The sequence below is a fragment of the Aplidium turbinatum genome, chromosome 3 (genome assembly GCF_918807975.1).
Source record: "Aplidium turbinatum chromosome 3, kaAplTurb1.1, whole genome shotgun sequence".
Classification (NCBI taxonomy): Eukaryota; Metazoa; Chordata; class Ascidiacea; order Aplousobranchia; family Polyclinidae; genus Aplidium; species Aplidium turbinatum.
In genome coordinates, this window is record NC_137474.1 from 28066690 (window position 1) to 28138778 (window position 72089).

General features: G+C 40.5%; 1 protein-coding gene across 4 annotated transcripts; it reads left to right on the forward strand.

Moving 5' to 3' along the window:
• Window positions 1-9576: 9576 nt before the first annotated feature.
• On the forward strand, window positions 9577-59073 carry LOC145766221 (uncharacterized). Of its 4 annotated transcripts, none has more exons than XM_082577888.1 (27): window positions 9577-9791; window positions 14583-14730; window positions 18598-18664; window positions 19835-19868; window positions 20060-20128; window positions 22175-22342; window positions 30334-30411; window positions 31141-31203; window positions 31534-31671; window positions 32318-32471; window positions 33021-33068; window positions 33370-33432; window positions 33820-33882; window positions 34745-34909; window positions 35327-35474; window positions 38212-38363; window positions 38711-38785; window positions 39868-39930; window positions 40062-40103; window positions 40591-40752; window positions 48014-48190; window positions 52204-52363; window positions 52872-52976; window positions 53653-54189; window positions 54757-54895; window positions 56881-56988; window positions 57498-59073. In XM_082577888.1, exons 1-27 carry the CDS (start codon window positions 9603-9605, stop codon window positions 57591-57593), a joined length of 3411 nt encoding a protein of 1136 aa, XP_082434014.1. In that variant the 5' UTR covers window positions 9577-9602; the 3' UTR covers window positions 57594-59073. The 4 variants fall into 4 exon arrangements, with proteins under 4 accessions (XP_082434014.1, XP_082434015.1, XP_082434017.1 ...); XM_082577889.1 differs by having other exon boundaries at window positions 19838-19868; XM_082577891.1 differs by lacking the exon at window positions 53653-54189.
• The last annotated feature ends 13016 nt before the right edge of the window (window positions 59074-72089 follow it).

Consider the following 72089-nt stretch of genomic DNA (forward strand, 5'->3'; position numbering starts at 1 on the left):
GCTGCTCGAGGTCTCTTACAATCTCATATTCTTCGATTTTGACCTGGGCCAACATCTTATTCAACCAGTCATGTAGTTTCTGGTGGCCCAGTTTCATCATAACTTTGCAAGAACTAGAAAAAATCATAGGCTTGTTGGTTGCTTGTGGCATGTTAGGAGGTCGCAAATTCCCTGTGAAGAGTTTATGGGGGGGGGGGCATCATGGGGATGTACAATCTTTCCTCGAACCATGCCAAGAAGCAGGTTTTTAGATGTTATGAAATTCTTATGTTTCAATCTAAAAACGGAAAGGCATGCTTGGAGGCATGCGATAAAATATAAATAACGATAACACAAGTAAATAGAATTAAACTTGCAACAATGCCAAAATGATCACTTAGTGTTGTTGAAGTCTGGGCGACGTCCTACTATAGAATTGTAGTACCGCGCAATAACTCCTTTATCGGGATTGTAATCCGGTATTGCGGAACCATCTAACGACGCTAAATTGTTTCAACTGCTCACTGCTCAGTTTTAAATTGTTTCAACTGCATACCGCCTTTTATAGGTTCCACGTCTTTTAGGCGCAGACAGTTAGGCGTTTGTTAAATAGGCGCGCACACTGTGGCATCTGGATATTTAGGTGCGGAGCACTGTGGCGCCCGTTCATTTAGGTGCTATTCCTAGTAAAGTCTGCAGATTGTATCAGCTTGGCAGGTATGGCAATGCTTTTCACACAAAATTTTATATTGAACAGAAAAATATGTTGTTTTGTTAATGCGCGTGTGGAGATGAGGTGCGAGACATCTCTCTACTACTCTTGATTTTAGCACATCTCCACAGGACATTTGCTATTCATCCTGAACACAGGTTGTAGCCAGATGGAACTTTGTTTAATCTTAAAGTAATTTGCGTTTTTCTGGTGAAGTAAATTCACCAGAAGAACGCAAATTACTTTAATTATCAAATGCCTGGTGAACAGTCTCTCTCTATTTTTATTTAATTTGTTATCTTTCACAATTACTTCTACTTGGGATGGATTGGTTGTGTGGCGAGTACGTATGAGACAACACTCTACTACAGTACATGAATACATTTCTATAGGGCATGTGAACCCTGGCTACAAGTTGCAAGCATAATGGTGCGACTTTGCTTGTTATTAAACCTACTCAGGGTTTTGACGGAAAACTAAGTTACTCTTCACTCAAGCCTACCACCCGCCTGAATATAGGCTACAGTATATTTTTTACTGATGTTTAGCATAGTTATTATTTGACTTAACTAAAAGTGAACTCAGTCATGTTCGGAAACTTGAATAGTTTACTGATAAAGTTTTCGCCGATGCAAACCTGGACTAACAGCAAATAAATGCGGAACACGCGCATTAAAATACAATATATTTTTCTGTTCAATATAACATTTTGTGTGAAAAGCATTGCCGGTTTAAGCAGCTTCACTCACAGAAGCCATGACATATTTTTTTGTTCAATATAACATTTTTTGTGAAAAGCATTGCCCTACCTGCCAAGCTGATACAATCTGCTGACTTTACTAGGAATAGCCCCTAAATGAACGGGCGCCACAGTGCTCCGCACCTAAATATCCAGACGCCACAGTGTGCGCGCCTATTTGACAGGCGCCTAACTGTCTGCCTAAAAGACTTGCTCCCCTTTTATAAAACCTGACCATTTCTACCCTTAGGAAACGTTCAAATATTACTAAACCCCCCCCCCCTCCCCCTTCGAGGGGGAGGGGGGGGTTTATGCAAAGCGTTACGTTAGCGTCACATTGGGGGGGAGGGGGTTCAAGCAAAACGTTACGTAATGCTTTCGAGTACGGAATGGTAGTTTTTTGTGCTGAATTCGTACTGAAAAAGCGTTACATGGGAGAGGGGGGGATTGAAAAAAGCGTTACGTTGGCGTTACATGGGGGAGGGGGGGCTCAAAAATTCGGAAAAAAAGCGTTACGTAATATTTGAACGTTCCCTTATAATGTCACCATTGAGGGTGTGAAGTCACTTACCCACAGCGGAAACATTTCTCAACTCTGAAGACACGTGTTTTCCCCTCGGATGCCAACTAACCTACCCAGTCAACAAAATCTGTCATTTTTACATTGATTCTATGTTTGCAGTCGTTGAATCAAGGTCAAAATGACAAATTTTGTTGTCTGGGTGGTTCTCCTTGTTAACAACGATTCAATGTCCGACAACATTGAATCGACATAAAAACGACAATATTGCCAGTTGATGTAAATTAGCTTTGTTAAAATAAACGTCGGGAGTTACAAACAAGACTTATAGCTGGTGATCGCAGCTGGATATTTTCCATAATAGTGTTATTGATTCCCACTATTTTATTTCCATTTCTTGTAGTTAAATGTTGCATTTATGCACAATTGCACAAGCATTCAAACCTCAGCACAATATTTTGGTAATGTGACAATTGCGACAAATATACTCGTATCGTAATGTTTTCAAAGAAAAATGGTCTTTATCTAATAGTTTATCTAGCATGTTTAAGCTTTGCACTAAATTGTTTGGAAATTTAAAAATTCTGCATATTACACTGGTCAACAAAAAATTTGTTGCATTTTCATATTCACTTGGTTTTGGGTAATTTTGGGGTGCTGAATCCGAATATGACGTTAATTTTGGTCTAGAAGCTCTAGATTTTTTGCAAATTTTGATTTTTTCCTTTTTTTGAGCAAAAACTGAATATTTTTCAAAAAAATTATATTTTAATGAATAGGAAAAAAAACATTTTTTACGACTGAAATAACTGCTTAACTGTTTTGTCTATAGCTTAGATCTATACTTACTGATAGAAATGCACCGAGATATTGGAAAAAAACATTTCAAAATCATTCGAAAAGCGTCGTAAACAAAATTTCAAACACTATATAGGCTATATTCATAACAAACGAATCATTTTCACAACTACAGTAGTAACCATCGCACTGCATGCAGACCTATTGCAATTACAAGCATAAATAAGCTCTTTTAAAAGTTTGATGTTGTGAGAAAAGTTCACTGGCTGAAAATAGAAAGCGAAATCCACATTACATGCTGGGCAAAAATTGGCATTTGAGGCTCTTGCGTTTGTAAGCTTTTTGGGGGCAGTCTCGTTTAATGCTCCAGCAGTAATCTGCCATCATGTGTCGATTCCATCGGCCTTGGTAACGTTCTTCTACTTACATAAGATCTTGGTGGAACCGCTCTCCTTGTTCGTCACTGACAGCTCCAAGATTTTCTGGAAATTTGTCCAGATGACTGAATAAGAAATGAACTTTAATGCTCATTCTGCATCCTATTCCTAAGTCGCGGAAAGCAAAGAGCATTTTGCTCACAAGAACCTCGTAATTGTGAGCCTTTTTGTTTTCAAGAAAGTTTTTAGTGACATCCACAAAGGACAACCATGCTGCTCTCTGTTTGGTTTTCATCTTATCAGTGAACTGTTGGTCTCGCACAAGGCTTCAAATTTGTGGTCCATTGAAGACACCAGCTTTAATCTTTTCGTATGAAAAGGAGGGAAATGTGTGAACAATATATTGGAAGCAGTCGCTATCAGGGCTTAAAGCTTTCACAAACTGTTTCATCAACCCTAACTTGATGTGAAGAGGGGGAAAACAATTTTGTCTCTACTTACAATCGGATCGTTTAACATGTTTGGCATGCCGGCTTCAAGTGTTTCACGTATGGGCCGATCCTTTTGGGTCTAATGCTTGTCATTAGCTCTGCTGTCCCACATGCAAAGATAACATGGAATCTTTGTGTATCCTTTTTGCTGACCAAATAAGAAACCAACCATTTTCAGGTCAACACATAATATCCAATTGTGCTGATGATATTTCAGCAAGTCAATGACTAGCTTAATATCATCATATGATTCTTTTAAGACAGTTGAATGACCAACTGGAACTCCTCCATATGCATTACCGTATCATTGTGCAAAAGAACACACTTCAGGCTTCGCCTGGAACTGTCTATAAATAAGCGCCATCCACTTGAATCATATGAAGAAACTCCTAGTTTGACGAGAAGGCCTGGAATATCATAGCAGTAAATTAATTGCTTTTCCTCTGAAAAAAAAAGACATAAACATTTCATCTCGTTTCCTGAAAAACGAAACCTTTGTGGAACGGTCCAATATGTGTTTTTCACTAAGCCTTGATGCTAAAAGCTCAGCAGCTTGCTTGGATAAGTCCAAGTCTCGTACCAAGTCATTTAGGTCTGACTGGTTAAATTTCTGAATGGTTTCAGAACTAGAGCCTTCTGAGTCTGCATCTGCTTCCTTAGTATACTTGCATTCCATACTACTGTGGTAAATCTCAAGAGTCTGTTTCTTCATCATCGAAGGATGCAAAACCATTAAATACTGGAGGTGGAAACGTTTCAGAGTGAAGGACATGTCGAATAGCGGAAGGAATATTTGGATATGAAATATTTTGTCTGTTTTTCCTGCCAATGCCCTTGGTGTTAATCAAACAAAAGTAACAATCAGTGCAATGGTCCTTCGGTTCACGCCACACCATAGGGACACCAAAAGGAAGTCCGTTACGTTTTTTCTTTGTCCAGTCTCTTAGCATTTCTTCGCAATTATGGCAGACAATATGTGGAGCCCATTTCTTCTCTTGATCTCTCAGAGGAACTTGAAAATAAGCTTTGTAGGCCTGCTTCACGAATAAATCGTAGGTTAACTATAAATTAACTGTAAATCGAGGTTAACTGCCGTGTTAGCTAGAACTAAATAATTGGATTTTGTTTTAAATTTTAGACCAAATGCTGCAAGCCTCAAAATATCCACTGGTGTGTTGCATAAAAACTAGAGCTTGCAGAAAAAATCTGATTGCAGATTTGGAATCAGTGGCTAAAACTCATTCAGAATCGATCAAAAAATCTCTTGCAACAAGAATTTTTTTTTGTTGTTGTTGACCAGTGTTATCAATGTTTTGCTGAAACATATTTACAATCGTTTTGAGGTACCTATTTGTTCAAGGAGATGTTTCAAATGCAAATATAGATAAACCATATTACTTCCAAAGACAAATCAAAACTTTAAGTAAAAGAGTTTTTAACTCCAATTCCATTTCACCTCATAAATTTTCAAAAATACGGGCAGCCTATTGAGTGTGCGACTCTTAATAAAGTTAATAACTTCACAGCATCTCGCACAGAAGTGTTAATATGCAGTACCTTGTGCAAATTGGTATACTTTCTGCGACCCCTGAAGTTCATTACGCTACCCCCAAGGGGTCACAACCCCCAGTTTGGGAAGCCCTGGCTTAGACACACGCCCAGCTGGGTGAATTGAATCTTTTATAGAAATATCAACCTATTTGCATTGATTTTACGCCAGTAGACTTCAAGTTAATTGCAGGCTAAGCATCTACTCCTTGTTGCGCCTCGCTTTCGGTTATCTCGTCCAGCTGATACAGCATAAGATGATGCCGATTCTGACTAGTTCTTTATCAATCAGATTTTGTGTTGCTTGCAGTGTCCCAATTGTGCCGAAATTATGTTAGCTTATATGTAAATCGTGGCAATCTTCTGCCAGAGAGCTATTAATTTGTTACCAGTACCTGGTTGAGCAATTAACGTTATTTTATGATAATTCAACGTCGCTAGATGTCGAATTAATATAAAACAAACGTAAATTTCTTACTGGGCATTGTTGTTATGCAATATAACCCGCCGGGAAAATTAAATTGATTTGTGCTGACTCGAATGTTGAATCAACCCAAAATTAACTTACTTCCCCCCCCCCCGTGAGTTATTCAACATGAATTACCGTAACAGCGTGCGTATCTCGTTGCTCGCTTTATCGCTACTTTTGGTATTACCGGTATTACATCACAAAAAATCACACAATGCGGTGGTGATAGACTACTCTAGTATATATATTTTTCGCTTCTTGTTTTACATAATTTGGTACAATCTTTTTGTAACAGTTCACAGCAATTGCCGAGGCAATTTCAACTTTTGCCGTTTGGCCTCGGCAACGTTTTTGCCAAAGTAAAAATATGCTAATTTCGAAGACTGTGCTTATAAATATCGTTTGATATCCCTATAAACTACGTCATCAATCTTTCTTTACAAAGCCTATGTGTAAGAGATAGAAATAGTTGTGATATTTTGGAGGCTGCATTATTGTCCTAGAATGGTTGAACTATTGTATTGTGCAATTCTTGCTGAGTTGTTATTGTCGATTTTTGTCCTGAAGTAACGTTTCATTATGCAACTTTTGTTGCGAAACTTGCTTCTAGAAGATTTGGTGTTGGTGCGATTCTCGAAACGTCTTTGAGTTGTTGTTCGGAAAAATGAGTTTTTGTGATGCAGTATTGGAATGGATACCTTAGTCTTGGAAGCTTCTGGTCAAGCAAATCTGTTATGAATAGCTGCGTGATTTGAGTTAGAGTTGTGTATTCTGAGGATTAGAAGTTGTAACGATAAGTATGTTGAAGACTATTGTAGAGGTCTAGCCGATATTGAAATGAATAGATTGTGAAAGTGTAACTTATTGTCAATTGTAAAGTAGCTGTTGCAAGTAGTGCAGTAGTGTATTTCTATTTTGAAATTGACCGTTGCTGTTTAGAATTTGATTTTTTTTATGTGCTGGAAGTGGTAAACCATTCATAAATTTAAGGATTTCATCTGACATCTCACTTATAGAACTATTTTACCATTTATCTGACTGTTGAACATTTAATATCTCAATAAACTAGTCATCAATCTTTCCAAAGTCCCTTTATGTGTAAGAGATTAAAGGCCAAATTGTGACAGGTTTTAAAATGCTTTTAAAACCGAATACGGTCCAGTACTATAGTTAAAAGTTGCTTTTCAAAAAGAGATGAAGTTGCATTATAAAATTCCTGAAAACAGTCACTGAACTACATCTTATTGTATACGGTACTATCAATCTATCTATAGCCAAACCAGCAAATGCGCACTTACAACTGCTGCCAAAACAAACCTCAAGAGTGATTTCCAAAGGTTGTTGTTTTTTTACTCCATTCCATCTCCTTAGACCTTCATAAATGTTTTAGCCGAAACAGCCATCAACATAAGGAATGGCGCATTGAAGTGTAGCAGTGCGCATTAGGACATATCGATTCTGGAAATGCGTCCGCACGCATTAGATAATGCATGCTCGCATTAGACAATGCGCACTCGAATTAGATAAAGCAACACGCAGTGTTTAAACCTATAGAAATTTGTTTGTTGGCTGCGTGTAGCACAATAAAATTTGACCTGCTTGTTATTACATCGTATAATTATGTTTCAACATTTCCACAAACTTGTTTTTATAGACCACTCCAAGCAAGAATGCAGAATTCCAGCGAAAGATAAAGTGCAAGCAATTTTATCCTGTTCAGTTTATTAAATGGAAGCGATCGCAAGAGTGCTGAGTATCAACATTCTTATTTATAACTACTAAGACTATTGCAGCGTTCTTTTAGTCAAGATATATACCAGTGGAAGATGCGAGCTATGTTTTTCAAAAGTTAAAGATTGTATAGAAAATATACTGAGTGTTTTTTAAGCAAAAATGTAGTGATGAAAAGTATAGCTTCTTGTTTATGAAACGGCAGTTTATGCGATTCCTTCCAATCGTTGCAGCCAGTGAAGGGTGTCATCGTTGTGGTCTGTCAGGTTAGCATCTCCAGCAGGGCCGAGAGTGGCACAGTGAAAAAGTATAGCTAACCGCGTGCAAACACTTGTCATTTGTTTGTAAATCGAGTGATTCGTACGATTAGCATAAGTTAACACTCTGTAAAGCTCAACCAATATAGGCTGTGAAGCTCAGATGGTTAAAGCGTTAGGTTAGTTTACCCCTTTTGTGTTGACCCAGTCTCACTTGCTGCCTTCACATTATGCGACAACCATAAAAACAGTCATTTAATTGAATGTTGAAATTTTAAGCACGAAGCCAAACGCAAAGCATGACAGCACAGGAAATAATTTGCGAGTCAGAGACGTAGCCGTAAGCAACAGGGAAAAACCATCCATTTCAAAACAGTATTATTTTAGTTACAAGAACAGGCAAACAGTTAAAAATAAGTTAGAATTTATAGGTTTACTGGGCTACGTCACTGACAGTTAATTATCATCAAATATCAACAAAAAAACATCGGTTTTTGAGACAGCATTTACCAGGACGCCCTTTCTTAAATCGTGTCGTCATATTGTGTCGAGCAACATACTCCTGTACCAAGTCCAACACATCAGCAATCGTTGGACTAAATCCATGCTGGCATAAAATTCAGATGCATTCGGCCAACGAAGCTCGCACTCTCTATTTCATTGTTCAGTTCTTGCTGTCTCCCCACTTTCTTGTCTGGAAATCCATCCTCTTCATACTTTTCGGATTGAGCTTTCGGGAATTCCAAATTTTTTTCCAGCACCTCTAATCGAAATACTTCCATTTTTTATCTCATTCAAAGCTTTCTCCATGTCTTCTACTCTCCAATCTACAATTCTACTCATCTTGTTTGATGCCAGTCGCAATTAAAAATGATAATTTTGATTAGTAATACAATATCAAGCTGCAAATAAAAAAATAATTGAATTCATTCTAATTGTAAGTTAAGTTGGGTTTGTTGAAAAAAAAATTATAATAAAACTCGCCTAGCTGGGAGCGACTTATCAGATTTTTATACTCTCAAAGTTTTGTTTAGCTGCCTAGCTTCACATCAAGCACTCAAAATGATTTAACTTTAAAGTAACAAAAAAAGTTGAATAGGTGACCTCCAGTGTAGTCTTTCACTGTTCAGTTACTAAAGTAAAGGCACCTAATTAAACGCTCACCAAAGTGCAAACTAAAGTGCACCAAAGTGCAATTTGTAATTAATGCTATTATTCTGTCTGGAACTGCGTTTTACTTTTACTTGCCTGAGATAACAAATCATTTGATTGATCGATCATCTTCGTCGTCACTGATCACGTGACTTCACGGTCTTATACGACCCAGCTATCTCCTGTGATTTTTAGCAACCTATATTTACCACTCCTTTCTGTATTAGTCGCCTGTATAATGATTTATTGTATAAATAATTGACATCACATTCTTTATAATTTTGCTCCAACTGAACTCTCTCCTCTAATCACACCTTCAATGCGCACACTCTCGGCTTGCTCTTTGCTGGAATGGATTTTTTTTGTTCTATTTCTCTCAAATCGTAGCTGAAGAACTCCCCTTAAAATAAAAAAAGATTTCGTCTCATGCGGTCTTTCTAAAACAAATTTGAGCAAAATTGCCGAAGTCAGTTAGAAAGTTTGTGGCGCGCATTAGCGTTGCGGTTTTGAGTAGCGTAAAATAAAAAGCGGATTGTGACGAAAGCGTAAGTTCATTTGCATTGAAATTTCGTTTGGGAATTCAAGGAAGTATATATTAAATAGTTGTGGTTTTTATTTGCTGAGAAAAGAGTGAAAAATATTTCTGTGAGGGCAAGCGCACATTAGCCACTCAGTAGACTGGCGGGCGCATTTGCCACTTTGACTATATATGATTGAACGTCGTTTGTTTCTCGTGTTGCAGGGGTTGACCACTAAGAAACTAATACTGTAAACATATTATGCACACATTGCAGAGTTGTAGATATTGATGTATTTGTAAAGTTGTGACATGACTGCTGTGGCTCATTTTTACTGTCGACCAAACTCTCATCCTTTTCAAGAACGGCATGTTGCACTTAATGAACCAACCAAAATCGGTCGGTCAGTAGCGAGGTGTCGTCCAGCACCCAATAATGCTGTGTTTGATTGCAAAGTTCTTTCTCGAAATCATGCCCTGCTTTGGTTTGAAAATGGCAAGGTAACAAAAATCATTTGTGCATGACATGTGTGGGAAAACTATGTTTTTTTATTTATAGTGTAATGCATGCCACATTCATACAAATGTGATGAAAACATTTTAAACGTAATTTCCCCATAAAACTATGCTACCATATTATATGCTTTCTCCAACCAAATATTGCAATGTTACTTTTGCTGTTGTATTTCACCTTGTTCATCATTCGTACACTTGTGCAACACATGGAGCTAAACTAACAGATAAATGACACGTGGCTCCCTGTGCCTCATCCTGTGAGTAACTATTTGAAAGCAGATAAAAACAAAAGACAAAAGACTCTCTTCTAGACACACGTGTGCTTGAGACGTTCCTGTGGTCCCACCACCGGCCGTCCCTCATCATCGCCCCAAAACTTGTGGGTCCTGTCCCAAGTTCACTGGTGAAGCAATGGAATTTCAAAAAAGCATGTTGGAATCAATACAGCTTCTCGACCAACGAGTGCATTATGGAACTTGTTAGAAATCGAAACTTTCCTCTCACCACTGGCAACACACAGCGAAGCAGACTGAGATGCCTGAAAAATGGCGTCCTACAGCGATCAGTCCTGGCTCCACTTCTCTTTAATATCTACATTCTACACCCATGACCTGCCAAGCATGGTTTCTGCAAAATACGCATCTCACATACGTGGACGACCTAGCAATTCTCCACTCCACATTCCACAAAGTCGTGGGAAAGCTTAGAATACACTCTGAGCCAGGACATAAAAACCCTCTCAGCTTATCTCCAGCAATGGCGCCTGAAACTAGGTTAAAAGTAAAGGAGTTTGGCAAAACCAAAAGTGTGGCAGCAGCTTTCCAGGTCTACATCATCAGATAGCTGATGGTGAGCTGAATGTCCTGAACAACGGAAAATTACTGTCCTCCCCCGAATCAAAATTTTTCGGAGTGACATTAGACAAACCGCTTACGTACCACCACCATTTGGTGTCACTGCACAATAAACTCTCATTGCGTGCTGCGCTGCTCAGGATTTTGGCAGGCTCCATCTGGGGAGCGAGGGCTGACACTTTGCGTATAGCAGCCCTCGTTCTTGTCTACTCTTCACCAGAGTACTGTGCACCTGTTTGGTGACACAGTGCTCACTGCCATCAACAGCGCTCTGCGTGCCTAGACCTCCCCAATCCCCGGACTTTTTTTTGTTTTCATCTATATTGTGACTTTTCTGCATGGGTTTTCAATGCTAATTTCAACAATATGCATAAAAATTTTTTTCGATCAACATCTGGGAAGTTATTCGCTGTTGCTTAGCAACAACTTTTCATAAAAATTACAAAAATCCTCTTTAAAACCTCTTTACTTTTAACCTAGTATGCTAATATCTAGATTATCTGAAAGCATTTCTTCTGCTGAAGAATTAAAAAAAAATTATTAAAATTGGACATTGCTGTCAAGGGGTTTTTGGGGGTAAGGAGTTCAAAAAATATATTAAAAAGTGTCTCAGAGCAACAGAAAAAAAGTTATTAAAAAATTGATACGAACAGTCATGCATGAATGATTTTGTCGCAGTCGCTTCATTCCTACAACGAGATGTATTCCTTGGGCACCACAAACGTTAAATGCCTGGAGTCATATACAGTATAATGTGGAACCGATGATCTCAATGTAGCTAACATCTGGGTACCCATTGCACTTGATGTTAGAATACACGCTTCATTGCTCGGAAAGAGCTCTGATCAAGTGCAAGATGGTCACGGTCCGCCACTATTTCAATAGCATCTCTCACCCAGCATAATGTAGTCTATGTATCTAAATCATGTGGCAAAAAATGGATTAAGTCAGCTGTACTTAACGATAACCTTCTGTATTGCATTTCAGTTTTCACTATTAATCAGTTAGCATTTTCTACTTGTATGATTAGGCTATATAACGTATTGTATACACTTCTACTGTCTAATATTCCGTGTGTATTCATGTATCCATCATGGAGCTGAGGAAGAATAAAATGAACAATGGTGGCTTGCTTGGTAATTTGCAGCTTTTAAAACATTTTAAGGAAGGACAATTTTGACCAACTACTGGAGATGTTCTTCACAAATACATATATCATCTTCGATTAAATCCTCGTAACCACCAGAGTGGGAAGCTCGCAGCTTGGGATACAGCAGTATGTCTAGCAAAAGTATGGCAGCCTGCTTGCATTCCACTGGTGACAAAACAAAATATCCAAAACAAAATTATTCGTTTGGTTGATGAATACAAGAAATACCAACATGCCAAAAAGGAATCTGCTGCCTTGATTAAATTTCGAGAAACACTGACAACACGATTTATGATATCTGCTAAGAATGCCTAAAATCTTATTAACAAAAACAAAACATTGCTACCAGAAGATAAAGCAGAAGATATACAGTTTCTTAAATTACTTTAAACAAACCAACCAGCATTTCTTGGACCCCTTGATAGAAAGAGGTTGAAACGCTTCAAGAATTATGCATTGAAGAATCGAATAAAGGTAATAAAGTATGATGTATGTTTGTTCCCAGTATGCTTAACAGTCTAATGATTTTTAAAGTAACATACCAATTAATTTTTGATACGGATGCATAAACAAGACGTTTTTTACAGATAAATGCAGATTCTCAGTCATCTACGGTACCTCAGGACTTAATTTTTTCGTTAAGTTCAGCTGACTTAATCCATTTTTTTGCCACATGATTTAGATACATAGACTACATTATGCTGGGTGAGAGATGCTATTGAAATTGTGGCGGACCGTGACCATCTTGCACTTGATCAGAGCTCTTTCCGAGCAATGAAGCGTGTATTCTAACATCAAGTGCAATGGGTACCCAGATGTTAGCTACATTGAGATCATCGGTTCCACGTTATACTGTATATGACTCCAGGCATTTAACGTTTGTGGTGCCCAAGGAATACATCTCGTTGTAGGAATGAAGCGACTGCGACAAAATCATTCATGCATGACTGTTCGTATCAATTTTTTAATAACTTTTTTTCTGTTGCTCTGAGACACTTTTTAATATATTTTTTGAACTCCTTACCCCTAAAAACCCCTTGACAGCTACTTTCAACATTTTTCTAGTATCATTTGGCAATAAATTAACAAAAATCAGTCATGCGTGACTGCATAATCTCGGTACTTAAACAGTCATAACTCTGGTACCGATTGTCCAATTTTAATAAATTTTTTTTTTATTTCTTTAGCAGAAGAAATGCTTTCAGATACTCTAGATATCAGAATACTAGGTTAAAAGTAAAGGGGTTTTAAAGAGGATTTTTGTAATTTTTATGAAAAGTTGTTGCTAAGCAACAGCGAATAACTTCCCAGACGTTAATCGAAAAACATTTTTATGCATATTTTTGAAATTACCATTGAAAACCCATGCAGAAAAGTCACAATATAGATGAAAACAAAAGAAAGTCCGGGGATTGGGGAGGTCTCCGTGCAGTGACTGGGTGCCTGCGTCCCACACCATTAGACAAGCTCCACATTCTTGCTGGCACCCAACCCACTGAGCCTCGTCATGAAGAAGCCACTCTGTCTCTCGGTCGGCGGGCATTGGAACCCGACCATCTTCTCCATTCCAAGATTTTTGCTCCTCCAAGCGAGCACCTCCTGTTGATAAAATCAATACACCCATTCGTGCCAGCCGCTCAACTTCTGATTAAAGAAGATAATGGACATTGGACAAGACACCACTGCGGCTAATTGGATTGGCCATAAATAGAATTCTGAATGGAAGTCAAACACCATCAGACTCTTCGTTTATCTCCGATGCCAACACCCGTTCCACTGTCCTGTTTCCCCCCCACCATGCACCAATGGGAAATGGCTTCTTTCTTTAATTGTGAATGTGCTGCTGAGGAACAGACTGCAGACCACATTATCAACGATTGCACCATCTTCAAGCCACCTAATGAAGCGGAAGGTCTGCGTGTCTTGGATGATGAAACAAAAGACTGGCTGCTCTCTAACAGCCTTCTAGCTTAGTCCGGGAACATCGTAAATCTGGGGTGGTTAAAGGATAGACCCTCGGCCCCAGAGGCTCACATGACGACGACGAACTAACAGAATTGCATTGAAAGGATTGCACCTCATTCTTTCTAATGACGACGACGAACTAACAGAATTGCATTGAAAGGATTGCACCTCATTCTTTCTACTATTTTGACAATCTGATTGTGGAAATGTTCAAGCAAATCTAATATAATAGTTGGTGGTTAGTTGCTACTTCAAGTTTGCCTATAAATAAATTTGTAAAGATAACTGCTTTGTCCACAATATTTCCATTTACTATTGATAATGATGAATTTTATAAAAAAAAAAAAAAAAACTTTTGTCAGAGACATGCTTTGTCACTCCCAGAGGCTTAGAAACAAATTCAACTATGATTGAAATTTTTTGTCCTCACATATAGCAGTCAAAGAGTTGTTGTAGTTGATTTTGATCCTGTCATTTGGTTTCGGTGACACATTGAAAACAACTTAAAGTACCTGTCACCCCAGTGATCACTTTCTTGAACGTTTTTATTATGTGGCTACTGCATACTTCATCGTAGTCACATTTTTCATCTTAACGTCATGTTTTTGATACAAATTAAATGCGAAAATGTTCAAGTTTTAAAATGTAGTTACATATGATAGCTTGAATAGCATTTGAACATATTGTTTACAAAGTGTAGCAATTTACCCGTATTATTCCCAGTTGCTGTTGAAGTCTGTATTTTGTTTATTTTTCAAGTGGTCTTTGACTGTTTAGTCTCATATGATAAGAATGGTTTTATTCTAGTTTTACCTACAAGATACGAAGAGCAGCAACGGAACATTTGTCAACAACCAGCGACTGAGCAAGGCATCGGAGGAGAGCTCAGCAGTGGAAGTGAATTCATGTGATGTTGTCCAGTTTGGTGTCGATGTTGTTGATAGCATGAGAAAAGGTACTGTAAGTACAGTAATGTGTGTTTGTACATATGACATTGTAGTCATTGCAAATACGTTTTGGTCTGAACGGTTTTAAGTATGAATGATGTTAGCACATAATTGTCTCTGCGTCTCTGTTGAGTTTGTAACCACTCAATACTGAGTGCAAAGTAGTTGCAAAATTTGGTGCTAATTTTATGAGATTATTGTATTGACATGACTTGTTGGGCTATTGAAGTCATATATCGCTGGACCGGAATGGCCCGTTTCGGCGAGTCCGATTCGGCTAATCCGATTCGGTTAATCCGATTCGGCGAGTTCCCTATTCGGCGAGAGCCTTTTTCGGCGAGTGCCCTATTCGGCGAGTTTTTGAAATTTTATTTTTGAAACGGAATTATCGGGTACCGTAGCCTAACTGTTTTCACATCGTTTTAACGTCGCAGAACGTGCAGAAAGGAATAAAAATGTTTGAACTATTAAATTAAAATTCGTCATGTCAGTTCAGTTGTTTTTATTTCTGATCATCATATCAAAAACAACACACGTCAACATAGCAAAGATAGAAGCGACAAAACGCGAACGCTAAAACGCGAACGCTAAAACGTACTTGATTTCGTCATGTCCGTTCAGTTGTTTTTAAGGTAGAAGCGACAAAACGCGAACGTTAAAACGTGCTTGTGACCGAAGTAAGTTATTGAGTTGAAAGAAATTTGGCACGGTCGCAACACCTTCAGAAAAATTTAAGATGTGAAAGAAAAATAAAAAAAAGAAAATGTTACAAAAAAAATCATGTTTATATCTATAAGTTAGTACTTTTGAATATGTAGTTAAAATGATTAGTTTGGATCCACAAATGTGTGGCCTACAGCTTGGATTGAAAGGAAATTATCAGGTACCGTAGCCTAGTTATCCCTACCAGCAAAAATTTGTTCCAAGAACCCAGTTAGCCTTACAGATCATTTTTACATTGTAGTAACAGAATGAGAAGGCTAACCAAATGTGTGGCCTATCGTTTTAACGTCGCTAAACGTTAAAATCGTGTAGAAAAAAGAACTTTGATGACTAGGATACGTTGCAAGCCTTAAAGCAGCCGGCGGCCATGGCCGCTAAGTAGTAGTGCTTGAATGACCGCCTGTGCTACCTCCTCCGTCGGCCAACTTTGGCCGCCGGTTTCTTCTAGCCAATTATTTAATTTCGCAATAGAATGATTGTGGATTAAATGTCGAAAATATGTGGTATCAAAGAGTGACGCAGAATTAGGTCAGCGCATCATAGTCACTACTGTTGTATTAAATATATCCAGCTGCGATCACCAGCGCTGTAAGTCTTGTTTGCAGTTCCCGATGTTTATTTTAACGAAGTGTTAATCCGAAGTGCTAATTTACATCGGCTGGCAATATTGTCGTTTTTATATCGATTCAATGTTGTCGGAAATTGAATCGTTGTTAAAAAGGAGAACTAGGTTAGTTGACATCCGTGGGTAAAACACGTGTCTTCATAGTTGAGAACGCTGTAGGTTAGTGACTTCACACCCTCAATGGTGACATCATAACGGAATAAATGGTCAGGTTTTATGAAAGGCGGTATGCAGTTGAAACAATTTACTGAGCTGCGAGCAGTTAAAACAATTTAGGGTCGTTAGATGGTCCCGCAATACCGGATTACAATCCCGATAAAGCATTTAATGCGTGGTACAACGATGCTATTGCAGGATGTCGCCCAGACTTCAACAACGCCAAGTGATCACTTTAACATTGTTGCAAGTTTAATGCTATTTACTTGTGCTGTCGTTATTGTATTTTGGCCTCCAAGCACGCAGATTTGGCCGCCGAGAAGGAGCTCTCGGTAGGCCACGATGGCTGCCGGAAAAAAACACGAGTTTTAAGGCCTGCGTTGAAACTGAGAAACATTCACAGAAGCCCTTCGATACGTTGCATTTTTAAGATTATGCATTTTTAAGATGATGTATTCAGACGTTGAATCAATGTACAAATGAACTGTTAGGCTAAGTGGGTTCTTGGAACAAATCGAAGGGCTTCTGTGAATGTTTCCCAGTTTCAACGTATCCTAGTCAGCAAAGTTCTCTTTTCTACTCGATTTCAACGTTTAGCGACGTTAAAACGATGTAAAAACGGCAATTTCTACTGGTCGGGATAACTAGACTACGGTACCCGATAATTTCCTTTCAATCCAAGCTGTAGGCCACACATTTGTTGATCCAAACTAATCATTTTAACTATTCAAAAGTACTAACTTATAGACATTAAATATGATTTTTTTTTGTAACATTTTCTTTTTTTTATTTTCCCTTCATTTTTTAAATTTTTCTGAAGGTGTTGCGACCGTGCCAAACTTCTTTCAACTCAATAACTTACTTCGGTCACAAGCACGTTTTAACGTTCGCGTTTTGTCGCTTCTACCTGTTTCTACACCTTTGCTATGTTGACGTGAATTGTTTTTGATATCATGATCAAAAATAAAAACAACTGAACTGACATGACGAATTCAAGCACGTTTTAACGTTCGCGTTTTGTCGCTTCTACGTTTGCTATGTTGACGTGTGTTGTTTTTCATATGATGGTCAGAAATAAAAACAACTCAACTGAACTGACATAACGAATTTTAATTTAATAGTTCAAACATTTTATTCCTTTCTGCACGATTTCAACGTTTAACGATGTAAAAACGGCAATTATAATTAGGCTACGGTACCCGATAATTCCCTTTCAAAAATAAAATTTCAAAAACTCGCCGAATAGGGCACTCGCCGAAAAAGGCTCTCGCCGAATAGGGAACTCGCCGAATCGGATTAGCCGAATCGGACTCGCCGAATAGTAGCAGACCCCGCTGGACAACTGACCACGGCGACCTGTGGCAAGGACATCTCATTCTCACCACTAGACGACTTGACGCGAATTCCTTATTAATCCGATTAAAGCTTCCTTATCATAGTATGCCCATTGCCCATGGCTTGTTTGGCTCGAACCTTGGACATCGGTTTTAGAAAACAGCAACGGAATAATCTTAAAACTTCTAACTCATATACCAATATACCTGTTGATTGCTGATGTTTTTAAATTGTACTATTGATGAAAAATATATGTCGCTTCCGAATCTAAGCTTACACATGTTCAGAGATAAAAAGTTTATAGGGTATTATACGGTTTACAATATGCTGAATATGGTATGTCGTCAAACGTTCACTAACATTGGTGTTAGTTGTTCAGGTTGATCTTATTGGTCAAATAGTTTCCTTATAATTCTTCTGTACCGGTACACAAAAAAGAACACTATGAAATTCTTTAATACTACAGTTTTTAGTAGCTATATTTTTGATCAATATTGAATATTTATCATCGATAGTACAATATTAAATTAAACACATCAGCAATCAACCGATATTGGAGTTAGAAGTTTTAAGATTACTCTATTGTTGTTTCCTAAAATGGATCAACGAATATCTAAGGTTTGAGTCAAACAAGCTATGACAAGAAAGCGTGAATTTGGCATTAGTAGGCTAAGGAATTTGTTTCAAGTCGTCTAATGGTGAGATGTCCTTGCGACAGGTCAGCCGTGGTCACTGGTCAGTTGTCCAGCGACAGATCGGCCTCGACAGGATGTCGTGTACCCACAATATATTAGCAGTGCCAGTGTGTATCTTTCCCCATATGTCAGTGCTCCCTAAGCTTTTCAGCAGGATTTAACTAAAAAAGTTTGTGGACTTTTAAACATAACTGTCAAACATGTAAAACGTTTTTTGGAATTTGCTGCCTGTATTATATTCAGCGTGATTAGATACTTTGGAATTTAAGGTTATTAAAGATTGAACCTGTATTTTGTAATTTTTCTTTCTGCAAGTCCATTAAAAGATTGTTACTTTTCAGTCACGCATGGTTGCATCGTGTCACAATTACGTCTTTACCTTCCCAATGGAGAAGAATCAAAACAAAGGTAATCGCTGGGGGAGGTTATGGAACTTTCTTGCTAGCGGTTGGCTTGATCTGGTCAATTGTTTCTGCTTTTCTTAGAGATGTAGAATGTGAATTCGCAAGATCACGTTCTACATCTATCAACGAAACTAATTGTACAAACAATGTGGAATAAGCAACATGACAGTGTAGTTGCTAGATTGTAGACCAGTTTATTCACTGTGTAAAATAGAGATCGCAGGCCTCGAAATTTGTACTTTTTTCCGGCGGTCAAGCATGTCCTACCGGACTGGCCCTTTCAGCGGACATTTTATATCTCAACCGGACATATTTTTTGCATGTAGATTTTGCACAAAATCACTACGGTATTGTGTAGTCGTGTTTGTAGATGAAGATTTTCTACAACAGAATGACTCTGCAATTGTTGATGGCTTAATTAACCGACCCTGAAGTATACTGGAGCAGATTGCTTGCAAATAAATCAGTGCGTTAATGACAGTCGTGCAGTGACGCAATAAACACAATTGAAAACAACAATCCAAAATGCCTTATTGCCTTATTACAAAAGTAACTACGATCACTTATTCCGTGGTTTTCGCGTTTTGAACACCCTCCCTTCTGTGCAGAAATTCTATTTCTATCAGTATCAGCGTGAATAAGGTCGCCACATTCGCCTAAGCACGTGCGCAATCCACCTGAGACTTGCTTCTCTGTGACGTTTCTTTTTAACAAAGGATCAATATAACGCAACAATCCTCGTTGTTAAAATCAGAATACATACCCGGCCGAAAAGTTCAGACAACTTTATTTCAAGGCAACATTGCAAGGCGTTGAAATGATGTAAAAATGGCTACTTTTGCCATCAGCTCGTTAACCACGCCACTCTAATGTGATCTTTAAAGCGATTGCCTGTACTATTATTGTTTCAGCTCCGTATTTGTTCGCGTTAAACAAACAATTGTAACAATTCAAATTTAAAATATAATTTTGCTGCATTAACTCTATTTTTGTCAAGAATTTTGCGGCGGTCATTTATGACCGACCAATGAGTCGGCTTCGGCAGACATTCGAGGTCATTCCGGAGGTCATGTCCGCCATGACCGCCGGATATTTCGAGGCCTGAGATCGTATACCGTAGTTACAAGTTATGCAGTAGTATGCGTTGCAATTTAAACTTCTTATTTTATTCTAGCAGTTGCACTTGGAACAATCAACTCATGGAAAAAGTAAGTAAATTTCTGGTAAAACATATTTAATAATGACATAATATAATTCAAAGTAGCTTCTGAACCCTAAACCCTTTTAAGCTAGGCATCACAACATTGTGATACAAACAAAAATCCAAATGTTGTATATCCAATGGCAGTTACCTTGCTTTTAACTTTGGCCCTGCAAAATGTACTTTCCAATATTGCAGGTCCCATACAACGGAATCTACCCAGTGGTGCAGGCGCAGGACTTGTATCAGCTGCATAGATACTTACAGGTTTGCTCTGTTCTCACCGTTTCTAAATATGCCAAATATCTTATAAGTCACAATAAACCACGCTAAATTTGCTGCATTCCTATCAATGCGTCATTTAATTCCTAACGTAACTTCGTCGTGATTAAAGTGCCTCTGACAGGAAAATGAATTCGCTAAATTTACCTAAGATACCAAAGAGATGACACTAACAAACTTCCCTGACCAGAAAATCGTAAAAAATATCAACAGGCTACTAAGTTACACGCTTGTAAACTTGCGTTCACTTTCGGCGAATCCGGTACTCATTCAATTGCGAAAATAAAAACGGCAGCACCGCTGTGACGTCACCATGGGTGGGAAGGATACTTTCTTTCTCTGTGGTGAGTTGGTAAGGTATGGTACGACTACTGCAAAACGTCAATGTGTGGGGCCCTGTTGGTCTAAAGAATGTGCAAAATGAGAATTACCGAAATGAAAAAGTCAACTTATTATTACTATCATGTTTAGATCAAATAGGTTGAGTTTATTTTTATCCAACAGCATCTCAATTCAATTGAAATTGCAGTTTTTCTAAACTCTTGTAGGGCTACAATTTTGATAATTATTTATTTGTCCTAATCTGGCTATAGCCATTTGCAGTGTAACCGCAGTATATATCTCACAAACGGTACCCTTAATTTATGGTTGAGGTAATGCCTGCAAATTGCTGTTTATGTGACAGTGTCGTGACAAAGACGTGTGCTATCTTTTAACGCTTTCAAACAAAACAAGGTGCTGAGAAGAAAGTAGTCAAATTTTTCTTCAAGTATTCGAAAGTGGGATGGGCCATACAAAACTAGTCGTATATGTTCTCTTCGCTTCAATGGAGATGATTTTGTTAACACCACCAACCCGATTTGGATCTTCCCAGCAATGAGTGGCGTGCTGGAAACTCTAGTCTAGGTGGTGCGTTTGCCACAAGTGCGAGTCTGTGCCCCAGCCCAATGAATGTGTATGTTGCCATGAAGTGCCACAGACGAAAGAACTTTTGAAGAAAGACGCATCTAGCTGTGTTACCAATTTGACCCATTTTGAGTCACACTTAGCCTACATCCTGCAGTTTTGGGGACTTTTTTTTATGAGGAGCAGGATGAACTGGAGAAAAAGCATTAATTGGAGTGGATACTACAAGGTGATGCTCTCGGAAGCAACAATCGGATTATGCTGCCGTCATGCATTGTTTGGCGAATTCGAAACAAATTTCCAAGTCCAGATGGCTGTTACACCGGATTTCAATGGCCAACTGAAGGCACATAATGAGAGAGAGAGAACTTTTATTTATTTATGAATAGTGATGAATGATGATGAATTAAATATGAATGATGATTCGTACGATTTCTTCATTTTTCACTTCAAGTATATTTTCGGTTTTGTAGGAACGTATCCAGTACAGTTTTATTAAACTGCAAAAAACAATAAATCTTTGAAAAAAGCAACCGCTTGTACCAACTCCGTCCAAACTGTGATCCACCAATTGCATCTAGAAAGCATTTGTTTTATCCGTCGCTAACAACGCCCACCCAGGATGACGTAACACCACCAAAGTCGTCCCAGAGCAGTGAAATATGGAGTTTCGCCAGTGGTGACGCTGCGAAGCAGTCGTTTTGTATAAATTTCGCCCTAACCTGTCGAGCTTCGAGGTTAAGATTAAAAAATTCTCAAAGCATAAAGAAATGCTTTGAAAAGTTACTATACTTGGGTCCAACCTGTCAGGGGCACTTTAAGTCTCGCTGCGGAGGAAGGTTTTGACGCTGTTCTGGTTAACACAATAGTATAATTGGCTTCAGTGCCTAGCACGTTTGTTATTGCCTAGCAAGCAAATTTGATTTTTTTTGCATTCAACGTCTACAAACGTTGAATCAATGATGTAAACACCAATTTTTCTGGCCGTGTGTATCTTGTCGGAATGACCAGTTCCGAGTATTGCAAAAAGGGACTCGTTTATCGAAATGTCTTCTTTCTACTTACTACGAAATGTTTAACGTTTACTCGACGTAAAAAACATTTACATTGTTTCAATGGTTCCAGGAAGCCTTACACAGAGAGCAGATGTTAGAACAGAAGCTAGCCCTTCTCCAACGACTGGTGGTGAGCTCACAGGATGCATCTGAGAAGGGATGGCAAGCCCTCATTGATGAAGACAGGCTGCTCTCCCGGCTCGAGTTCTTAGAAAATCAGCTTCAAGCTTACAGCAAGGTACATATTGATCAACTGCGCTAAGTTATTTGATTCATTTGAAAATGTTTTTTTTACATATATTATAAAAGCTCACTGGAAAGACCACAGCGTTTTTTGCAGTTTGGGCGAACTCGGTTCTACCGCGCTTTCTTGCAGATGTTCATTTCTGATACGATTTCCTAGACCCTGAAAAATTTTCCACTTCCAATTTTTGTTCCCTAACGACCTTGATTTTTCTTTTTTTTTGTCAGTGACACGCTTTTTGAAAGCGATCAGTAAATTTGTAGATTCGCGCATTAACGAGCGTCAGTTTAAACTGATGCTGGGTGCGAAAGACGTAATGTTGTTTACTTGTTATTATATAAAGCATAATATATGAATTAAGTATATATTGCATATCGTGAATGGACTCATATCATCTATCAATGACGTAATATCATTAACAACACTGGAACTGTTTTTTCATATTTCAATATTTTAAAATATCACACACTACCTTCTCCCGATATGCTGCTCTTTCCCGCTCGGATCAACCTCGCGTTGCTTTTAACTCATCGATAAACATGATTTCCCGATCAACTCGATGCAACCTCCAAAGTTTCATCCCACTATTCTATATTTTTCCTGGTAACGTAGCCTAGTCATATCTACGCTTCGATCGCTAGTCCCCCCGACCCACCTGGGCGAACCTGCCTCAACGTCTGGCCAGTGCACATCCGTGCTCGTTGGTTCAACGTCAACACTTTTCCAGTAAGTAAAGCATACAATATATTCCCACATACCATCTTTTTTTTTACACCAATTAATTGAGCCTTTGCTCCAGATTTTATATAATTTTTGTCTCCCACGAGTATTCAAATCGTCCTTGTAGCTAAGCTTCTCTTTCTCGTGGGAGACCCCAAAGTTTATCCGCTCTGCCTACGGGCAGACCGGGTATAGGAGTCAAACGTACCTGTGTTACGGTCACGTGATGGAAACGTGGGCGCTGCCTGGCTTTATAAAACTTCTGTCGCCCGGCCCGTCGTGAGCTAACCTTTTTGCGTTTGCAGAAAGCTAAGCCCGTCTCCCTGGCCCGTTCCGCCATTCTAACTTTTGCGGACGAGTCGCACAAAATTCTCGATCCACACTTTCCTTCCACAGGTACCTAGACTCCCCAGCATGGCCCCCGCAAACTAAGCTGATAATCACGCCGCTCCCCGCCTCCACGGGGCGTGGCAGGCCGGTTCTTTAAAGTCTCTGACCTGGCTATGTTTATTGTGTTCTTCTCGCCCTGTCAATTATTTTGTACTCGTGCGTCGTTGATCAAAATAAAACAGTTCATCATCTTAATCGTTGTTGATGTTATTTGTATTATATAATACAAGGTGACACAAAAAAAAAACGTTCATCAGTAAAAATCGAATAACTTCCAAAATTTTATTTAGATTAACACAAAAATTCAGCTACATTAGGTTAAGTATATGTAGCAGACATCTCCAAAGTTTCAAGTCTATACCACAAAAACTCTTTGTTTAACTGGCGCTCAAAAAATGTGCTCTAAATGAGCTCCCCGTTGCTGCAAGCACATTTGGATCCGGCAGGCAAAGTTCTCGATGACCCTCCCACATTCTTCCCTTGGGATTGCTTTTATTGTTGCTGTAATTGCTGCCTTTAGATCAGGAATAGTCTGGGGTTTGTTGCCATACACGTACCTATCCTTAAGGTAGCCCCACAGATAAAAGTCTGGGGCGTTCAAGTCCGGTGAATACGGCGACCACTCCAGGTCACACCTGCGGCTGATCAGTCGGTCAGGAAAACGCTGCTGTAGCCATGCCAAAGATTCATTTGAGGTGTGGAGGGTGGCACCATCCTGCTGGAACCACCGTCAGGGACCTCCAGTGGTTCCAGCAGGATGGTGCCACCCTCCACACCTCAAATGAATCATTGGCATGGCTACAGCAGCGTTTTCCTGACCGACTGATCAGCCGCAGGTGTGACCTGGAGTGGTCGCCGTATTCACCGGACTTGAACGCCCCAGATTTTTATCTGTGGGGCTACCTTAAGGATAGGGTGTATGGCAACAACCCCCAGACTATTCCTGATCTAAAGGCAGCAATTACAGCAACAATAAAAGCAATCCCAAGGGAAGAATGTGGGAGGGTCATCGAGAACTTTGCCTGCCGGATCCAAATATGCTTGCAGCAACGGGGAGCTCATTTAGAGCACATTTTTTGAGCGCCACTTAAACAAAGAGTTTTTGTGGTATAGACTTGAAACTTTGGAGATGTCTGCTACATATACTTAACCTAATGTAGCTGAATTTTTGTGTTAATCTAAATAAAATTTTGGAAGTTATTTGATGATGAACTGTTTTATTTTGATCAACGACGCACGAGTACAAAATAATTGACAGGGCGAGAAGAACACAATAAACATAGCCAGGTCAGAGACTTTAAAGAACCGGCCTGCCACGCCCCGTGGAGGCGGGGAGCGGCGTGATTATGGGGTGGCGATGCACCCGGAAGGGAAGTCCACCAGCTTAGGTCGCGGGGGCCAGGCTGGGGAGTCTAGGTATCTGTGGAAGGAAAGTGTGGATCGAGAATTTTGTGCGACTCGTCCGCAAAAGTTAGAATGGCGGAACGGGCCAGGGAGACGAGCTTTGCTTTCTGCAAACGCAAAAAGGTCAGCTCACGACGGGCCGGGCGACAGAAGATTTATAAAGCCAGGCAGCGCCCACGTGACCGTAACACAGGTACGTTTAACTCCTATACCCGGTCTGCCCGTAGGCAGAGCGGATAAACTTTGGGGTCTCCCACGAGGAAGAGAAGCTTAGCTACAAGGACGATTTGAATACTCGTGGGAGACGAAAATTATATAAAATCTGGAACAAAGGCTCAATTAATTGGTGTAAAAAAAAAGATGGTAAGTGGGAATATATTCTATGCTTTACCTACCGAAAAAGTGTTCACGTTGAACCAACGAGCACGGATGTGCACTGGCCAGACGTTGAGGCAGGTTCGCCCAGATGGGTCGGGGGGACTAGCGATCGAAGCGTAGATATGACTAGGCTACGTTACCAGGAAAAATATAGAATAGTGGGATGAAACTTTGGAGGTTGCATCGAGTTGATCAGGAAATCATGTTTATCGATGAGTTAAAAGCAACGCGAGGTTGATCCGAGCGGGAAAGAGCAGCATATCGGGAGAAGGTAGTGTGTGATAATCTAAAATATTGAAATATGAAAATACAGATCCAGTGTTGTTAATGATATTACGTCATTGATAGATGATATGAGTCCATTCACGATATGCAATATATACTTAATTCATATATTGCTATTTTATTTTATTGATGATGATTGTATTCTTCATTGAGCTGCAGCATGCTGATGAAACAACAATTGTTTACAGGTAAATTGATAATGAAACAATGGATTTAACATACTATGATGTCACACAATTACTGGCGGGTTTTGAGGTTTGCTGTCTTGCGCGCTCGGATGCTTACTGCAGAGCTTCTGTTGTTGGGGAATTGAGCTTCTGATCGCTGGAATCGTCTTTTCTATGACGTAGCCCCTCCACGAGTGAGCCCGGCGTTCCAAGCTTTCCAGACACGGAGGGAACCTTCGATTGAGAGGGAGGCCACTTTTCTAGCCACCTCTGCTACCCCACGAGCAGGAACACCCAAGGCCGCCAAAGCCCGAGAGCTCAACGGAGCATAGCTCCCGAGGGAGCCTACGACGAACGGAAGTGACAGGACGTCCCTGCAAGGGCGCTTCCTGTCTTCCAATATGTTTACACATAACTCGCCGTACTTGTCGTGTTTCCTGTCGGCGGCTTTTCGAAGGGAATCCGCGCCGTAATCGAACGGGCAAGTGACGTCACATACAACCGTGACACCGTCAGGGCGTTGCAGGACAATGTCAGGGCGCAGATCAGCACCGCCCGCTTCCACGTGTTGTGGAACCGTACTATCTATGGTAAGCAAGGGTTGCCATTCGGCAGGTACATGCTTCACGATCTCCCACAATACTGAATTGTGTCGTTCCGTGACAACAGGCATCACGGTAGGGCAGTGGTTCAATATATGAGGGAGAGTCTCTTCCGCTTTCCCACACGCGCGACATATGGCAGGTTTATATGGGTGGCCATGGCTTGGTTTTGATTTCAAGGGAAGTAGGTTTAGGCGGGCTTTATAAGCAAATGCACGGTTCGCGTGATCCAGGAGCTCCGGTCGCCGAGTCCAAGAGTTCGAAAATCCGGACAGACAGTGGGCACTGACCGTCTTGCGTTGGTCAGGTTTGGATTCCCACTGTCTCCTCCACCACAAGTCATTGTGTTGGTGGAGGGTCGGAACCACTTTTTTTCTTAGGGGAGGGGTGATTTTGGAGCTCCCCGCGGTCAACTCGAGACCGCCATCCGGGCGTGCGGACCAACGTACATTTAGACGACGGGTAGCCGCCGGGACGCGGCCCCACAAGCTTTCGCCTGTTGGGCACGGTCGAGAACGGGCACCTTCAGGGGGGGGTCCTTATTCAAGTAACTGGCTAGCTGGCACGGGGTAGGATCTGGAGTGCCGAACCTCAGACTGGCACAACGCCTAAGCTGCCCGAAAGCGATGGCAGAAACACGGTCGTCAGGAGACGTCAGCATCTTGAAGGCCTGGGCTATCGAAAGCGTGTTGCTTTCGCGACACAGATTCAACACACCAAAGCCCCCCAATGCAGGCTTACAGTAAAAGAAAGCGCTGCACGCCCACCTGGGAAGACGCCACGCCACCTTCAAACACTGCAATACCAGTCGATCGAGCTTCAGAAGCTCATACTGTCTGAAGCGCCGCACTCGCAGATGGTATGACGTGGACGGAAGAATGATAGAATTAAGTGCCAGAAGTTTCTGGCTTGGAGTAAGGAAAGATTTCATTAAAGAGGAAATGTGTTTCTCCAGGGTGGAGATGAAAGGTTGGGTAAGGGACGCATCCGAGGCGTAACCGGTTCGAGCGCCAAGATATTTGTACGTTTCGCCTTTGGGGATGACTCGGATTTCCTCCCCGGCTAGGGAGAAAGGTTCCAGGTCGACCCGCAGACGGGACGCCGACGCTTTCCTATAGGATAAGGTGCCACACTTGCGTGGGTTGAACCGTAGCCCGGACCAGGAAGAGAAGGGATCAGTAGTAGATAAGAGGGAGATCATTTGCTCGCGATCGGAAGAAACGAGACAGATGTCGTCCGCATATGCCATACAACGTACTTTGATGTCTTCTTTAGCAGGAAGGTTGTAGCCGCAATCCGTTTTGTCACGGACGCCCCTGAGGAGCACCTCGATGACCAAATTGAATAGCAGCCCAGACAACGGGCAGCCCTGACGGACTCCCCGCCCCACAGGGATACAGTCGGTTTCACCATTGCCACAGCGGACGGTGCAGGTGTTAGCGACGTATATGTCGGAGATGCACTCAATAAGGTCTGTGGGGGCGTCGAAATGACGCAGGACCTCGGCTATGCATTCGTGCCGGACACTGCCAAAGGCGTTTCGAATGTCCAGAAACGCAACCGACACAGGCCTTTTGCGTGACTGTGCATCCGAGAGGATGGTGTCGAGCATGAACACATGCTCGTAGACGCCCTCTATGGGCATGAATCCCTTTTGCTCTCGACTGATAACATTCCCCTCCACCGCCCATCGCTGCAGGCGTCGGGCCAATACGGCGGCGTAAATCTTATATATGTTTCGGCAGATGGAGATGGGCCGCCAGTTGCTGACGTCGTGCAGATCACCCTCGGGGTTTTTGCATTTGCATATGAGTGTGATCCTGCTGGTTCTCCACTGGTCCGGTACACGACGGTTGATCCGGCAGGTCTCGAAAAGGCTGGCCAAGAGTCCCCCTCTTGGGTCCAGGGTCTTCCAGAAACCGTAGGACAATCCGTCAGAACCAGGGGCGGAACCGACATCAAGCGACTGGAGGACCGCCTCCACCTCCCGGGCCGTAATGGGACCTTCACCGTCATCGATGAGGGAGAGGTTTACATTGCCATACTCGTAACGGTGGGCGTTCATCCACTCAGGCATCCGCGAGCAACTCCCAGCTTTAGGAGCGGTCATGTCACGTCGAAATCTCTCCTCAATTTCTTGAGGGGGAATTTCGCAGTGAAGGTCGCAGTTTTTTCCTTCAACAATCCGACGGACCGTTCCCTTCGCGTCCCGCGAGAAGGCGGCTCGCAACTCCACGAACGTTTTTTTGTGTCACTCTGTATATATGTTATATTTTAGTTCGAACGTATTGTGGTACTAACAAACGAATTTATTTTCACACGAGTCAGTTCAATCATAAACAGGTAAAAATCGCTTTCGACCAGCTAGCTGCTAGTGGCTCTTAACCTTTTTCTGCTTACGGCACCCTGCGAACAACCAAATAATATGGCGGCACCCACAGTCAAACCAAAAAGTTTTTGCATTAAATAAAAATAATTTTAAAAAGAGTTTTCGTAAAAACAAAACTAACTACAGCTCCGTATCATATCATGTACAATTTCATGAAGTTCGTTTTAAACAAAGTCAGTGCGAAATTTGCGCTGAGTTTTAGCGCAAATCCTTTCAATGTCTGGGCGCATATATTTGATAATGCTACTCTAATAACTTGCGGCACCCTTGCGAAACGTAAATGGCACCATTGGGTGCCGCGGCACCCCGGTTGAGAACCACTGAGCTAGCAGATAGATCTTCAGTTAAGTTGAAAGCAAACAGCACAAAAAATCAAGAATGAAATGAAAAAGAAAGAATGAAAAACGTTTCACTCTTACTACGTTAAAGAATTGATGGAAAAGACTAACAACCGAAGGCGAAATAAATAAAAAATGGCACGAAAGATCATGGTATAAAGTTGCACCATTATGAGCAAGCCTAACCAGGAAACATCAGCAATACGCAAATTATTAGTTCAATTGACAATAAGGATAGAGTCTGCGCTTTAAACCGGTAAAGGCGCCGGTTGTAGCAAATATGATATAGCGACAAAAACAATTAACTACATCAAAAGATATTCATGAAGTAACCTGACAACTACCTGCACAATTTTTTTTTCTTTTTTACTGACTAAAATCGCAAACTGTAAAGGTAGATATTATCCTATACGTCCTGCAACTGTACCTATAAGGTATATTCAAATGGTAGAACGGCAAAGACAATTGTTACGTCATAAGTTATTGAATAGATTACAACTAAGCAGTCTCCATAAGATTTGAAAAAGGAGAAGGTGGCAAGGATTATTTAAAAAAGGGTGTGATTATTTTTTGAATATTAATTTTTGCTTTGGTAATTGTTCACCATTTGTTTTCATGTAGGTCGAGTAAGTCGGTGGATGGTTTTTCTGTGAAGGTGACATCGAAGCAATTTTCTAGCTTAGGTCCGGTTTGTAAAATGCCGTCTTGGAATTTGGAGTAGTGTTGCAGTAGGGATGCTTCTGTGTTATTCAAGTTTTTACAGTAGCTTTTCCACATTGTTCGATGACCTGTCCATCTTTTTGAGAAAGAATTAATAGTTTGGCCAACATATGGCTCTTTATATAATTTGCGTGTGGCAACGGAAATGCCAAAGTTTTCGCAGTTTAAATTTTGTTTTAGTAGTACAGTTTTTCCTGATTTGGTGATGAGGTTTGTAGTAGATATTATACTACAGTATTTATCATGATTGTCGCAAAGGGAGCATTTTCCGCAGGGTTGGGATGGTCCAATCTTCTTCGAGTTTGTAATTCTTTAACGTGTCACGGTAGCAAGAGTGAAACGTTTTTCTTTCTTTCGCATCTTTATCATTTGATTTTTCTTGCTGTTTGCTTTCAGCTTAACTGAAGATGATCTATCTGTTAGCTGATCGAAATCGATTATTAGCTGTTTATGATTAAACTGACTCCTGTGAAAATAAATTCGTTTGTATTACAAGACATGTAACCGAGTCGTTCATATCAAGCATTGTTGTGGGTTTGACACTTGTCAGAAGATATTCCATTTTCTCATTGTGGTACTTGCTATCTTTCAGACACAAAACGAAGACACCCTGCAAACGCAGCTACAGCAGGTGCAGGAAGAGAAATATAATTACGAGAACACTTCCAAGGTATTTCAGCAGGCACGATTGCTTGTATGATGTGTCACTGATTTTTGTTTTTATTCTGCGCTTGCCCCCCAGACAGCAAGGTAGACTTTTTTTACATTGAGTTAACGTCTACAGACGTTGAATCAATGTGAAAAACAAATAATTTTTGTCTGGGCTGTTTGTGTAACGAGTTCCACTGATTATTCAATTTATAATATTTTTACTGCTTGAAGACATCGCATCAACGTTTAGAAATCGAATGTCGTTTGACTCATCACATGATGGTGCCCGGTTGAATTGAAAGCCGTTCTTGCCACGAGTAGCGTCATTCATCGAGGCGGCTTTCTGATTCTTTCGTATAGCGAACGACAAATATTTCTTTTAGGATTATCACTTTAATATAGCGTTGTTGTTGTTGTTTGCAAGTATTTATAGTTTGAAAATGCAGCATCGTTGCTGATGTTGCATTCGCGAAACGTTTACAAGTTCATCAATGCCGATGATCAATTAATCATGTTAAAGATTAAACGAGTTTACAGTGATGTAATGGCCATGTTCTAACTAAGCAAAGCACGTTGTGCTTCGGCGACTTTGGCATGAACTTACTTGTCACTTGCCAGCTTTGATAAGGTGGAGTGAAGTCAAATATTTGTTTTCTGTCAACGAAAGCCGATTAAACGAAGCGTAACAACCAGTCCCTATAATTCAATTCATTCGATTCTACAGGTAATTTTATATATATTTGATTAGGAAACACTGAGACAAGTTGTCCAGGAGAAGCTGGAGGCAGTAAGGAAACTATCGAACCTTGAGGTGAACAACATTGAAACATTGTGCTTAAGCATTACGGCGATGCAATGCATTACCCTGAATTACTTCATTCTGTTCTATATTAATGGAATCTTTCACTTTGTATCAATCGTTGTTCTTCCATGGTTTGCCTAGAACTTCAAACCTTGCACTATATAAGTTTAAGTAAGGGAAAACTATATATAGAAGATTCTTTCTAATCTATAGTATATGTATGTCCCTGGCAGGAATATTTTTCTTGTTCGCTTGTTTATCTGCAGTTGACATATTTTATTACATTATAACTTATCGTTTACCTGAATGCAACTGACCATTGCTTAACCTACTTCCAAGCATTCTCTGGGCACCTCAGAGGACGAGTGTGCCCATCTACGTCACGTTCATGAGGAGGTACAGTCCGAACTCACGAGCCTGGCCGCTTCTAATCAAGATAAGATGAAAGAAATTCAAGAAGTCACTGAAAAATTACAGGTAGGAAATTCCCGACAATTGTCTAACGCTCATACCAACTTTACCAATCAGTGTTTTCATTCATCGTAAGAACTACTTACCGTATTCAGCGTTTTCTAAGGAAAGTTCATCAATTTATATTATTTTTGTTATAAATTTTATCTTTTCCCGGACTATCAGATGTTGTGTGTTAATGTTGCTTTGTCGCGTGTTTGAGGATCTGCACTGTTTTATCTTTTGATGATATTCCAACTGACAAGTTAGTCAATGAAAGATGAACAACATATTGGCAAAGCGTTGTAACTTACCTTCTACTGTATATTGCCCAATGCCCATGCCGTATTTAATTTGATTTTTTGTATTGTTTGAATAAATGTACATATGTGAAAAGTTGTTTATTCGACTTGGTAATCGGTGGCATAATGTTCGATCCAACAACATCTCAGGAAACATAGTGATGTATGTTTCCACTTGCAAACTTTTCCACCATTGATTATTATGTCCACCCGTTTCGTTACATAATCGTTATGTTTGCTCGCGCTCATTTGTCCATGGAAATAGCGACATCTTGTGTCTGCTATGGGTTGGTGTTTGCTCACTCGATATTTGACAACGCTATAGATGACAATGAATATAGGCTCTTACTCATGTAATTAATCCTCTGCAGGACGTTGAGAAAAAACACACCGAAGCGAAGAAAGAATTTGAGAAAGAGAAGATCGAAATGGAAAGGAAGTTTGAAGAACTCCAGGAAGAAGAGAAAACATTGAGAGAAAATATGAGTTTGTTGGAAGAAGATAATGGCAAGCTTAAAGATCTTTGTGAGTTTTGAGAGGCCATAATGGGAGCTTTATCAAATATGTGTTATATATATATTACTGCAGACAGTGCACACCGTTTCAACCTTCCGGTCTCAGTGCAGTAGGTACACTGGAAAATGCTTCTTAAGCTTTGTGTAGTTTGAGCGAAATTTGTTGAACGCTACAACTTTGAAAATGCGTGTGGTTTATTTACACACAAAACGTTTTCGTTGCACTTAATTTTAATTCGTGTGTGTTGGTTCCGTCAGCAAAGTGTACCGTCTATAAAAGATGCCATCACAAGCGTGTTTTATGTTTCTATTGATTCAAGTGGCGATTTTCAGTAAGGATTGTAGACACTAGGTGGTGATGGCAAGTTGCCATGGTAGGTACTGGTTAGTTTGTGAAGACTATCAAATGGAAACTATCGATCACATATGGCCCTTGGTGTGAAACAATGCCATGGATGTCTGACCCAAGAAACTCGTTAATTAAAACATTGCTGGGACAAAGTGGGTTGCTTCCCAACGGGTCCCTGACACTTCAACTAACTTTCATCCGTTCATTCAGGTGCACAGCTTGAGAGCAAGAATGATGACATCTCAACTAAAGCCACTGGTAAGTTATTATGTTGCTATTTGAAAGTAGGAATTCGCTTTGAAAATTTCATGCGAAAAGTTGTTGCGGATTTTCGAGTCAAGCCTTTCGGTGTTATCTTGGTTAGTGACAATTTTTGTCACACGTTGGCAAATGGAAAATATATAAACTTTGACAACAGAAACTTGAAAAAAGCTTAAATGAATTTCTTATGTTTAGACAATTTCTTGACATTTCTTTCTTGATTTTCAACTTTCTTGCGAAGAATACCACCGAACAGAGCTTGAACTAAACTTAAAACGTTTGTAATTATAATTTGTAGAAATGCCTTCCGATCGCTCATGCTCAGAAAAAAGAAATCCATCAAATTCAGAAGAGTCGTCTCGTAAGTTATTATTATGTAACGTTACCGCGTTAACCTCAGCGCTATATCGATCAATGGTACTACGAAATGTAATTCTATAGTCGACCGGAACTGCTGCATTGGACTGCTGGAGGATGCTATAATCATCTTTCCCTGAATGACGTCATGTGCAATGACTATGACACGTTATTGTTATCGGGTTGGTAAACTACCACCAAGCAAACATGTACTTAGATGTTAAGGACCTGAAAGTCTCCTATCCATGCTTTGCGGTTAGCTCGACATTAACATGGCATCCATCATTTTATTAGGCTAAGTGTGACGTGTAGTTGGCAGGGTAGCCAAACCCCACATGTCACCAATCGCCATGTCTTCGTCGCCTGTAACCGAGTGCACATTATTCAACAGATCACGTGACCGCGGTGGATAAAGCGGAACAAGATGGAGAGAAGGAGATAGAAAACGATATTTGTGAGTTTGTTCTGCAATAACTACACAACACTGAGGAAGTGCAAAGCACTAACGCCGTGCATTACGCTAATGATTTAAAAAGACGAAATTTGTTAAATGCGTTTTTTATAGCATTCAATGATAACATGATTGTTTTCCTTCTTCGCCTATGCCAACTTTGTGAACTACAATTTCTTAGGATACTTCTGTAATCTATCAAAAGTTTTTAAGCGAGAAGTTTGTTGACTATAAAATTAGCAAAACTGAAGTTTCATGCAACTCGTTCAAAGTCGTTCAATTCATTTTAACTCTCTTTATTTTACTTCAACGAAGCCTGGTCTATCCAAAACGTCAGGGTCAACCAGTTGTCTGCAGTGACTCCTCCATTTTTCTCTATTGTTGGCATATATTTTCATTTTTTTGTCAGGTCATTCTTTAAAGTGTCTTTCCATGATTTCTTTTGTCTTTTCTCATTTTTCCTGTCACTCACTTATGTGCACTAACCTACAAACCCTCAGAATGACCGCATTGGCTCTGTGCTACTCCATGACAGAATATGCACGCCCTGTTTGTATCAGGTCCTGTCACTCAACAAAACTCAATTCTGTACTCAACTATTCTTGTTGCCTTATTGCTGGATGTCTGAAGCCTACTGTTTTTTTTATCGGGGTTTGTTCTTCTAGATCCGCCTAGATTAGCACAAACAGGCTCGCCACGACTTAGGTTCTGGGACTGTCTTGCTAGACAACCCGGGGTGGGGAAACCAGTGAACAGGAAAGGTTATTGAATTGCGCTTCACCTGCTAAAAGGTGTTACCCCTTCATAGCCTTTGAGCCCAAAAATTCATGTCAACGAGTTAACCAAACCTTGCCACCTATTGCAGCTGCCCACAAAGATTCTGATGGCTCTTCAAATGAAACGTCGGAAAATAACACACAAAACAATGAAGAAGCATTCTTTAACGATGCGACGGAACGCCTGCAGCAACAACTTCATGAAGCGACTGAAGAGCTTGCGACCAGAACACAGGCTATGACTGACGTTAAGGGTAAGTTCAGTGTGATGTTAAACTTTATGTCGTGGGACAACATACAATGATGGGATGTCGCTCCTCTACTAGAAATTAAGTTAAACCTGCTTGAAGATTGCTTCAATTGAGCTTTTGCCATTCAGCTGACTAAGGCTATTTGCTTTGTAACGGTGGTGACGTGTGTGATATGATGCTTGATGGAAATTTAATTAACAGTAATTGTGCAAGATGAAGATTTTACTTACGTTTCATGCAACGCAGCAGTGCGCATCCTGGTTGTACCAAAGCTTTTGAAACATTATCTTTTTCTCATCATGAAATAAACATCACTAGAAATGCAAGTGATAAAGTGTCTGACTCATCAGCCAGTCTTAACCACGCGATTGGTTGACACATTCATTTCAATTTTACGTAATTGGAACGTATCGTCTTCAGATCAATTGAAAGCTATGCAGGATCAGCTCAGCAGAGTCCAGGAAGAGAAGACGATGGAAGAAGAAGAAAGGAAGAGAATGGAGCAAGATCTGGTAAGACTTCAAGAAGAAAGAGATCATCAAGCAGCATCTTTGAACGAAACGAACAAGTGAGCATGACCTTGTATCAAAAACAAGATGCTTTATTACCATCTTTCTAGTGTTTGCACCTTTGAATAAATTATTCACTTAATGCAGGCTTGAAATACCCCTCAGATATGTATGAGACCAATGATAATTAGATTTGGCTAAAATATAAATGAACATTCTTTCAATTATCATTATTAACGTCCAAATTCGGTTCTGTTCCCGCTAATAGAGTTTAGGGTGTTGCGGGTGCCCCTCAAAAAAATTAAACTTGTTCCGATCACGCTTAACTTTTATATCTGCGGTAGTTTTGTGAAACCTCAACTGAAATTTCAAGTCATTTGGATGAAATTGACTTGTAGCAGAAAAATATACTCATTTTTCATCCTCAAAACGTCCATGCGGATAGCAATTCTGAAGAACTTCTATGTAAACTGCCTAAGTTTGTATGTGTGTTGTGTTGCAATTTAGTTCTGCTATTATTTTAAGCAATTAGACTAATTGTGATGCAACATGCTGCCAAAAAGATCTACCTTTCTCATTTTATTCCAAGTGTTATTTCAAGAACATCAACTTTTGATACATTTAAACACTTAAATTTCTTTGGGAGTATGATGTATGAACATGTATGCACGAACCAATTACTAATAAACACTAAAACTAATAAACAACTAATACTAATAAAGAACCAATTACTGTAGAAATACTAATAAAGTAGAAACACTTATCAAAATAACAATACGTTTCATTATTCTATATCTATCTCATTATTCATCTCACTATAGAACTGAAGTTTATTTCGATTTAAAAAACCAATACTTTGCTTGATCTTTTGCTTTCTTTGATTGGGCAAGGAGTGTCCGTCATTTTTAACAACTTTTGAAATGTTTCGCCAATTTTTTTCTTTCCTTGCAACATCCAAAAAGTCGTAAGCTAATTTGAGGAAGCACGTCTTTTAGGTGCAGCACACTGTGGCGTCAATGTAAGTTTACAGCATCAGTATTTCCTCCCCACACATTCATGAGTGTAGTTAGTGTTGCAGATATTGCTGTTGGGGTGATCTTGTTTCTTGTTGATGTAGAAACTACTTGAGAAGACTTCAGAATATTAAGAGACACAAATATGTTTGTTCCTGTTTTCACAACACGTTTATGTAATCTTTGAGGTGACAAAGATTGAATTGGAATAATAGCATTTTCCGTGTCACTATGTTCGTTTTCGCTGGAGCCTGATAATTGAGCATAACAGTTTTCTCTTTTTTGCTTTACCTTCATTTGATCCTCATGCTTATGAACCAACTCTGTTCGTTTACCTTTAACATTTTTGCATCCAATGCACCATAATTTCCCACTCGGTCAATCATTATGCTATTCACTAAAGTGACTAAAGCAATATCCTGAGCAATTGCAGAAATTTCAAATGGACATTTTCTCATTTTGCTTTGTTTCATCTTAGCGAGGGCATTTCTTGCCCAAAATGGCATGGTAGTTGTGTTGTGTAGTTGCCAACTTGTCTTCAAACTGTTTAATCGAATGATGATTTTCTCTTATTCCACGGTTATTTTTTCTCAAGTTTTCATATGTCTTGAACAAAACCAATATTTTCGCTGTCATTTTATGTTCCTGAATTATTTTTATACGTAGTTTTTCATATTGTGGTAGTATTTCTTTCACAACGAGGCGATGCAGGTTTTTGTGTTTTTGTTTCATCTCCCCTCAACTTTTCTAAAATGGCCATGTAACAAAGAAGCACTTGTGAATAAGTGGTAAGTTTAGTTAGATTCATGCAGTTCAAGGTTTTCAATGCTCGGGGTTTCAGGCGATACACAACTTAATGTCGCGGTTCGAGTGACGCGAACACGAACGACGTGATCTCTAGGCCGCAAGACATGAATGACGCATGATCTGAATTCCGCAATGCATGAAGACTTGAGATTTGATTATGTAGTACTGAAATTAATTGTTTTTTTAAATGCGTCATTTGTGCCTTGCGGCCTAGAGATCTCGTCATTCGTGTTCGCGTCATGCGCGCCGCGGCATGAAGTTGTGTATCCGTTTGAGGAAGAATCGTCGAACGAGCATCAGTATTTGTTTTTACCATTACTTAATACCTATTCATACAGATCGTTGCATAAACATATAATAGTAAATAATTTAAATTACTGGAACTTGATAATTCTTTATGTACTAAACGTGAAGGACAAAACCAATTCACTGACACCTGAAAACATCAACAAAAATCAGTATAGAGTTGCTAAAAGTAGAGGTGAAATGGGAACTTCCGATATTTTTCTGCTTTACATCCCCATATTTTGTGTGTCACTATGCGACATTGTTGAAGCTTTGCATATATTTCAAATCGTATGTTTGTAAATATTTTCTTGAAAACTTTTCTAGCTGGAGGGGCATTTTCAGCACGAAAAATAAGCATAATTTTCTGCTATAGATAAACCTCATCCGATTTTCCTAAATTTTTTCTGAGGTGTTTTTACACAATATTACCGCCGAAAAAAATGAGCTGTTTTCACACACCTTTGGGCGGTTGCAACACCCTAGTGGGGGTGGCCGAATCTTTCCTTGCACGGATTGCATCTTTAATCTTTATGCCCTTTTTGATAGTATTTTCCTCCTTCAGTTCAACTGTGTCAACTGTGTCACAATGTCACCATTTGCTCCATTTGCCTTCATGTGTCACAATGACGACTCGTATATAACATACATTCAACGCTAGATAACGTATTTATCATGCAACACCACGCAGAGAACTCCAAGCTGCGCTGAGCGACCGAGAGAGCTTGATAGACCAGGAAGACAAGATACGATCCACACTGGAGGACTCCGAGAGTATAATGAAACTCTTCCAGTCAACAGATAACTTGAGTGATGAAGAGGAGATCGAAGAAGATCTGCAAGGTTGGTTTAGACTTTCGCTATATCCCTTCAATTAACAACAACCTGGAGCATAATAATTCAAATTGTCAGAACCAAATTGGCTGCGAGTAAAACATGCTGCTTCCCTTACTATCTATCCATTTAAGCGAAGCATGTTTGTTTGGTTGATAAACGCTGCAAGTTCCTGTGGTAAAAGTACTTTTCATGTGTTCACCAAACGTGTGTGATGTGTTCAGTCCCCAAAATTCTGTATTTTCTGAATAATTTTGGGTTGTTTGTTAGATGATTGCATTTAATTTGTTTGCAAATGAAATTGCATAAACTTGATATGGAAGAAGTCAACCACAAGCTCATGTTTCATATTACAGAACCCTTTGCAGATGACCAGATTGTGGCGCCCGGGAGTTTTCTCTTATTCAAAGCAAAATTGAAGAAAGTTTTAAGTGAGTTAGGTTTCACTGAATCTGAAATGGAAAGATTTGAGTTAATACAAGATATAAAAGAAACACATGCTTTTAAACAAAATTTATTTGTGAGATTTTGAATGAATCGCTTGCTGAAAATATATACAGAAATGGATCCTATGTGTCAATCTTCATCATTTAAACCAGCGTGGTCCAACTTCTTTTCATCGTGGGCCAAAAACTTTTTTTTTATCTTGCGGGCCAATGTTTTTAAATAGCGATTTATAGGCTTATTGCTGACAAATTGTACATAGCCTATGCCTATGGCATATAGTTACTACTCTCTAAAACCTCTACAGCTTGTTTCACCCTAAAAGGGGGATCATCTTTAACTTTTTCAACTTTAGATTTTAATTTTACACAATAGCGTTGGTATCCATGAGAATCGTTGCTGTGGCCATGTGAACGCAAGCGTACAGACCCTCGTTTCCAAGTTGATTTCGATTTTGGGTTTTAACATTGTTCATTGCCGAAAACGTACATTCGCAAATGTATGTACTTCCAAACATCGAGTGGCCTACAGGTTCAGAACAGCATCTTTTTAAAAGGGGAAACTTCTCCTTTGACACTAACTCCCAAAAGCGTGCAGGATTTTCTATTTGCTTTGACAGCAAAAACGGATCGTTCTGAAGTTCACATAATTGGATTTGAAAGTCGGGGGGCTGTGTACTAACTCTCACGCCCATGGGAAAATTTTTTGAACAAAGTGGTATTATTATGCATCACAAAGAATCATTTACAAAGTTTTTTTGTCAATTACAATAACAAAGAAACAAAAATTGAAGTGACATTGCTAGATTAAAGCAAAGCTGACTATCATTTGGAAGGCCAAAAAAACGGAGCTCGCTGGCCAAGTTTGGCCCGCGGGCCTGCAGTTGGACCACGCTGATTTAAACCAACTGGTATCAACCACTTGTTCATTGTCGCAGCCAACAATGCTTCAAAACAAATATCCACCTGATGAGAATATTTGTATGGTAAACCAGTACATAAACCATCAACGGTTGCCGTAATATGGTTTGCATCGACCAAAGACTAGTGATGTTGTTTCCTGGTTTCAGAAAAATTAAAGAATACTACAAAATCACTAGAGCAGAGCGAGCAAGCCAACGCCCAACTGAAAGGTGCGTGTCAACTCATACTAGTGTCTAACTGTAACCGGTTGCTTTGTAGTGTTCTGTGTTGTCTTTACTAGCGGGTTGTTAGAAACTTCTTTGCGGCTCCTTTTGGTTATGAACAGTGTGTATTTTTGCAGACCAGCTAGCCAGCCTGCCAATGGTGATGGAAGGAAGGGAAGGTAACCACATTTTGCATTTCAGTGTTTGTCTTCTGCTCTTAATGGAAATTTTTGGCACTCACTTCCTCCTTTGAGAGGGAGTGATGCTTTGCAAACATCCAGAAAACTCGTTTTCTTTATTGTAGCACCAGCTAACTCTAATCTGGTTTCGTTTTGAATCCAATCGCCAGCCATGCCACGTAGTAGAAAGAAAGCCGCACTGCGCTGGCGGGAGATTCTGGAATCATTGTTGCAAATTCCTTTTTAATTTTAATGTCTTTAAATATTTTTTGTTTCTAACTTGAGACGTTAACTAACAGATTTGTTTCATCCTTAAGCAAGGCCACCTCAAGAGAATTATGTTTTTTTTTATGTCGAAGCTAAATGGCTATTCTATAGCGTTGCAATTACGTTGGCTTGCTTGTGTGCAGTCAATCAACACATTAAATGGTTTCAATACAAGATAACGATATCAGCAGGGTATGCAGTCAATGTGTTTCTTGTTTAGCCGAACAAAAGCTCGTTTGCAACCAGTTGGTTGGGAATGAGGATGAAAGCACGATGGTGGATGGTCAGATGTCCTCTCATGGAGATCCTGGAAGTATGGAGAAGCTAAAAGATGTCAAAAAACAGTTGAAACGTCAGGAAGAAGAAATCCGACGCTTAAAAGGTTTGTTCGAGATCATCGATGTTTTGACACGTTCAAATGACGTCATTGCTTTATTTTGATCACGTGAGCATTCTTGTCTTACTCCAGGAATTTGATTCCATGTTCAATAACTTTTGTATACGCCATTTCCTTCTTTAACTAGTGAGAGTTTTAATGATAATGTGACTCAATCATCCAGTGCCGGTGAGGTACGACCGATAGGATAGTTGAAGTTCCAGGGACAGGTTGGTCCCAGCCATAGCGATCTGTGGTCACAGCCCTCGCCAGCGTGCAAACTGGAGGCCGATATAATTTTGATTTTGAACTAAATTTACTTCATATTCCTTTGAAAGGATAGTCTTGATAATCCAAATTGCCAAAGTGTGACGACTGAATCTCAAATCACTACTAAACTAGTAGCCTAACATTGAAACAGTTACAATTCGTTCCCTGTGACCAGTGTTGCCAGACGTTTTTTGATTTTCAGCACAATAACACAAAAGTAGCTCAAAACCAAACAAAATATACACAAAGACTGAATTTATTAACTGCTACTAAAACTATCAATTTATACGATTCTGGCGACTAACAGATCGGCCTCCTTTCAAATTTGAAGCTGCACATTGGCATGGCCTGTGTATAAAGGTTGTCATGGTCCAAGCCCAGCATTCGCTTTGATTGTGTTGTTTTAAGTATCTTTGTAAAGGAGCATGGCGGTTAAGGTTCTACACCTGTTGTAGTTTCCATCAATGGGCCAAGTCGGTTCGGAAAATTGCATTTTAAGATCTGTAGTAGTTTCGTTAGGTGTTTTCACACTTGAAACTCGTTGTCCAGTTTTTAAGTATAGAATGAACAGAAAGTTCTTGGACCAACTTATAAACGATTTATTAATAGAAAACAAATAAAATTTTATCAAAAAGGTATCACAATGAGGGCTTACAATACTAGGAATAAATTTCTGGAGTTGTTTTCAATGTGGCTTCCCTTCACTTGCATAACTCTCTCAATTCTTTGTCGGAAGTTTTCGATTGAGAAAAGTAGCTCATCCTGAGGTATTTTGGCCCATTCCCGAAGGAGTGATTGTTTCAGAACATCAACCCTTGTCCGAGTCAGTAACGAAGCAGGCCTTTGGCTCCAATAACGACCACACACAAAGTCCATACGAATCAAATCCAGCGATGAGGGAGGCCGCATTTCCTTGCTCCAGAATCTTGGAAGTTAACGTGAGTTTTTCTTGAGGTGTGGGATGTAAAAAGCTGATCTTTGTAGTGTTTCTTCATCTCTTCAAGGGCTGGAACCAAACTATCGTTGATGTAGCGATCTGGATTAATTTTAACATCTTTTTCCACAAAAATCAGAAGAGGCTTCCAAGTTTTGGAGATGGCGGCCCACAACATGACAGGACGGTTTTTGACGGCGGTAAACTGTTCTCACAGAATTTTTAATATCTGCTGTAGACTTTGCGTAAATTCTATCATTCTGATTATTGAACTGAGCTTCAATTGTGAAGAGTTTTTAGTCTGATCTTTTGCCCTGCCATGCCTACCTTCAAGTTCTCTGAGAAGAATCTGTGCTCTTTCAAGTCTCTATTGCTTTTGGAGAGGTGTAAGGAACTGCCGTTATCTCATCTTGTAAGATGTAAGGAAACAACTGAAGATCCTTTTCCACAATGGTTCTCATTGAAGTGTTGCTCACATTCATGTCTTTGGCCATTTGACGGACGGATCTGTTGGAGCTTCTCATCCTTTCTCGGACAGCCTTAATCACTTTCTCTGTTCGAGCAGTGCAAGGTCTTCCACTTCTAGGACGTTCTTCAGATGTGCCAAGTTCCTTAAATGTATTCACAACATGGTAAACGGTGGATTTAGCAACTTTTAAGAGCTTAATGATCTCAGAATTGGTTTTCTCAGTGCGATGGAGCTGAGTGATGGCTTCTCTTTGGCTCATTTTTGATCTTGCAATTAATGCTCACAATCAGACCTAAATTTTAGAGAGTTTAACAAGATATATACTTAGCATATTAAAAGGCATTATAGATAAAATGAAAAACTACTAGGACTTTCTGTTAACCCTGTATGTTTCCGCATTTGTAAAATGTGTTGAAACCACCGTGTAGTGCAGTCCATGGACTTTGGACAGTCTAAAATCAAATGATCAACAGTTTATAAAAAAATATGTCTGGTACATCCCTTCATTTTGTTTAGATCAACAGTTTGCCTGCTTTTTTCCCAATTTGAACAGAATGGTGTGCTTTGATAGCCCCATCGATGAAGAGTGGTAGCAGTTTGGGCATTACGGGATAAAATTCTATTATAACTGGTTCATTTCCTATCTGTTACATGTCGAGAAACCTGGGAGGGATAGCATAGGATCGTCGATAATGTCTCCACCATATGGTCGATTTTTTTTGTCCAATATCCTTCCTTTCCATTCATGATTTTGATCATAGTTCTTGGTTGTAAAAGGCATTTTAGGACTGAGGAGTTGTAGTCGATTAAAATTCAAATAGGGGAGGAGGGTTTAATCGTTATACTTTTGTAAGAACGATAGGTGTACTTAAAAAGCCATACTTGTGTGGCAAAAGCTATACAATACCCTTGGATCAGTTTAATGTGGTAGCCTATTCTCTATTTCTTCAATACAGAATATCTATATTTTCGGTACGCTTTTGCGCATGCGCGTAGCCATTCGCACAAATCAAAATGACCGCTCTCCCGTGTTTTACGATGAAACTAAAGCCAGAAAAACTGTTTGCGGCTGTCCTGCAACATTATTAACATGTTTTAGTACAGTAGCAAATAATATTTGAACTTTAAATGCCATAAACAAAATTTGACGTCAATGCAATACAAGGCAATTCGACGCAAAAAGTAATTTTCAGAGCAGGGAGGGTTGGACCGTATTTTCAAATTCTGTTTTCAGAGGTCTTAGAATGTCCTGTTGTATCCTAAAATCAAGGCTAAAGTTGATTTTAAACTTAACCCCCCCCCCCCCCCCTACTTCAAATATGAATCACAACTTCAGGCAACAATTCAGTGGCGTGAAACCTGAAAGCTAAATTTATAAACTGGTCGCTTGTGACGCGCTTGTGCATATACTGCATACCTTCTTTTTACGAATATCAAGAATTCAACGTCGTATTTCGTCGAATTGACGTCACTACCTGTTTGATTGACTTGGTAATGATCGGATTAGGCAAGGGAAGTGATAAACGGGTTGGGATGTGGTTTCACTAATCAGTAGATTAAAATTGTCAAACAACGTTAGTTTTATGTCACTTCATGTTGAAAGTGGAAAAGTGACGTATTTATTCTGCACAAAAAATTCAACAGTCTTTTTCTCTTGGTCGCATGTCATGACATAGATTCAATAACTATCTCATTAGCATCGATGCAATCGCCATCGCAGCGCTCATAGCTTCAACGCGGCTTAGGTTGAGAAGAAGCTTTAGAATGGATGCTTTTTTTTTGTCCGATTTTGCACGGATCTTTCACGGTGTATGCATCTGCAATGACTCATTCTTTCGAGGGGTTGTACAGACAGGAAGAATCTGCGGGAAAAGCTTGCCTACTACTTCCTGAGTTTATGCTGATATTTTTCACTGAAAGTAAAGTGTAGCTTGCTTCATCATAGATTCAGATATTCTGGCAAGAGTAGCTATAACCTAAGATGCAGTTTGTGTCAAAGTTTGGTGTCTTTGTTGCAAAGGTTTTGTGAGTCGAACATGCGGTAGACGACACAATTATATTCAAACAGCAGTAATATCGCCGCTTCATTTATATAATAAACCAACGTACAGCAACGTTGCAGCTATGCAAAAGCTGATTTGTTGAAGCCGAGTTTTTTTTTTTAGCAAAGCACCGATTGAATATGACAAATTAATTCTATGCATGCATATGGTTTGAGGGACGCTAAAAAACAAGCTTGTACACAGCAGTCAGCCTTTTTAGTAACCTACCACTGCTTTTCTTGGTGGGTCATATTTTCAATACTGCTCTAGCGGCAATGACATTGCATAATCATGGGAGCAGCGCAAAATTTGATGGAAATAGATTCGGCAAATTTCGTGTTGGCTTTAATAGCAACCGAGGTGTCAGTAGTGTCAACTATGAGAGTCTTGATTGTACAGTAGAATTCGCCTATAACGGCACCTCTAGGGGATTGCAAAAACTGACGTTATAGACGAACTACCGCAAACTATTCAAAACTGTCTTTTGATTAAAGAAAGAGGTGTATAATCCAGTCAGGTTTACTGTGTACCACCAAAACTGACAAAAGTCACGCAGAAAATACAGTAAACAAAGAAATTGTTTAAAAAAATAACCTACAGTACTAGTTACAGGGTGTAAACGCCAAGTGTAGACAAACAAAAATTGTCATAAATAAGTCAATATCGAATAGATTTCATTAAATGAGGGCTAAATAATAAAACAAAGACACACTGATTAATATCCATCGCCATTTATTCAACATATCCACCTTTGGCATGAATAAAACGTCTGAGTCTATTTGGAACTTGGGCACATGTTGCACGCAAAGTTTTAGCATCTATTTCATCCCAGAATTTGAGCAAAGCTCGTTTAAGTGCATCAGTATTTTTGTGGGAGGTTACACAGGCCTTCTGCTCCAATAGTGACCAGACACCAAAGTCCATACGGCAGGATTCAAATCTGGCGAAGATGGAGGCCAGAGTTCCTTTGACCAGAATCCCTTGAAATTGTCCTTTCAGAAGCTCTGGATCAACTTCGCGGTATGAGAGGTTGCCCCATCTTGCTGTAGTGTCACCCCGCTGTCTCCTAGACTCCTATCAATCCAGGGGACCACTGAATCCTTCTTTTTATGACAAATTTTGTTTTTATTTATGACAATTTTTGTTTGTCTACACTTGGCGTTTACACCCTGTAATTAGTTTATACAGTACTGCACGTACAACTGTTGCTTTGAGTTGTTTAAAGGTCAGCTGTAGAGCTGCTTTTTACACGTGATAGTTTTTCACGCGGGAAAAAAATTAATTCAGTTAATTAAAGTCCCTGCTGCGAACGACGTAGCAAAATAAAGGGAAGATATTTTGCAAGTAGCAGCGCTAACTGGATTAAAAGACTGACCGTTCGTGGTGAAGGTGATGGCTTAAAGTGACGTTATAAACGAACAAAAGACGTCTGGGGACCAATGAAGGGTGCTGTTACATGCGAATTGACGTTATAAGCGATGCTGTTGTAGCCGAACTACAATGTACGTAAAAGATAGGAATTCTGCCGGGACCGAGGGAAATGTGACGTAATAGGCGAATTGACGTTATAAACGAAGCCGTTATAGGCGAATTCTTCTGTATTCAGCTGGCCCATGCCGGTCAGGCACAAGTTTTTAAACAAAGTTATTCTTCCCAGAAGTGCCTGTGAGTTAGTAGGAGATAGGGCAAACGTTACTGGTCTCATTGTGGTGATAGTATTTGTTGCTATGCAATGATTTTGCTTTAGTATAAAAGACCTTTTAGTGGAAGCAGACTCTTCATGCTTGTACTGGCTGCGAAAGCAAACTACTCGCGACAACAAGAAGACGTAGGAACGACATCCCTGCCATGACGTGTTAGCATGCTTTCAATGTTGAAATATTTCTGTCCCTGTTGGACTTTCACGAAACGGAGCAGATTGTTATCAGGTTGATACCTGCTGTTGCTTCACTACACTTTATCAGCGCTTGATCGACGGCTGTTACTGTAAGCCAGTGGTTCTCAATTGGGGGGAGGGGAACGCCCCCCTAGGGAGGCGTCAACCACTTCTCATGGAACGCAACCTCTATAACGATATTTAGTTTCTTTTTGCAGTGTGCAGGGGTTTTAATGTTCTGTAGGCTACTCTTTTTGCAGTTTACATTTATTTGGGAAGTGGGGATCACTGGTAGGATAATATGCAGACGTAGCTTTTGTAGCACTTACTCTGCAATCTGGCTTGGTTATATATGAGAAAGAATATAATAAATTTTGTGCTAGGATTCATTGGATTGTTTATCGCGAAGCCTTAGTATTTAAAACTTTGGCTCCAGTAAACCAATTAAAGGTATCTTTAACTTAGTTTTTAAAATGCTCAAGTTTACCAAAGCTGAGAGTTTATTAAACCGGAGCTCTTTGCAATCGTCTTTTCAATCGTGTGTGTAAGGGTGAGGACATCCAATCTGCTTGTAATATACCACCCGGCTTTTTTACACGAATGTTTGATGGTTGTCCAAAGAAACATGCTTATTGAAACTTTAATGTTCAAGAGGTGGAGTTTGAATAAAGAAATCCTGACAGCTTCAGTACCGGTAACTTGGATGCTGCATTCGCAGATGATAAGTTTGAGTGGACGAATCAAGCAACAACTCATCTAAATGTCTTTAAATACGTATACAAAAACAAAATTGTTTTTAGTGTTACAATAATTGTTCAAAAATTAGGGGTGGGGTGGGGGCGCAAGCATGTAATCATTGCTACAGAGAGGCGTGTCAAAAAAGGGTTAAGAATAAGAACCACTGCTGTAAGCCATGTTGCATGCAACACTCCAGAAAAAGGTAAATGATAGAATGACGTCGTGATGTTTGAATCAGCCACTCGAGGATTTGACACCTTGACCATCTCAATCGATCTGATAATGGTGGTAATTGGCAATTGTGAAAACATTTTTGTCAATGAAGGAATGCCTTCGTCTTTATTGATAGTGCTCCTCAGGCTGTGTGGTGTACTGGTGTAGGGAACTGTAGTCTGAACATGCTTTATATGTAGGCATTGGAATGAACATAGCCATCTCATTCCTATAAATATAATAGTGTTTTGTATTGTCTATCTTGTAGCATTTTATGTATTTTTGTTTCGTGAGTGAGTGAGAAATGTTGTGTCGTGAAGGTGTGTGTCGTGAGTGAGAAATGTTGCCGACCGCTATGCTCGGACAGCTTCTCATCACAGTAAATGTTTGAGGCAACTTATGCCACCTCAATAGTCTGAGGCTTGATAGAATGCCATGCCGACTCGAATCAGAGGCTATGCAGCCAAAAAGTTGTTTATTTTTTGCATTGATTCCAAGTCTGCAGACGTTGCATCAATGTAAGATGACTGATTTTCTCGCTGGGCATGCATGAGGTACGTCATCCGACCCTTGTACGTAATTGCGTTGATCCAAAATTATTATTATTATCCATCTGGTACCTAACTACTGGTAATCAAGCCTTGCAAGTGGATGTGTGGTGGTAGCTTTGCCTATGGAATGCTGCAACACAACGAGGCTTACTATTGGTCAATATTTTTCTGCAGAAGATTTATCATCAACGCAAGAGACAGCTCGTTTACTTCCCGACGTGCAAACGGAATTAGCTTCGACGCAGACTGTAGCGCACGAACGTGAAGTGCAGTGCGCCACCTTGCAAGAACAACTCCACAAGGCTGGGACGGAAACTGGCGTTGTCAAAAATGAAGTTCTATCTTTACAAAGTAAGTGGTTCTTGTCTTCTTGCAGCTCTTGGTTTAGTAGTAGTAGTCCAGTTTTAATCCGGTGATGTCCCCGTTACCGAGGGTGGCCGGATTCACCTCCAAGTGCCGCAATCGCCTTCACACCCTGCCTCCACATCAATCTGTCTAACGCGTCCTCTCTTGTCAAGCCCACCCTGCTGCTTTCCACCTCAACTTGCCTTTTCCACGTTTTTTTTGGGTCTTCCTTGTTTTTCATTTGTCTTTAATCTCTGCACGGGCAAGCGCCCGTTGCTTCCCTTTTGCTGCCAGCAAATTGATAAATCATGAGGTGAAAGCTTCTGTAGTGACGAAATAGTTAGTTTATCTAATTTTCTTATTTAATTTCTTCCTGGCACTGTCATTATCATCAACCAATTTTAATTGTACAGGCCATAAATTAATCCTCATCTTGAGGGTGTGGCCTATCTGTCTGTGGAGAGCGAAACCTTTCTCTCCACACCTCGCGGTCTGTTAAGTTGGCAATGGTTGGCAGAGTCTATGTTCAGGGCTAAAAAGGTCATGCTTAACAAGTTCTTCCCAAGAAGGTTTTAGTCTACCTTGACCTCGCTGTACTGCAATGTTAACACATCTGACCTGTGAGATCCAGCTAGTGCAGCGCTCTATGTGCTCAAGCCATCTCACTCAGCCCAATTGGAGGAGGTCAGCAATGTCTCTTATTTTATACCTGCATAAAAGAGTTTTAAACTGGATTTTATCTTCAGTCGACCAGGCACGTCCATCTTACCAACGTTCTGTCATTACGTTGTAGGCGCTTGATGGTGCTTGCTAGTGTTTCCCACGTTTCGGAGCTATAGAGCATGACACTACTCACACAGTTGGAGTAAACTTGACCTCTATTTGCCTCAAAAAGTTGCTTGCTTGTAAGGATAGGGAGGAGTAAACTTTTTCCAGGTTGACTTGCACCGTGTTATGGCCGCAAGTTCACACCCCCCTACAGAAGATGATATTTCCAAGGTAGCAAAAGTCAGCTACCACGTCAAGTGTGCCACCTTCAACCTCAACCTCTCTTACTGGCCTACTGTCTATGGGTCTGGCTGTGCCCTAACAGCGTGAGTATAGGTATTGTGGGTCTGGTATGAATGGTTACTACAATTCCTGTGAACCCAGTGAGAGCAGAGAGCAATTGGTGCAGAAGATAGGGTTTCGTCCAGTTCTACTTAGACATACTAAGCAACGATGCTTTTCTGATCTTGTCGGTGAGTTCATGTTGAGACCAGAAATCATTACTTTGGTCTTTTCCATGTTCACTCTTAGACCATTCGCTTCCATTCTCTTCTTCCTAGATGTGGTTCTGTCAACAAGCGTCTGTAATGAGGTGTCAATGATGGCAAGATCGTCAGCATACAACTTCTCCCAAGGACAGCCAGTGCGCAGCTCGTGACAGGGCTTCTAGCGAGCTCAATACAGAAACCTGATGCATTCCCACTCTGAAAGTGTCACTGTATCCGTCTCCAACACGAACACAGCTCCTAGTATTCAAGTACATTGATTGTACTATTTGTACTTCCTATTTCTCACATTGACTTCACATCCTCACATTGACCGTATTAGCCATTCCTCACTGTGACCAACTGAAAGCTGTGTATCGAAGTCTTGGATGTATAAAATTATTGTAACAAAATCAAATTAATAACAATTACTGCACTGGGTATGACTTTAACTGTATACTCGATGTCAGAAGGAGAGGTAGCACCTTACCCCAGGCCTGGGTTCGTTGTCACCGATACACATCCCGCTGGTAGTTCTGGCCCTCACTTGTGACATTGATGCCCGTGCCAGGCAGGTTGGCAGTGGAGGATAGCTACATGCTACAGTGAAAACATCTTTCAAGCAGGAAAAACTAAGTCAAACCTGGGATGGCCGAACTCATTAGTTGTCGTGCGGAGGCATCTGGTCATCAAGATCACTCCGGTCTTGAAATGGAGGTTGGGGATAAGCAAGGGGCATGCTCAGTGTAGAAAAACATGCACCAAAAAATTCTAATTAAGAATATTAAAAAAGGAATGCCCCCCAGTCCCCGGAAGCCCTTAAATGGGCAGGAGGTGCGAAGAATCTCCGGGTTGTCTGATAATGCTGTTAAAAATTCAGGGGTACGACTAGGAAGTCTGAATATTGGAAGCTCGCATTGTAGAGGTACTGAGGTGAGCGAAGAGCTGACAATAAGGAAGGTAGATGCTTGCTGTTTTACAGGAAGTCTGATGGAGGAACAAAGGAGCCAGGTTTTTGGGTGTCAAAGGAAGGAGACACAAGCTGTAGTGGTTGGGTAATGACATTGGGACCGCAAGAGTTGGGATTTTGGTCAAGGAAGAGGTCTCTTGGTTGGGTTAAATTCAGAGAGTGTCGAGAGTTGTTATGTGGTACAAGATTTCCGTTGAAAATAGAGGAAGAATTTATTCTAGCTGCGTGAGATCTGCAATGCTGTACGAAAGTGATACATGGTGCTTATGGGAAAACAAATTGGCGATTTTAAGAAGAACTGAGAGAGCGATAGTAAGGGCAATGTGTGGTGCGAAGCTGATTGACAAAAGGAATACCGAAGAACTTATAAACTTTTTTGGTTTGAATGAGAATGTTGAAGTTGGCGAAGGCGAATGAGTGAGGTGGTATGGACATGTTTTGAAAAGGGATGAAGATGATGTTTTGCGAAGAGCGCTGGAGTTGTGAGTGGAAGGTCGTAGAAAACAAAGGAGAACCAAGACAACGTAGAAAAGGCAAATTGAGGAGGAAAGCAGCAAGGTGTGTTTGACAAGAGAGAACGTGTTAGACAGATTGATGTGGAGGTAGGGTGTGAAGGCAATTGCGGCACTTGGAGGTGAATTAGGCCACCCTTGGTAACGGGGACATCACCGGATTAAAACTGGACTACTATTACTACTATGTTTGCATTGGATTGCTGCATAGTTTGTTCAGTTTCTTGATTTTGTTGTCTAGACCGAAAGTTTTACATTTTCCAATTACATTCTTTGATATTGAATTCAATGGTGAAGTTAAAAAAGATTAGATCACGTAATATATTCGCCGGGCTGTTCATATAGAGTAGTAACTTTTCCTATTGCTTCGATTATTATATGGTAGTAGTACAGTCGTTTGGTATGCAGTGCACTGCACATCTCATATACAGTGTTTTTGGTGCTTCAACCATTGTTTAAAAATGTTACCACATGCGTGCCCTCCTCCATATCCACCACCGATTTTGGTGGCTGGGCAATCCTTGACAAGGTGATCTACATCCTGGATTGCGGATTTGCAGTGTGGGCATTCAGGGCTGCTGAAAGTGCCCCATCTATGTAGTGTTTGGGCAGTGCGAGGGTGTTTACTGATGATCCTATTAGCTACTATTGTTATTGTAAGGTGATTTTGTTTAGCCGAAGGTATTTTTGGGCTCACCACCAAAACAGTTTCCGAACCCAATTAACCATTACAACACTGCGTTGGTGATGCAGAAGCAACCGACCACATTATGTTAACCGGAAACAAATTCAACGGTTTACAAATTGTACCTTAACAGTGCATGGGTGTGAAGCCGCATTCGTTCCGACAATAATGACAATGAATAATAAAAGTAATTTGCGTTCTTCTGGTGACTATTTACTAGGTTACCTCCTGATGTTAAAGATGATAACTAGCTTTTGTATTTCCGACGTTTCGTCAGTCAGCACGACTGACTTTATCAAGGTGGCTAAAACAGGTTAACACAACCTGTTCAGCAACGATGGCACAACACAAGGTGGCTAAAACAGTGTTAACCTGTTTTAGCCACCTTGATAAAGTCAGTCGTGCTGACTGACGAAACGTCGGAAATACAAAAGCTAGTTATCATCTTTAACATCAGGAGGTAACCTAGTAAATAGTCACCAGAAGAACGCAAATTACTTTTATTATAAAATGCCTGGTGAACAGTCTCTCTCTGTTTTTAATGACAATGAATAGTGGCAATGAGTTGACTTGTAATGTCACATCACTGCTTTCCCCAGGTAAACTATTTGAAGAGCAAGATATATCCGCTAAGCATTCTATAGCGGTAGAAGAGCTCAGTGAAAGCTGCAGCAAGCAGGTCGCCATGATAGAAGTCCTCCAGAATCGGGAACAAGAAGCCTTGGACAAGCTAGGAGCTGTTTTGGAGGAATTGAGACAGTAAGCAATTGCTTTTTAATCGTTACTTGCTTTAATGAGCACGCATATTATTATCTAGTTTGTATTCAATTAACAGCTTGTATCATCAATTCATCATTATCAGTCGCCATCTCCGCTTGCAACAGATTGCGCATCAACATGAGTTATTTGTTTTCATGAGTGGCGATTTTGAGCTAACTCGCCCAGTGTCGCCAATTTGAGTCTTGTCAATGTCTGAATGTTGTCTTGCCGTCGTTTTGGTTGTCTGTCACGTTTTAACGTGGCAAACAACCATCACACCTTGTAACGTAAAAAGAGTGTTGTGTACGTTTTTTACATCTTAATTTTAGTGTATCCGTTAGTCTACTAACTTGCAACTACCGAATGCCGATCTCAAATATTATTTGAAAAAGCTTGTGCACAATGCCATGCTTTTCAGTGGCCTTATTTCATTATTGCGTCATTGAGTATATTTTTGAAACGATTGTGACGTCACAAACACCTTAAGCAGTTGAAACTTGCTTTGCAGGAAAGAAAACAAAATAGGGGATCTGGAGAAGAATTTGAAGGAGAGTCTTTTTGATAAAGAAAACTTCCAAACGAAAATTGATGAACTCAATACCTGCTTAACCGAGTAAGTGGACTGATATGCTCCAGCACCACAACAACTAGTGTCAAATTAATTGGCAAGTGAAGTGTTGGAAGAATATTTCAGGGTTATCGGTTTGTGGAGAAATTTCCCGCAGGCAATACAGCCTGTGTTATGTAGATACTAGATAGAGCATACTTTTTCAATTTGTTAGTTTATAGACAAAGGGTAAAATCAAACTAGTGTATGTGAAAACATAGCATCACGGTAGCATCCAACAGAATTAAAAGTGGTGTCCTCAACTTGAGTTTACTGAGCTATGTGTACTCTTGTGTTTGTTGTCGATTTAAAGTTACTCTCGACTGCTTGCAGAAATATTTTTCTCGGATTGAGAGAGCTTTATTGAAATCTGTAGAAAATTTTAACGACTGACGCAAACCCGCTCATTGAAAGTGACGAATAAAGTTTTCGATTGTTGTTGAAGAGTACCCCTAAATAGTTGTCTGTAAGTTATTCCATCCACTATAGCATGCCTAGAATAAATTCGTCTCAGGTAAGCACCAGAAAGGCTTCTTTCTTATTTAGGGAATCATTATATCATGGCGGCAGAGACTGGCTTGCAAGTTAGCATGAGCTTAGATTAACAATGTCGTCAGGTGGTTTGTGTAGATTGTCGAGTAATTTCACTTGAAATCAGCTTCATCTTTTTATGGCGTCATAGAATGGCCACCATCCCGGATCGGATCAGGAAAGGTTCTCTGATACCTGGAGCTCCTGGAAAATCTCCAAGACTTTCCCCGAAGAGTGTGCAGTCTGGAAAATCCGAGTCCAGGATCGCTCCTCCAAGCTCGACCAGGTTACCTAAGCCATCACCACGACCTTTTATCCCTCATGTTCGAAAGCCTCTTCGCCAATCTCCCAAACCCACAAACAATAATCTTGAAGAAGAGCATGACAAGCCTGGAGAGGACAGAAACATTCTTAATCTTCGTCGGCGACGTGATCTTGTCTCAGATGTGATGTTTGATAACGCCATCAGCAAGTCCAGCATCCGTAGCTTTCAAGATGAATTCGACATGACATCGATCGAATCATTGACCCCCCCAGCGCAAGCAGAGAAAGGGGTTTATTACATAAACTCAAGCAACCACAACCAAGTGTTCATCCCCAAGTTGATCGGTGTTGGCGACGAAGAAGCAGACGAAGAGAATGTTCTGGTCACGGTCAGGCGGGCAAGCTTGCTCAATATCAAAACATGGTTAGCAAGCAACGCGTTCACTGTTTGCAATGCCCCGGTCAAACCCAACTGGCTGGAGTTGCTCTTTTTTCGTCACTTCAATGTTGTTGATAGACGTTGTAGTGACGTGAATTGAAAGATTCCTGTTGTTAGGGAATGGCCGTTGCCTTGTTTGTCAGCGATTGTGATTAAACAAGTGATTGTCCTAGATTGCACAGTTTAACGTTAAATAGATTAGTTTCAGGAAGTCTTAGTGTTAGCAAGCAGCACATCAACATTTAGCAGACAGTAGGTAACGTAGGGTAAGGTGGGCGATTGCTTTCAATGGTTATTCCTTTGATTGATCGAGCTGTGTTGTTAAACGCTCATCCTCATTTCAATTCCCAAAACCGAAAGAATGTATTGTGTTTTTTTAGTTACTGTTCAGTTTAATTTAACATGCTAGCTAAAAACTTATAACTTTCTTAGGATCGGGTTTTTCTCCTTATTTGCTGGCCCAGCAGAAAATGCTTCTTGTTCATGTGAGGACATGTTGATAGCAACTTTGTTTTGTGCAAGCAACTATGAATGATCTTCATTAACTTTCAGGGCGGAGAAGGAAAAGACCGCGATTCGAGAGGAGCTTCAAAGGTTAGAAGAAACTCGCCAGCAGCAAGAGCAGCTCCTCAAGGAACAAATAGAAACAAACATATCCATAAGAAAGAGCGTGGACGAGGATAATGAGAAGGTGTGTTCCCAACTTACAAATGATCAGCAGTTTTCGAGGCAATTGTTTTCTGTGACGTTTCCTCTTTCATTTGGTTGAGATTTAAGCGGAAGTGACGCAAGTTCACAGTCACGCTCCTTCTGGGAGCTATCTTTGATCGTTGCGTGTTTTGACAGGCTGGCAGCCCTGGACCCCCCCTTTCTATGAGTTAAATCCCCCGTGTAGACTTGCATTGCATTAGATTTGCGTAACCACTTGATTAGCGATGTATTGCGTTTAGATAACGTAAAAGTAACGTATTTCATTATTAATATTGCAATGTCGTGATAGAGTGGCTGAAACAACCGACTAACACTTGGGCGCCCCTGGTGGCTGGCATCCGTAACCTGGGTGGTAGCGGGCACTAGGACCCATCATTGACCTGTCGCTCAATCTAACCCCCACTTTGTGCCCACAATTTCCACATTTGAAACTAATCATCTTTCATTTCGCAAAATACCGCAGTCAGCAAATTACTTGTTTTAACAATAGTTTAACGTCTGCAGACGTTGAATCAATGTTAAAAGCGACTGATATGCTGGCGAGGAATAGAACGATGCTCAATTGCTCATGTTACAATTACTACATTGGGTAAACATTGAATTATACGAAAAAATCATGGCTTTACGTTTTGATCAAAGCCACTTCTTCCACGTGGAACTAATTTCTATTTACACTTATTCAACGTCTTGCAAGGTATAAAAGTGTCATTGATATACGACGCGTTAACTTTTAATGATTAGCTGAGTTACTCAACGAGCGTTCAGTTAAACGGAACATATTAGCCCCGACAACAACAATAAATGTCACGGAGGGCGGACTTGCGTTGAGTTATTGTGTTGCCAGGTGAAGAACCACAGACAAGCGTTTAATTTTTTAACATTTCTGATTGGTTTAAGTGTTGGTCTGCTTGATGAACATAGAAGTTAGGCTTCCCTGCTGCATGTCATACACTCTAAGCTCAGTGCTTTCACTTCGGGAAGGTCAAAGGAAATGTCCTATTTGCTTGTCAGAGTGTAAGGTTGATGTGGTTGGGTTGTGTTGGAAACCATGACTTGCACACCGATTCGGGTAATAGTCGCTCACGTATGTTGAATCAGTGTGAGAATGCTTAATCTTTTCATCTTTAATTGTTTATTTCGGTGCAAGAGAGTGAGGCTACAATTGCACCACTTACCACTTGGTGGCGTCTTCCACCACCTTCTTTGCCACTTTCACACTGTGTGCTCTTGTAATCTTCCCCGCATTAAAGTATATGTATTAATTTATATTCGAAATATTTTTTAAGCGCAGCTGATGTAGAGTTGTTCGCTTACAAACTGACTTGCTATTGTTTGCATCACTCGATGTACTCATAATAATATGTATGTTGCTCGATTTAGCTCTCCAGTCTGTAATTCAGTCCTTTTCTTGCATTGATTGAACATCTGATGATATTGAATCAATGTAAAAAGAACTGATTTACTGACTGGGATGCACTCAAAGCTGCCAGAATCAAGTATTACTAGTGGGCACTGGATTCTCCAGGCTGGAACCATATACGGTTGTACGTACATGGTATGTAGCAGAAACGTAGTTTATTTCATATATGTATATCAGTGTTGCCGGTCGCCGTGAATGATATCAAGTATTGGATCACAGCAACAAAGAAGGGGCTTTTTGTTGGGCTCCAGGCTTGATAGCCCTTCTCGCGTACACCGTCATTTAGTCTTATCAACAACATAGAACTAACAGAAGTTTTGCTTGCTTAGAAGTAACTTCATTTGTACGCCATTTTACGTAAAGCACTAAACTGTGAAGCAGCGGTGGAGGTTTGTCTTTCAACGTTGATGCAACGTTGGAATGATGTAGCGCCTACTAACGGACTTTAAATCTTTTCATGCTTTGGCGTCCTCACTAACTGCTGGATTGTTAACAAACCCTGCTTTCCCCTTCCTCCTCTCTCCAATCCGTTGCCGTGCCAACAGTGGGAATCCCGCTTGGTTGCCAAGGACAACGAGTTAGCAGAAGTGACGTCACGTTCCTTACAGCTGATCAAAGAACGCGACGCAGTGAACCACCACCGTTCGTCCCCTGTAAGTAGCTGCCGTGTTTGTTAACCCAATGAAACCTATAAGCGAATCTTTGACGTTAACAAGCTCATCATCTATGATGACGTTTCGTGAGAACGTAAGTTGGTCAGAAACCCATAATCATTTGTGGGACATCGAATGTGGGTTTCCTCATGGCTTAACCAAACCATTCGAGCGATGTTGTATGGGATCCGCGTCCACATGGCTTCACTAGATGCCCGCACTTAGGTAGAGCTCGAGTGTGTGGAGTTGTTCATACAATGAACGAAACAGAATCAGCCCGGTATTCACGAAGCAATTGCTTCTTATGGTTTTTAATTAACTTGTCACTAACACGTCTTCATTTGGTAGTTTGAAGTAATTCTGATGCGAACAAAAACCACCATACTTTTGAGAGTTTTGATTCTTTTAAGTTACAAGATAGAAACATGTGAAATAAAAACCAAAACTAATCTTCCCATACAATAAAAGAAATAAAAATCTTGTTGCAAACAATATCTTTTCACTTCCAGATGAAGAGGCTGTTCTTGGTCGCCATCATTGTGGCATTGCTCTCTTTCTTCTACGTGTTTCTGTACGCTGACCCCATCCCGGAGCACCCCATGTAGCCCCAAGGCTCCTTACAATTTCTATTGATCATTTAAATTCCACTGTGTTGTATTCGTATGCGATATGTTTGCCGGCGATCGTTCATCGTCAAAGATAGATTAACCGTTTGTCATGATCAACGACCTTGGCTGCCTAACCAGGAAGCCGTGAAGCATAGTTCGTTTGGAAAGTTGCGTTGTTTTCTCATTGTTTATAGATTTGTATTTGAACGTTGCTTTTACGTAGTACAATCTTTAACCAACAAATAAATGAAAGAATGTGTAACCTGATAGGCTATGACGTCCCGTCGATGCCACGTCATCAAGTTGAACTTCCGCGTCAATCATATGAATTTATCGACCAATCGCAACAAACTTACAAATGTTTTCCCTCACAAATTTAGAAATCTTTTGCGAAACAATTGCGTGATTCCTCGTTGCTTTTCGAATTCATAATGTTCTCAATGTCGCTGCGTTAAATATTGTCTCATTGTGATGAAACATAATGATTCATCTATTCTAGAACACATGGATATGACGCTATTGTTAACTTCCCATACTTTGTAAAGATTTATTCATCCAAAAATATTCTTGTAAGCAAATCAAAATAATGTTCACTTTATCTGAAGTATATCTTCCCGGTGCTGTGACAACGGCATGCGTCGCAGCCATCGAGAACAACGAGTAGCTGGCAGGGCCGTGATCGAAACTTGAAACCTTAAAAGAGTCGTGGCTCCCAAAACGTCGATCGTCTTTATGATCGCACCATTCTTGATGGCCTGTATAATGTCTATGTGTCACAATCGGCTTGATTTGGGAGGTTCCCTCATTGTTGCAGCGCCAAAGCGTTTTATTTCTGGGTTGTTGCTTAACTTTATCCTGGAAATATGGATGAGTTTAACTGTAATCTCAGCTTGTTCAACTGGAGGTTTCTTTTCTGTTTTAAAGAGAACATGTTGTTCATCTGATTGCACTTCACCCATTCATCATGTTTGCCCCGTCAGCCGTCCGTGGTGATTAGAAGGACTTTTAGTTAATATAAATAAGTTACATTTCATTTGATGTCACAACAACTGAATCTAACCTACGAGTTTCCCAGAAGAAGCCTTTCAAGCACTATATGGTAACGTCATAATTGTCATGTTGACGTAACAAATGTTGACAAATAACGTCGTGGTACATGGAGGGAGCGACGCAGAGCAAGAAGATTGCGTCGTATCGTACTTAAACAGCTCGACATGTACTTGAATCGCGAACTCTCTACCCACCGCCGCATCGTGATGTGTCTCGTTTTTTTTGTGCGGTTCGCTGCAAGTTACACGCCCTTTAGCATTGTGCTACCATGTTGTGCTTTGATCCGTTACGTCATCATCTTGCTGGTGATGTCACCGTGGCATCATATAGATGATGACTTGATCAGTATCGAGTGCTACGAAGGTCTACTCCTGTAAAGATTATCTTATTGTGACTTTGATAACTTATTAAAGACGCTCGTATTTGGCTTTGTGAGTGATTGGAAGAAGTAATCAGCAGTTGCTGAAACGTTATAGCTTTATAAAATTAGTTGATTCAGGTTGTTACTATTATAGGCTATCGGTTTGGCCTTCAACTGACTTTGTGTGGACTATCGACAGGAGCGAACACAGATTTGTTTGCCTGTGTCATCCTAGGTCTTCCGAAGCTGAAGTTGACGAATCGCGCACAGCGTGGCCTTGCGGTTGTAGCGTGTGCTGTAGTCCGCTCATGTAGCCGTTAATATAACGGCAAAATCCCAAGCACAGTAGTGGTGTGGATGATCCGAGCACCGAGTCTGTGATTCTTCATACACAAATTTATTGCAAGTCCAAGCAGAAAGATGAGATGCAGCACAGGTTCAACAGAAATCCCTGATCCTACAGAAATATTGCGTCAAAGCATCAGGCACGATAGCCCTACGAGCCAGGGAAAGCGGTGGTCACAGCGGTAAACCATAATCTCTTCGTGGGAAAATTGTAACATAAGATTCCCGAATCCGTTCGTCTGTATGTATCGACCGAAAAAGAAACACTCCTTGAAACGTCTATTCAATAAGTGTATTCCTGTAAAATTAGCCCACGGCTATCGAAATCGAGATGCAACGCCTTACACCTCTAAAAACTGTCACTACGATACAGATTACTTGGTTTAAAGACGGAGAATTTGTCCAGCTAGCAAGCACCAAATAAACCAGTTAAATGTGCGACCGACTTCCAACACACAACTTCAAGAATGAATCAGAAAAATTTGTGATAACTCAAAGGCACGTCAGCAGTTCGTGACGCAATATTTCATGTTTAAACAGGTTTCAACTGAAACAGGTTTGACACAAGTCTTACGAACGATGGTGCAATTTTGGCACATGTTTTAGGAATTTCCATGACGTAATATTCAGTAGACTTGAACGGTTTTTATATGACGTTTGATTAGGTGAACAATTGTCTGGAACATAGCGGCCCTTAGTTATGACAGTCTGACATGGCATAGCCTAACTAAAAAAGAATTGACGACAATTGTGAGCCAATGAATAAAAACACATGATACACAAATTGTTTGAATCACTCACGTTTAAGTTAATACGCAAATACAAAGGGCATGCAAAGAATGAACAGCAATAAGAATAAACACGACGATACATGAAATTGGTACCATAGGTATTAGGTACACGCAAAAAATGATGCTATATACAATGGTTGCAATAATAACCGACTGTTCTGGGCTCAGACAAGTGTCGGCCACCGCAGACAAAACCAGGCTCAAACCCTAACACTTAGGTGTTCTTTACGGGGGCGAGGCACGAAATATCCCTCAACACATAGTCTACTTTCACTTTCCCCGTACTCTCATCATAGTTGCAGACGGCAACTTTAGCTCTACGAACCACAGGCTTCCCTTTCCTAATTTGTGGAACTACCTCATGCACCCTCCCAAGTTGATACTTCCCACGTTTACCAATATCCTGGAGAGAACCTACCACTACAAGTTGACCAGGCTCCAAATTCTCGGCCATTTTTAGCCATTTTTTCCGGCCCTGAAGACCTGGCAAGTAAAAATCGATCCATTTACTCCAAAACTGCTGAGAAAGTGACAAATTGAACCGATAATCCCTTCTTAATTGGTCACGATCATGTGGTTGCCCAACAGCACAGTATGGGTCTAAGTATGGGGTCAAAAGTGAGGCAGGGGTGATGACAGTAAAATTCCTAGGGTCGTCACTCAAAGGTACCAAAGGGCGTTCGTTCACGATCCGAACGGCACTGCCTGTGTACGTAAGCAGTTCAATAAATTTGGGCTTACGAATTGAAGAGTCCAAAATGTGAAAAAATGCAATTTTAAATTGTTTGTTTGTTTGTTTATCTTTATCCTGCATTGCGGGAAAGCGGACTTGAGCGCTATGCATCGGTGTACGCTTTCCGACATACACCTGACCCACGCTGCAGCCGACGGCAATGTCTGTTTCCGGTTGTCTACTTTACTTATGACTTAAATTTGGTACTACCCATTACTCGAAATCGATCACTAGGTAGAGGCAATTATCGTTAAGTTTCTTGCCCAGAGAAACAACAGCAAGTGCGGGTGGCTGGAGTCGAACATGCAGGCTCTCGACTGCGAGCCCAACGCGCTAACCACTCGGCCACAGCTGCCGACAACCATTGCCTCCCAGGCGCCACCTTGCGCCGGAGCATACGGAGGTATAAATTCCCAGTTTATCTCTCTCTGTCTCAGGGCGTTGTGAAATTCAGCTGATCCTATCAACTCGGGTAACTTCTTAGATGCTGCCTGAAAGGTACTTCCATTGTCGGAATAGATAGCATTAACCTGCCCACGTAAATCTGTAAACCTTGTAAAGGCAAGTAAAAAATCACTCAGCGACAATGACGTAACCAGCTCAACATGAATAGCGCGAGATGCCATACATGTGAACAAGAGTCCCCAAGCTTTTTTGTGACTTCTACCTTCAACAAAGGTTAAAGGTCCAAGATAGTCTAAGCCGCAATCAAAAAAGGGTTTCCTATGCGCAGTTGTGCGAGCCAAAGGTAAATCAGACATGAGCTGCCTTATAGGCCGTGCTTTCTCAATCGCACATACACCACAATCATTAAGATACCTCTTCATGGAGGCATTACCATTAGCGATCCAAAACTTCTGTCGCGTAGACAACAAAGTGTGCTGTACTCCACAGTGCGCATTTCCATTATGATGCGACAGTACAACAAGCCTAGTGAAGGGGTGCTTCGAAGGCAAAACAATCGGATGCTTTGCTTCAAGAGAGATCTCGGGAGAATTACTTAAGCGCCCTTCAATGCGGATTACACCAGCGTCATCTACACAAGGTCTGTACTTTTTAAATGAACGTAATTCTTTCAAGCGTTCCTTCTCACGTTGCGAAGCGCCAACACTACCTCGCTTTATCACTTCCTCAAGGGCATCCGGCGATCGTTTGGTCATTAAATGTACCACATCGCCATACACGCTCTTCTGAACAGACTTCACAGCCAACTCTGAAGCACTGTTAAGATAAGACGCATCCAGTTTTGGCTTCACAAAGCTACGCTTTCTCGTTTTACAGCACAAAAATTCAACAAAAGCAACCAAATAAGCGATTCTCTTTTTCATAACATACAAAGAAGGTGCGGCCTCGATCAATCTGTGAAGACCACCCTGTCCAACGTCGAGCGACCCCTCTTCGTCACGAAGGTATAGGCTATGGACAGGTACTGGAGTGGCGTTTTCTACAGATGGAATTTCTTCACACTGATAGAGAAGACTAGAACCATTCAGCCACAACTCTCGAAATTCCTTCTTTGTAATAAGATTTGGCCGTGTGCCAACATCAGCTGGGTTCATATCAGTAGGGCAAAAACGCCAATCCTGGGCTCCAGACAACAATAAAATATGCTCAATTCGACGCGTAATAAACTTATTCAAACGTAAATCAGGGTTTTTAACCCACTGCAACACAGTACGAGAATCACACCAAAAATACTTAAGGCAGTCAGGCATCTTCAATGCCTCGTAGGCCTGCTTCACGAGTCTTGCTGTATTCAAAGCGGCAACAAGCTCTTTCCTAGCTATCGGCCAAGAAAACTGATTTTTTACAACAATGGTAGATTTACCCAGAACGAAAGACAAACTCGGAACTCCGTTAACCAGTCTACGTAAGTAAACAACAGAAGAGAAAGCTTGATTCGAAGCATCTCTAAACCCATGCAATTGATATGAAACAATATCATCCGGACTGCACACACCAGAGTTTGCAAAATACCATCTCGGTAACGAAAAATCCTTAAGCAGGTCCAAAGAGCGAAGCCACGACTCCCATTCTTTAACAAAGCTATCAGGGACCTCGGTGTCCCAATCAAACTTGTCTATCGCCAATTGCTGAAGTATAAGGCGTGCTTTTAGAAAAAATGGCGCTCCAAAGCCCAGCGGATCAAAATTTTGTCCAAGCTGACTGAGCATACTTCGGCGCGTGTGTTTAGCTAAGGGCTTTAAGGAACATGCGATACGCATCTCGTCAGACTCGGTTTGCCACACACAACCCAATGTCTTCGCTGATGGCAAAGTCATATTTTCAGTCTGAAAGTCAATGTCACGAATCAAAGGTGAAAGCATCTCATTATCCAAATTTGACAAGACAATCATAGCCTCCTTGTTAGCACTCCACTTACCAAGTTTAAACCCACGGCTATCAAACAAAGCAATTGATTCATGAGTGATTTGCTGAGCTTCCTCTAAGCTATCAGCCGAAAATATAAAATCATTCATGTACATATTATTTGCAATATTGCAGAGAGTCAATTCACCAGCACTGCTGGGATTCTGCTCGATCATTTTCTTTATAGCCAAGCAAGCGATATACGGGCTACTCTTTACTCCCCAAGGGTGTACACAAAAACGAAATGGTACCATCCTACCATTTTCAAGGTCATCATCTTCAAACCACAATATACGAAACAAATCCCTTTGCGACTCAGGTAACTTTATTTGAAAGAAGCATTTAGTCACATCAGCCATGAGACCAAATCTACCAAGCCGAAATCTAGCCAAGACATCTACCAGAGGGTTTAACAAGTCAGGACCCGAAAACATTACATCATTAACACAAGTTCCTCGAAATTCAGACTTGCCATCGTAAACAATGCGCTTTTTTAATTGTGACGTAACAAAGTATGGTAAATACCATTCAAATCCCTTGACATTTCCTGCTTCACCAGTACGCTCAATATAGCCATTTGATTTAAGATCTTTCATGGTGTCAGTAAGGAAATCACGAAGTTCAGGTTGTTTTAAAGCCTTCTTCCTTAAAGCAGCAACTCTATCTGACGCCAACACAAAATTGTTAGGTAGATCAATATCTTCCTTCAACGGAACAGGTATCTCAAATCGACCATCTTTCAACTCAATATTCGGTTCAACAAGATCGCTAGCCAAAATGTCATTGCGAGACAATTCGCAGGTTTCATTTTGCAACGTCAAATCCTGAATGACTTTATTCAGGCCTGTTATTTCCATATCACGAGACTCAATTTTACGCTGAAAGCCAGAGATGACATCCGACTCTGAAGACGTCTGCACTCTGCACACTTTAGCAACGCTTTCATCTAAGGGTGACTTACCACCACAAGCTAACCAACCGAGAGGAGTGAGCAAAGCATGTGGTTCACTACGATTTTCACCAACACGCTCTTTTTGCACACATCAAATAAGCGTTGTCGTTGCCAATCAGTACATCTACAGTACTACAATCATTCAAATGAAACATATTCACGTCATGAAAATGACGGAAACCATTTAAATCTTGTTTATGCGGTAAAGTTTTAACATCGTCAGCCCAAGCTGGGTTAACCACCGAAGTTATATCACAAAACAGTTCATCTGTCTCTAACGACTGGTAGTTGAGTTTGACAAGGTCAGCACAAGTAGCTTTCTGACCAACCAGGGTATCCATTTTAAACGACGCTTTATCGTACGGTTTAAGATCAAGGTCACACACCAAATCACTCGAAACAAACGTCAACTGCGAACCAGGATCATGCTGACAATACACCAACTTCGATTTGCCAGTCATTGCATTCAAAACACGAGCAGCAGTAACGCGGTTAAAAGCTGCTTTAACATTTCCAATCTTAACATTACGCACAGGAACTCTGGCACGAGCATCATCTTTCCCAACCGAATCCAGAGAATCACGTGACGTCACATAAAAATCATGCAGAAGAAAATAGTGTTTCCTATCGTTGTTAGGCCCACACTTACGACAGTTATTTGCATGAACGCAATCCCTAACCATATGCTGGCGCAAACAATTCAAGCATTTGCCAGCTTTCACAATGACATCTCTCCGATCTTTAGGTGTCAAGCGCAAAAATTCTTTACAATTAGACAAAAAATGATATTCAACTTGACCACGTGACGAACAACAAATGCATGCCGGTAGGTTTTTACGTCTAGCCTCACCACCGCGCGGTGCGCCAACAACAGTCGAGTACTGCGAACTCCCTGACATCACATCATCATGGGGTTTTACGGACGTCTGCCTAACCGGACATGAAGGCAATTTTCCTTTGCCAAACGTTTTAAATTGCTGCGACTCACCAGAATCGCCCATTAGCATAATGCTAAAATCAGTCGACTTACGCGTTTCCTCCCGTACTACAAATTCAAACAAACTCTGAAAAGTAGGCTCATCAGTGCCACCATACTGATCACCTAAAAAGTCAAGATAACGCTGCTTAGCGTCAAACGGGAGTCGCTTAGCCAAATCCAAAACAAAACGTCCTTCCAATTTGTCACGCTGACCATAAGCTTGCGCGTAAAGCAAACACTGCGAGAATTCATCTTTAAACTCTTTCAGATCACTGGAAGAGGTCGAAGTCAATTTGCTACCATAGCGATACTTTCTAATTTCCGGTTCTGCAAAAAGACCTCCACGAACCCCAAAACGCTGGGACAAGCGAGCTAACGACATTTCTATCCTGTCTTCCTCTGACAAGCCAGGGGTGTCAGAAACCAAATTAGCAATCGTTTGCGCAGCTGTTCTAACACAAGATGCTTGTAACAAAGTCAAACAAGTCCCCTTAAAGGGCGAAGCTGCCATTAAGGCCGTAACACGATTTTTAAAGAAGATAAATGGCATATTATTACCATCGTAACCAATCAAGGCCGCCTTATCGAAAAACGTCCTACTATTTTGGTATTCAAAAAAGCAATCCTGCTGTTGAGAACTCGATTTAGCGGGAGAAGACAAGCTATATCCCTTAAGGGGCTGAGTGAGCTCAGTCACGTGCACAGCCCGATCACGATCCTCACGCACGTTAAAATCAGGAGACGCGATACGCCTCTCACAACCACCCAAATTACGTGTAGCTGGGCGATCAAAACCTAGCGGCGCAGAAAACTGTGAAGGGGGCAAAGCATTACTACTAATGGCGGCCCCGTGACCTGTACGCTCTGGGGGAGGAGTTCGGTTGTAATTCGCAGACCTTGGCTCTACAGCATTCGGAAGACCCTTAGCCGCGGCCCCGAGACCTCCTGAAACAGCTGGAAAACGTGTGGATTGCCCTGGTCCACTCACAGGTTGAACGGGCGTTTGGAAAAGGTTATGTAAATTAAACTGCGATTGATGTTCATTTCTGGAATGCCTAGAAGAGCTCTTCTTAGAGCTACGCCGGGAGCCCGCCTCTGATCGATATTCAGCTAAAACTACCTCTTTACGTTGTTCAGCCCTCAACTGAGCGTCTTTGAGTGCGAACTCAGCAGCTCTAGCTTCGGCTCTCGCGGCGGCCTCAGCTGCTCTCGCTTCGGCCTCAGCTCTCGCGGCGGCCTCTGCTCGTACAGCCTCAGCAGCTCTCGCTTCGGCCTCCGCTCTCGCGGCGGCCTCTGCTCGTACAGCCTCAGCAGCTCTCACGGCAGCCTCAGCTCGTATGGCCTCAGCTCTCGCGATGGCCTCAGCAGCTCTTGCTTCGGCCTCAGCTTGGATCTGGAGCTCCTCTCGTCTTAGCTGTAGGTTAATTTGTGCCACTATCCGAGACGAAGTCCTAGACATCCTAGTGCTTACATTTGAGGCGCTATCCTCAGGATGTATGTCAGCATCCAACATATCTGAGAACTCACTTTCTTTTTGTTCAAAGTTATTTTTTAACGAGTTAAATTCGGGATCTACCCTATCACGAAGTTCTGCCAAGATTGCAGAGTTAAAGATTTTAGTCAAAAGAGCATGGAAATGCCGTGATTCCTCTTCTAAAGTAGATAACTTAGATCTAAAATTTAACAGTTCCTGCTTATCACTCAAAGAACCTAGGGCTACAGAAAGTTCCCCAATTTCATTCAAAATATCCCTTCTAAGATGCCGGGCCTCTCGAACTGACTTAGTCTCATCGTTACTGGGTCCCTCCCCAGAATGGCCTGCCCGACCGCAAAGAACATCATCAGGCTTAAACTCAGTCGAGTCTACGGCGGTCGAGTCGTTGTCGCCACCGAGTGTAGACATATTAAATGTTGGGGCTAAATTTAACAATTAAAAAAATTAAGTTACACAAACACACAAAATTATTAGGCTACAGTAGTTATAAAAAACTTAACTGCCAAGACCGTAAAAATACAAAAAAGAATTTAAATGCACGATACCGTAGCTGTACGGGTATGAAGTCCTAAAGTCCACAAAACTTGCTTGGATTCTTCCACTTGAATCTACAAGCACAAATGGATTGTCTTTTAATCTTCTTTCTTGCCAATGAATGTCAAAGTTATTTTTCTTCAGTACCAAACTGAGAAGAAATGTCTTTACTTTTCTTTGCTTCTGTAAGAGTGTAGACTACCAACCAACAAATCTTCTTTTATTATTTCTTGTACTTCTAAGTAGTTCTTCTGCACTAGCTGACAACAAACACGTCGTTTATTTTTTGCCTTCAAGTGCTTCTTGGCCTACCAGCTAACAAATCGTTTTTTATTTTTCTTGCTTTAATTTCTTCTTGACCTACCAACTGACAAAAATCGTCTTTTATTTTTTTTATGCTTCTAGTGCTTCTTGGCCTACCAGCTAACAAGAACTCGTCTTTTATTTTTTATGGTCACAGCGGTAAACCATAATCTCTTCGTGGGAAAATTGTAACATAAGATTCCCGAATCCGTTCGTCTGTATGTATCGACCGAGAAAGAAACACTTCTTGTAACGTCTATTCTTAAAGTGTATTCCTGTAAAATTAGCCCGCGGCTATCGAAATCGAGATGCAATGCCTTACACCTCTAAAAAACTGTCACTACGATACAGATTACTTGGATAAAAGACGGAGAATTTGTCCAGCTAGCAAGCACCAAATAAACCAGTTAAATGTGCGACCGACTTCCAACAAACAACTTCAAGAATGAATCAGAAAAATTTGTGATAACTCAAAGGCACGTGAGCAGTTAGCGCGACGCAACATTTCATGTCCAAACAGGTTTCAAACTGAAACAGGTTTAAACCGGTTTAACACAGTCTTACGAACGATGGTGCAATTTTGGCTCATGTTTTAGGAATTTCCATGACGTAATATTCAGTAGACTTGAACGGTTTTTATATGACGTTTGACTAGGCGAACAACCGTCTGGAACAATTGGTATGACCACACGACATTTGGTGACGAGAGTGGGAGAGCATTTGAATTTAGCTAATTTTAATAAAAACAGTGCAATTAAAGACCACATTAGAAACTGCCAATCGTGCTCTAACAACAAACCGTCATTGCAGTCTTTCAAAATTGTTCGTAAGTGTTTGTCCGAATTCGACACCAAGATTCACGAGGCATTGATCATCAAATCTTTAAACCCAGGGCTCAACAGGCAATTATTTGCTTGCGGAGCTTCTTACCTTTTAGCAGTTTTTGATTGAATTATCACGTCTTGTGTTTCTCGCATTTACTTTGTTTTGTGCCACTATCTCTTGTGCTTCTGTCGTTCTTGCGTAATCTGCCTGAGTCCTTGTCTGAACAATCAATTAATTTTACCTCTGAAATACTTGACCCGTTGTGCTGTGTAATTTTCAGTTATCATTTTGTGTGAGCGAGGCAGTTTCTCAAATGTTTAGATTTGACCATATTTTTGCTGTGATACTATATGATTCTTTAGCATTTCTTTTAAAAATGTATTTTCTTATAGGCTTGAAAAGGGCTATATGACTAGCCGAAAACGTTCGCTTTTTGTTTTTATAATGTTAAATGTAGTGTTGTTGCTGAGTTATTTCTGTTTATGATATCACAAGAAACATGATAATGCTGATTTGCATAGATGTACGTATACACCGCATACCTGCGGCGTAGACTTTTTGTTTACGCTAACGCTTACGGCCACATTTTTTGGATAGTTTGCGCTTGAGGCTACGCCGTAAAGTTTTTCGCGGTTTTTTAGAGCATAACGTCAACGCATACTTTTTAATGTATTTTTTTCGCTACAACACGCCAATTATTATAGGGTGGAGTGAACATTTTTTTTTCTTTTAAATCAAAAAGTCTAGTTTACCAAAATTCATAGTTGACCCCAAAAACACCTTCAAACACAATTTTGGGTCGGTGCCCTCCAGGGGGTGTAGGCACACCCTCCCTAAAGTTCGAAAACCCCTAATTTTATAATATCTCATTAACCACAGACGATAGAAAGTCGGTTGATGGCTCAAAATCATCAAAAGGTACAAGTTTATATTACTTTTAAGAAAAGTGTTTTTTACTAAAAGCACTACAAAGTGGTCATTTTTGCAATAATGTAATTTTAGTCGTAAATTTACGTCAAATTTGGTCGATTTTTGTATATTCAGTTGATATTTTACGCTACGTCATTACGCCACCTGTTTAGCAATTCGATTCAATTCAATTTATTTTTCTTTGTCGGAAAACAACAGCAATGATAAAGTTACAGATAGTGAACGGGAACAAAACCAACAAAAGGAAAAGGTGGAAAAACTACAAAAGTTTAAAACGTGCATGGGATGCAGATTTAAAGGTTACGTACACGAAAGTAAATTAAGCATGGCCACCAAACCTAACAGTTGAAAGTAGATGAATTAGTTGGAAATGCAGTGCACAGTATCTGGCTGCATATTGTATTCTGTACTTCATTCCAGTAAACTAAAATAGTTACAGTAGTAGCGGTGTGTTTATTGCTGAAGAAGACAGCAGTTAGGCCTGCTTCAATATTATCATTTTAATGCTAAGCTGGAAGTCAGTTTAAAAGTTGTTTTAACTTTTATGGCAGCTACAGTTGTTTTATACAAGTATTGGAGTTTGTTTTATGCAAGTATTCTGCTTTAAACAGCATTCAGAAACTACCCAAGTCGATTAGCAGATCTTTGTTAGTCAAAAAAATCAGCGAAATACAGCAGTAATAAAGCCAAATCTACATAGCAAGAATCAGTTTTGGTTTATTTTGGAGCTATCTTCTGCTATAACGCCTATAACGGTGCATTATTTCTTGCAGCATTAACCAATTTAATCATGTTAACTAGAAAACTTTCAATAAAACGTGTGCGTCAATGCGGCAAATACTATAAATTCACAAGTCGAGAACATTTTAATCGAAGAGTTCTTCCTACGAAACAAGATGTGCTTGAGAGGCTTCTTTCTGAGGAAAACTGGGGACAGAAAGGGGCAGCCAATACGGTTGCAGAATAATTGTATTGGATATGGATTCATTGCAATGTGTACTGTGTAAGTGTGTCAACACTATAAGTTGGAAAATATCAAAACTTGCTGAAGAATTTCGAAAAGTTGATGCAATTCCCAAAAAAAGAAGAGTTGGAGCTGCTTTTGAACAAAAAGTGACGATATTTTTGAAAGATTCACACAAGCTATTTGATATTTTTTGTGAAGACAGAGGTCAAAGACGTATCCTGGAAGAGAAATTTAAACTGCGAATGATAGAATCTGATGATGTTTTTTATGAAGACCAAAAAGGGCCGAGAGAAAGAAAATGTACAGATGTTGTTGAAAACTTAGCTCCATCTGATATCAACTTTATGCAAATGGTTGCTTCTAAAGAAAAAGTTGAATCAAATACTCCTTCAACAAGTGCTAGCAATTTGGAATTAATAAGCAACGTAACGATGGAAGACACTGACAGTGAAACAAGCAGTGGCGTACGCAGGGGGGGGGCATTGGGCCATGCCCCCCCCCCTTAAAAATATTTTAGTAGTTAGCGACGTAAATTAAGGCATTTAATATGTTTTGCATTGCTCTGTCAAAGCAATTACTGTAACAATGTTGTTTTATAGACTAAGCCAATACGAAATGCATGGTCCAATCCACCTACCCCACCCCAGGTATGCCAATGTGGCATAGTGTTCTGTAAGCCTATTATAGTGATTAGTGAGAGAGAAGTGGATAAAGTCTAAACTAAAACCATACTGGGATATCAATGGCCAGTGGCGTAGCCAAGGGGTGTGGTGGGGGTTACAACCCCACTTTAGCACGCGTGTGACGTCACGATATTGAGAATGATGCTTTCAGTCTCTTTATGCTTGAGAATGATGCTTTCAGTCTAAAAAAAACTTGCCTAATTTTAAACAAAACTGCATTAAAAGAGCGAGTTTTGCCAATACCAAACATTCAAACATCTCAGCCAGGAATTAACAACAAGAAAACATAGAGACTTGGCTTTGTTTCCGAAAAATGCCGAAGAAAACATGATCTTATCCATTTGCTATGCCACCTGACAGCACCGTTTTACAGGAATATTCATACCCACATTTTTGTTGAAAATGCTCTCAGAATGCACCAAATTTAAAGTAATTTTTCAAAATTTTTTGGGGGAGGCCCCCAGACCCTCCGCCGCTGAGTGTCATCTTAAGCAAAAACGCCGTCGGGCTTCGCCCGCCGGTCGTCAAAACCCCTCCTTTCAAAATTCCTGGCTACGCTTCTCTCAATGGCCCCCCCCCCCCCCCTTGAGAAAATCCTGCGTACGCCACTGGAAACAAGTAAGAGTGAGGGAGGTTCTTCAGCTTTGTTAATATTGCCAACCAAATCTACCACACAAAACCGATCATCTCTAAAAGAAGTAGCAATAACTTGTGAAAGATTTGAAATTTCGGATAGAGCAGGTGCTGCTAGTGCTACTGCCACTTTCAAAGCATTTGGTATAGTAACTGACATTGATAAATCAGAAGTTATTGACCGAAGTAAATTAAGGAGAGAACGACAAAAGTACAGAGAAAAAATTCAGAAGGAAGAAGAATTGCAGTTCGATATTGTGGATGGACTTTATGTAGATGGGTGAAAGGATGCCACCATTACCAGCGTGAAACAAGGGAGCAACTATCATCAAACCAGGATCATTGAAGGGCACTATGTAGTTGTCGGTGAACCCTTTGGATTTTACATCACGCATATCACACCAGTAAATGGAACTGGTCAACAAATTGCTCAAGCCGTGTACGGTGCAATTGAAGGCACAGCAATGGAAAGCAAGCTAAACATCATTGGGACAGACGGAGCAGCAACTATGACAGGGAAATAAATATGGTTTCATTACTTC

Bases quoted from the DNA above. Each gene is read 5' to 3' on its own strand.
- LOC145766221 (XM_082577888.1), top strand. From the start codon at position 9,603: ATGACTGCTGTGGCTCATTTTTACTGTCGACCAAACTCTCATCCTTTT. The intron at 33,883-34,744 runs GTGAGTTTGTTC...CACCTATTGCAG, and splicing joins GGAGATAGAAAACGATATTT to CTGCCCACAAAGATTCTGAT. The intron at 40,753-48,013 runs GTTTGTTCGAGA...ATTTTTCTGCAG, and splicing joins AGAAATCCGACGCTTAAAAG to AAGATTTATCATCAACGCAA.